The sequence below is a fragment of the Heterocephalus glaber genome, unplaced genomic scaffold (assembly GCF_053883595.1).
Source record: "Heterocephalus glaber isolate CG9 unplaced genomic scaffold, H.glaber_assembly_v1.0 deba00001068, whole genome shotgun sequence".
Classification (NCBI taxonomy): Eukaryota; Metazoa; Chordata; class Mammalia; order Rodentia; family Bathyergidae; genus Heterocephalus; species Heterocephalus glaber.
In genome coordinates this window covers 597,496-669,584 of record NW_028258188.1, presented here as the reverse complement: position 1 = coordinate 669,584, position 72,089 = coordinate 597,496, and the positions used below count along the sequence as shown (strand labels likewise).

General features: G+C 37.0%; 1 pseudogene; it reads left to right on the top strand.

The window, feature by feature from the left end:
* The first annotated feature begins 41,617 nt into the window (after positions 1-41,617).
* Positions 41,618-45,293, top strand: LOC106008486 (uncharacterized; annotated as a pseudogene).
* The last annotated feature ends 26,796 nt before the right edge of the window (positions 45,294-72,089 follow it).

The following is a 72,089-nucleotide window of genomic DNA, read 5'->3' as shown; positions in this document are numbered from 1 at the left end:
TTCTATATCTAAACTATGTCAGTGGCCACACTGGAGAATAAGTTTGTTAAAATCATCTAACTATATACTTAAAATGAGTATGTTTTAGTAGTTATATTTCAGCATTATTTTAGAAGGAATTTAGCCATGATTTATAAGATACCCTTAGTTGTAAAATTTAATGATCGGTGAACTTAGTCCTCCACAAAAATCTTCTTTGACTATAATAAATTCTATCAAATTATACTACCTTAGAAAAATATGCTTGGAAGAGATCTCAAAATTATTTTTGTAAAAAATTTTTCTGATTATTGAATCTCCTCTAAAGCATTCACACCAAGTAGTCAGTCAATCTCTACCTAAATACCTTTAAGGAGAGGTAATTCATTATACCTTAAGAAAATCCATTTCAGTTTTTGGACAAGTCTAATCACTGGAAAGGGTTTTCTTATGATTACCCAAAATCTCATTTGTCATGGATCTCACCCATGAAAATAAGAACAGAATAAATTTAATTCCTTTACTTTCCAACAGTCATTCAGATATTAGAAGAAAATTATCATGTTTTTCTTCATTTCCCCTCCCCTTACTTCCTTTAACTATTCTTCAAATAAGATGGTTTTTCGTGCTCTCATCATACTTGAGTACATTCCTCTTTGCATTCCTCTTTGTTCATAAATATTCCTCTTCAAAATTTGCTTCTCAATCCACCACTATACTTCAGATATACTCTAACCAGTGCACAATACAGAATGACTGTCACTTTATTCTTATACATTATATAGTCACCCTAAAGTATATGTGAGAGATTGGTTTCAGGAGCATCAGCACCACCACCCCACAGATACCAAACTCTGTGGATGCTCAAGTCTCTTATTTGCAATATAACTTATTGTTATGGGTTGTGTCTAGATGTCCCCATAAAGCCTCATGCAGTCATAGGTGTAACTTTTTCAAAGGTGGCTGGATCTAGAGCATGTGATGTGGGATTAAGAGGGTGTGATTACTAAATTAGTCCACTGGTTTGGTATAGTTCTGGGTGTGTACTAGCCCTAAGGGTGGGTAGGTTAGACTATAAACAGAAGGAAGTTGCTATTGTCACTTGTTACTTGCCTTGCTGACTTCCACCTTCTGCCTTCCATGAACTGTTTATCCTCTGCAATAAAACTCTGCCATGCCACCCTGCCTTGGAGCCTGCCAACTATGAATTAAAACCTCTATGAACTGTGAGCTAAATAAATCTTTCCTCCTTTAACTTTGGGTGTTAAGTATTTTGTCTCAGCAATGAGAAAAGAAACTAAGGCACCTACATATATCTTATGTGTTTCATATCATCTCCAGATTACTTAATACTTAATAAAATGTGATATATAAATACTTATTACACTGTATTGTATAGAAAATAATGATAAGAAAAAAGTGTACAAGATCAGTATTGATGTCATTTTTTCCAAGTATTGCATTTTTTATCACAATTGGTTGCATCCACAGATGGGGAAACATGGATATGAAGGGTTGACTGTATTTCTAATCTGAGTGAACTTTCTTGGTATTATTGGCTTTTGTTGATTTCCCAGTCAACAAAAGCCCCAACTGTTTCACATATGCAGGCATTAAAGCCACATTTCATCTACTCTGTTCTTGTACAGTTGGTTTGGGGGATTCATGTACAGAATGTTTTGCTGCTTCTTGTTTGTCTTTATCTTGTTAGAATGGGCTCATTATTTTAGCTAGTAAGATTCCTTCACATCTGACTCTGTCTTCTAATATAATAGTTATTCTTTTAAGCTTCAATTCATATGGACAATCAATCAATCTTTGCAAAAGCCCTCAGCTTTGTATTCCTATTCTAATTCCATATGGCATATCTTACATAATTTGACATTCTATTTATAGAATATTATAAGTCCCCAAAAACATTTACTGTCACCCTTCCCTACCTCCCTAGAACTTATAACTATTTACTAATGGTGTCATCAAACTATGTCCTGCATCACCCTCTATTTGTACAGTACACAAATTAAGAATGGTTTTACATTTTTAGATGGTTGACATAAATCAAAAGAATACGTTAGGACATATACAAATCACATGAAATTTAAATTTTACTATTTCTAAATATAGTTTATTGGAATATGTCACGTCCATTTATTTACATATTATCCATGGCTGCCTTCACAATACAATAACAGGATGAGTAGTTGCCAATAGAAACCATGTACCTTTAAAGCCAAAAATGTTTACTGTGTGGTTGTTTACAGAAAATCTGCCAACCCTATAATATACCATAATACTTATTTTTTATTGTCAATCTTTACTAGTATAATATAAAAGCCATGGGGGCAGGAGTGTTGGTTTATTATAACCCTAATGCCAAAACAGTAGTTAACATGTCAATAAATATTTTTTATTTAGAAGTAGGCAGTCAATAAATTTTTTTGAATGAATGAGTAGTGAAAAAATATCAATTACTTTTGGTTTAGAAAGTTTGGCAATGAAGGGACTGACATAGAGGTGAAATTTGAGGAGGATGCCAAGGTCCTAATAAAAAAACTCTGGGATGAGGATGTAGCTCAGTGGTAGAACATTTGCCTAGCATGTGTGAAGCCCTGTGTTCAAGCCACAGCACTATAAAAAAAAAAGACCTTGAAATTCAAAATAATTGTAGAAGGGGCCCGGGATTTAGCTCAGTGGTTCTGTCGCCTGCCTCACAAGCGCAAGGACCCAAGTTCAATCCCTGGTACCAAAAAAACAAAATTGTAGTGACAGGGAAAGAAACAATAGAGAACAAATAAAGAGCTAGGATTAAGCTATGTAGTGTAAGGTTACCAAAGAAAGGTCATTCTTTCTAAGGTAGAAGAAAGCATGGGTAAAAAGGAGAGAAATTGAGGAAGTTCATGTCAATGACTATAAGCTCAGAAAAACTCACATAAAGATCTTTTGATAAAACAAAGGAGAAGACATGAAGGTTTAAGAAGAGAAAAATGTTTTGGTATAACAACTATGGGGAAAATTACAGTAAGTCAACAAGAGTCTATTTTGAAAAAATGTTAGCATCATGAATAAACAGAAAATTTTAGTAGATCCAGTAAATATGATTTCATAAAATTTCCCAGTAATGATCAAGCAGCTTAAAGGAAGAACTAAAAAAAACATAACAATGAAAATTAACACCTTAGATATTGGTACAGGGAGAATAGCAAAATGTGATGGTGTGTGTGTGTTTAATTTTTTTCCTTAAATTCTTTTATAGGTACATTTTAGGTATACAATACATTTACATTTATCACTGGGTACTTGTGCCTGTACATGATGTATCTTGGTTGTTATTTTTTTCCAATTCTCTGTACTCCCTTCACCCACTCCACCCTTCCTTATTTACAAAGACTTTGTCTCCATTTTTTCCTTTCCTTATAAGTTTTCCTTTCCCTTCTTTCCTTTCCCCTTCCCCTCCCTCTTCCCCTACCCCCTTGAAACTTTTCTTCCTATTTCAAATTATCAGTTATTTATTTTAATCATTTTAATCCTTATTTGCAATTTCAGTTTCTCACACAAGAGAAACTATTTGGTATTTATACATATGTGTCCTATTTATTTCACTTAAGAGTATGGCCTCAATATGCATCTATTTAGCTATAAATGACTATTACTTTCTTGTTCTTTATGGCTGAGTAGCACACCATCTCATAAAAAAAAACCCACGTTTTCTTTATCCAGTTACCAGTTGATGGGCACTTGGGCTATTTCCAAACTTTGGCTATTTCCAAACTTTATCTATTACAAACTGTGCCGCTATAAACATGGGTGCACATATATCACTGTGCTATGATTCTTTTAATTCTTTGGGGAAGATACCCAGCAGGGGAATTGCTGGGTCAAATGGGACCTGTAGTCCTAGTCCTTTGAGGTATCTCCATACTGATTTCCACAGTGGTTGCACCAGTCTGCACTCCCACCAACAATGGAGAAGGGTTCGTTACTCCCTACACCCCCACCAGCATTTGTTATTGATTGATTTCTTGATAGCAGCCATTATTTCTGGGGTGAGGTGGAATCTCAGTGTTGTTTTCATCTGCATCTCTCAAATGACCAGTGATGTTGAACATTTTTTCATGTATTTATTTGCTGCTTTTACTTCTTTGTCTGAGAAATGTCTGTTCATTTCAGATGCCCATTTTTGAATTGGGTCTTTATATTTGAGGGGTCTGATTTTTTAAAGTTCTTTATACATTCTAGATAGTAAACCTTTGTCTGAGGAGCAGCTGGTAAAAATTTTTTCCCACATTGTATGTTGTCTCTTAGCTCTGTTGGTGGTTTCTCTTGGAGTGCAGAAGTTTTTTAATAAAATGAGATTCCAGTTGTTGATTCTTTGTGCTAGTTCCCATGCTACTGAGGTTTTGTTCATAATGTCTTTTCCTATGCCAATGTTTTCAAGAGTTCTACCTAACTAATCTTCTGGCAAGTTTCATGTTTCTGTTTTAACATTTAGATCTTTAATACACTTCGATCTTAGTTTAGTGCATGGTGATAAGCATGGGTCTAGTTTTAATCTCTGACAGGTTGAAATCCAGTTTTTCCAACACCATTTATTAAAGAGGCTATCTTTCATCCAATGATGGTGGTTGGCTCCTTTGTCAAGGATGAAGTGGCTGAGTATGTCTGGAGTTGTTTCAGCAACTTCTAATCTATTGCACTGATGCTTGGGTCTGTTTCTTTGCCAGTACCATGCTGTTTTTATCATAGTAGCTTTGTGGTATAGTTTCAAGATGGTGATTGTGATAAATGCTGCCATGTCTCTGTTGCCTAGAATTGCTTTTGCTATTCTAGGTCTCTTCTGGGTCCAAATGAATTTTTGGATTGTTTTCTCTAGTTCTGTGAAGTATATTGTTGGAATTTCAATTGACATTGCATTAAAACTATATAGAAATTTTGGAAGTATTGCCATTTTCACTATATTGGTTCTTCTAACCTAGGAACAAGGGATGTCTTTCCATTTTCTTACATCCTCTATGACCTCTTTTTTCAGAGTGCTGTAGTTTTCAGTGTAGAGGCCTTCTGCTTCCTTTGTTAGATTGATTCCTAGATATTTTATTTTTTTGGATGCTATTGTAAAAGGAATTATTTCCTGAATTTCTATCTCAATGACTCTGTTATTTATGTAGAAGAAGACTGTTGTTTTTTCAGTGTTGATCTTGTATCCAGCTACTCTACTCCATCTATCAAGTCTAGAAGTCTTTCGGTCAAGTTTTTTGGGTCTTCTGTGAAAAGTATCATATCAGCAAATAATGACAGTTTCACTTCTTTGTTTCCTATCTTTATTCCTTTTATTTCTTTCTCTTGTCTAATTGCTATGGCTAATGTTTCCAGAACTATATTGAACAGGAGTGGTGATAGTGGGCATCCTTGTCTTGTTCCTTATTTTACTATGAAAGTTTCAGTTTTTGACCATTTAGTATGATGTTGGCTGTTGGTTTTTCATAGATAGTCTTAATCAGGTTGAGATAAAGACCTTCTATTCCAGTTTTCTGTAGGGTTTTTATCATGAATGGGTGTTGGATTTTGTCAAATGCTTTTTTGGCATGTATTGAGATGATCATATGGTTTTTGTTCTTGGCTGTGTTAATATAGTGTATTACATTCATTGATTTTCAGATGTTGAACCATCCTTGCATCCCTTGGATAAATCCAACTTGGTCAGTGTGTATGATCTTCTTGATGACCCTCTGTATTCTGTTTGCCAGTATCTTGTTGAGGATTTTTGCATCTATGTTCATAAGGGAGATTGACTTGTAGTTCTCCTTTTTGGTTGGGTCTTTCCCTGGTTGTGGAATCAAAGTAGCACTTCATTGAAACGTTTAAAGAGTACTGGCTATAGTTCTTTTCTAAATGACTTGTAGAATTCAGTAGTGAAGGCATCAGGACCTGGGCTTTTCTTTGTTGGTAAATTTTTTATTATATTTTCAATTTCACCCATTGTAATTGGGGTGTTTAGATTTTCTATATCTTCTTCATTTAACTTTGGCAATTCATATGTATCTAGGAAGCTCCATTTCTTCTGTGTTTTCCTTTTTTTACAGTATAGGTTCTCAAAGTAGGTATTGATGATCCTCTGGATTTCTGCTGGATCTGTTGTGACTTCATCTTTTTTGTTCTTAATTGCATGGATTTGAGCCTTTTCATTCCTTTTTGATAAGGTTGGCTAAAGCTTTATCAATTTTATTTATCCTTTTGAAAAACCAACTCTTTGATTCATTGATTTTTTGTATCATTCTCTTAGTCTCCTTTGCATTGATTTCTGCTGTGATCTTTATAATTTCCTTTCTTGTATGAGCTTTGGGTTTTTCATGCTCTTCATTTTCAGGTTCAGCATTAGGTTATTTATTTGAGCTCTCTCTGTTTTCCTAATATGGGCATTCATTGCTACAAATTTCCCTCATAGAACAGCTTTAATTGTGTCCCATAGATTCCTGTATGTTGTACTGGCATCATCATTTACTTGTAGATACCATCTAATTTCTTCTTTAATTTCCTCTGTGACCCATTGGTTATTCAGGAGAGTGTTATTCAATTTCCATGTGTTTGTGGGTGTTTTGCAGTTTCTTATGCTATTGATCTCCAATTTTATTTCACTGTGGTCTGATAATATACAGGGGGTAACTTTAATTCTTTTACATTTACTTAGACATATCCTGTGAACTAGTATATGGTCTATTTTGGAGAATGACCTGTGTGCAGCCAAAAAGAATGTATATTCTGATTTTGTGGGGTGGAACACTCTGTAAACATCTATTAAGTCCATTTGTTCAATAGCTTCATTGAGTTCTAGAATTTTGTTGTTGACTTTTTGTCTAGATGATGTGTCTATCTGTGATAGTGGGATATTGAGGTCCCCCAGTACAATTGCATTAGTGCTTATTTGGTTTTTCATGTCCATTAATATTTGTTTTGTACAGTTGGGGGCATTCATATTTGGTGCATATATATTTATGATTGTTATCTCTTCCTCTTGGATTGTTCCCTTCACAAGGATGTAGTAACCATCTTTGTCTCTCTTAATTAGTTTTGGTGTGAAATCTACTTGGTCTGTAAAAAAAGATTGCTACCCCTGCTTTTTTCTGGGTTCCTGTGGCATGGAGACCTATTTTCCAACTTTTTACTTTCAGACTATGAATTTGTTTTGAGTTACGTGTGTGTCTTGTATACAGCATACTGTTGGATTTTGCTTCTGAATCCATTCTGCCAGTCTATTTCTTTTGATTGGTGAATTGAGACCATTAACATTGAGGGTTATAATTGATAAGTATTGACTCATCCTTGTCATGATGTTGTATTGTTGTTTGCTCTTTTATTTTTTATTTTTCCCCCTTTCCCTTTAGTTTCTTCCCTTGCCTGGTGGGTTCACTCTGTTGGACCTTCTGGAGTTATGACCTTCATTGTCTTTTTCTAGGATATTGTTTAGAATTGCTTGTAGTGCTGGTTTGGTGTTCATGAAATTTCTCAGGTGTTCTTTGTCATGGAAGTATCTAATTTCCCCATTGATTTTGAAAGATAATTTTGCAGGATACAGCAGTCTAGGTTGGAAGTTATTTTCTTTTAGAGCTTGAAATACTTCACTCCAGGCTCTTCTTGACTTGAGGGTTTGTGTTGAGAAGTCTGCTGTGATTCTGATGGGCTTTCCTTTGTAGGTGGTTTGTTTCTTTTCTCTAACTGCTTGTAGGATTTTGTTCTTCTGTTAGGTTTCTGGGATCTTGACTATTATATGTCTAGGTGTAGATTTTTTTGATCATGGCTAGTTGGAATTCTATATGACTCACTTATCTGTATGTCCAATTCTATGCCTCTGTCTGGGAAGTTTTCTACTATTACTTCTGTGAAGTTTTTTTTATGTCATTTGTACCTTCTCCTGCCTTTTTGTGGACTCGTATTAGTCTTGTGTTATTCTTCTTTGCATCATCTAGGAGCTGCTGGACTGATTTCTGATGGTCCCTTACTATTTTTATGAAATCTGTTTTCATGGTCACTAACCACAATCCTGTCCTCTATATCTGATATTCTATTTTCACATTCACTCAATCTGCTGTGAATACTTTCAGTGGAGTTTTTTTTTATCTCCAGGATATCTGTTTGAATCTGTTTCATGGATTCCATTTCTTTCCTATGTTGAGCAATCATGGTTTTCATATCTTTCTTATGCTGGCCATTCATGGCTTCCAGCGTATTTCTGAGCTCATCTTTTTTTTTTTTTTTTAATCTGTTTCTGTTCTAGAGCCTCTAATCATGTCTTTCATTCTGCTCACCATCTCTTTAGTTATCTGGGGAATTATTTCTGTTTTGAATTTTTCTAGAGCCTCATTCATCTGTTTTGTTACTTCCTGTGCTATCAGTTCAGGGTGTCCAGGTGGTTGATTATCAGACTTTTCCACCTTGTTTCCCCCAGAGTTTACCCTTGGTGGAGTGGAAGTCTGCGTTTCTGCCTTGCTTAAATGTCTTCTCATTTTTGTTTTTGGTACTGTCCTTGGTTTAGTTCCTGGGTTGATACTTTGAAGTTGCTTATTGTAAGTAACTTTGTTAATGTATTTAGAATCCTTATGGAATGATTGCTTCTCAGAGGTGTCTTCCAGATATAGCTGGTCTTTAGGTTTTGAGTCTCTAATGGCTCTGAGGTATTCATTTTCATTACACCAGAAAGGACAACTGATTAGATCAATCATGACACCCTAGCCCAAGTGATACAATCAGTAGCACCATAGCATGAAGCACAGTTTAGAGAATGATAATTTGTGGTAGTTATTAATCTATCACCTTTAACTGTGTGAATTAAATCAAAATCCAGGACCAGCCCAACATATGTTTATAGTGAATATACACTTCAATATAGCAACTGTACCCTTTGGGATGGGGAGTTAGAAGGAGTTTGAGAGGGAGGGATAGATAGGTAGAAGGACAAGGAAAGGTTAGCAGTGAGGCCAGAGGACACAGGAAGATTACACAAACAGTATGAAACTGTTAAAGACAAGAGGAAAAGACAGAATGAAAGAACAAAGATGAGAACAGAACAACCTAACAGCAATAGGGAAGCTAGAAACTGTATTTACTTTACTTTAAAGCTAATGACAATGAAGAGAAGGAAAAAGAAAAGAAAAATAAAGAAGAAAGCCAAATTAGGGCCAGTACAGGAATAAAAAGGGAGATGAAGAACAATGTGGGACAGTGAGAGAGAGAGAGAGAGAGAGAGAGAGAGAGAGAGAGAGAGAGAGAGAGAAGAAGAAGAAGAAGAAGAAGAAGAAGAAGAAGAAGAAGAAGAAGAAGAAGAAGAAGAAAAAGAAGAAAAAAAAAATTTGAAAAGAGGAGAAAAAAATTAAAAATAAAACCAGAAACAATTTTTGAAAATAACAAATAAAAAATAAAAATGAACGGCCTCCTTCAGGGTATGTCTCTGCTGTCACAATAGACAATGTGGGCCACAGTGTGCAGATATAAGTCAATGAGTCTCAGCAAGCCAGTAGCAGACCTGTGAGATTCAGGCATATTTCTGGCTGCAATTCCCAAGTTGAGCTCCCTGTCCTCCTGCAGGGTTGAACTCTGCAAGGTTCTACTGCAGGTTCCAGCTGCCCTTCCCCTGAAGATAGTCCAGGTTCTGATGGAAGGTGGTGATCCCTCCAAGTTACCAAGTATGGTGATCTGCTGTGCCTTTATTGCAGAGATTCTCTCCAGTTTTTCAGTGGGCTTCAATTTTCATCAAGGAGCCTGCTACAGGCCCTCTTTCTCTTGTTCACTTCTGCTCTATCTTCTGGAGCTCAGTACAATGGCCTTTATGACCCCCTGTGCCTCTGTAGTGTGGAACCAGGTACTGGCACAGCTAGGATGCCAGAGGTGGGGGAGTGCTGCAGGCACCCACACACTACTTGGGTCACTGGGGGGTAGGGCTTGGGTGGGAGGGAGACCTGCTCCATGCCAGCTGCCAAGGTCCTCACCTTCCACTCTCAGGTCACTGTGGGGCCTATGTGTTTAATTTTAAAAGCAAAGTACCAGCCTAGGAATCCATACTATAATTAAACATCTAGAAGCTTTAATGAGGTACAGTCTTCCCAGAGTTGAAGCAGTAATTTTGTGTGTACATGTACTTGTTTGTCCTACTGCATAAGAGCATATTGCTCACATGTCTAGAATATTCAACCAATGTCTAGTAAAGTCAATACAGGAAGGATGAAATAGAGAAATATACTAACAGCAGCCAACAATGTTACCTTGTATATATATTTGGAGCAATTTGACATAATTTTGTGGAAAATCATTTCACAATTAAATTATTAGGCCTAGCTTTCCTGCCTACAGGCTGGCTATGTCATGTTGAGACATAACTCCATTTTTGCCTCCAATCACAGCCAAAATCTCAATGGTCCCTTGATGCTGTGACACTCCAGGGCAGTATTACATCAGTTGAAGACATACTGGTTCCTTGAGAATAGAGTAGTAAAAGAAAGGTTTCACCTGGGGAGGGATAAATTCCTTATCAGTTGAACTCATCCCATCTACTATTGCAAGAATGCTCTCCTTACAGTCCTCCTCAACATAAAAACCTCTTTACTTAAGATCTTCATCAGCATAAGATCCTCACCTACATGGGATTACCTCTGCCCCCTTAGTCACCTGATACTTCCTCCAATTATTGTATGTACCCAATAAATGATGGCTACCTTGGAGTGTCTGTCTTTGCCCACTCTGAGGCACTGACCACCTAACTCCCCATATACTTTGAAATTATGCAAGTTCCTGTTGTCTCTTTTCTTTAGCCCTCACAGTCCCCCTTTTTAGGCAATCAGAGGATTAATTGCTCTCTAACATATATATATATTATATATATTCATATATATTATATATATTATATATATTATATATAATATATATTCATATATATTATATATATTATATATATTATATATAATATATATTCATATATATAATATATATAATATATATTATATAATATATAATATATGAATATATTATATATTCATATATAATATATAATATATAATATATGAATATATATTATATATTCATATATAATATATATGAATATATATATATATTTTATATATGAATATATAAAATATATATATGAATATATATATATTCAAACTAACCTTTAGCTTTACCAGCAATCTGCCTTAAATAATACAGTTGCACATACAGTATATACTATCAAGATATATCTAGTTTCCTTATATAATATTCTTCTACTCACTACTAACAACTCCTAATTATAGGCTTCGGGACCAAATTTTACATTCATTTGTTGTGATTTAAGGGTATTGTGATGCATATCTCTAATCCCAGCATTCTAGGAGACTGAGGCAGGAAGATCGCAAGTTTGAGCCCTGCCTGGGCAGCTTAGTAACTTAATGAGACCCTATCTCAAAATAAAAGTACTATTTTGGGCTGGGTATGTGGCTCAGTGGCAGAGCTCTTGTTTAGTTTTTGCATAGCCCTTAGCTCAACCCCTATTACCATACACAAGCACACCTACACACACAAGTACTGCTTCAAGTATGGGAAGACTGTATCTAGTTAAATCTTCTGGAAATTTAATCATAGGATGGCTCCCTATGCAGGTACTCTGATCTTTAAAATGCCTCATATCACTCCACACAGTCATGACAAAAAAAAATCTACACCTAGACAAATAATAAAGATCCCAGAAACCCAACAGAAGAACAAAATTCTACAGGCAGTTAGAGAAAAAAAACAAATCACCTAGAAAGGAAAGCCAATCAGAATCACTGCAGATTACTCAACACAAACCCTCAAATCAAGGAGAGCATGGAGTGAAGTATTTCAAGCCCTAAAAGAAAATAACTTCCAACCTAGACTGTTGTATCCAGCAAAATTATCTTTCAAACTCAATGGGGAAATTAGATACTTCCATGACAAAGAACACCTGAGAAATTTCGTGAACATCAAACCAGCACTCCAAACAATTTGAAGCAATATCCTAGAAAAAGACAATGAAGGTCACAATTCCATGAGGCCCAGCAGAAAGAAGGCACCACGCAAGGTAGGACACTAAAGCAAAAGGAGGGAAAATAAGAAATAAAAGAGCCACCAACAGTAAAACCTGATGACAAGGATGAGTCAATATCTGTCAATTATAAATATCAATGTTAATGGTCTCAATTCACCAATCAAAGAAATAGACTGGCAGAATGAATTAAGAAGCAAAATCCAGCAATATGCTGTATACAAGAAACACACCTAACTCAAAAGGAAATCCATAGACTGAAAGTAAAAGGATGGAAAACAGTTCTCCACACCACAGGAACCCAGAAAAAAGCAGGCATAGCAATATTATTTGCAGACAAAGTAGATTTCAAACCAAAACTAATTAAGAGAGACAAAGATGGTCACTACATCCTTGTGAAAGGAACAGTCCAAGAGGAAGAGATGGCAATCCTAAATATTTATGCACCAAATACAAATGTCCTCAACTATACAAAACAAATATTAATGGACATGAAAAAACCAAATAAGCACTAATACAATTGTAGTGGGGGACCTCACCACCCCACTATCACAAACAGACAGATCAATTAGAAAAAAAATTAACAATTAAATTCTAGAACTCAATGAAGCTATTGAACAAATGGACTTAATAGATGTTTACAGAGTGTTCCACCCCACAATATCAGAATGCACATTCTTTTCAGCTGCACACGGGTCATTCTCCAAAATAGATCACATGCTAACTCATAAGACATATCTAAGTAAATGAAAAAGAATTGAAGTTATCCTTTGTACATTATCAGACCATAGTGCAATACAATTGGAGATCAATAACATAAGAAACCGCAAAACTCCCACAAACACATGGAAATTGAACAACACTCTCCTGAGCAACCAATGGGTCACAGAGGAAATTAAAGAAGAAATTAGATGGTATCTACAAGTAAATGATAATGCCAGTACAACATACAGGAATCTGTGGGACACAATGAAAGCAGTTCTAAGTGGGAAATTCAAAGCAGTGAATGCCCATATTAGGACAACATAGAGAACTCAGTTAAATAACTTAATGCAGAACCTCAAGCTCCTAGAAAAAGAAGAGCATAACAAATGCAAAGCTCGTACAAGAAAGGAAATTACAAAGATGCAAGCAGAAATCAATGCAATGGAGACTAAGAGAATGATAAATAAAAACAATGAATCAAAGAGTTAGTTTTTTGAAAGAATAAATAAAATCAATAAGCCTTTAGCCAACCTTATCAAAAAAAAGGAAAGTAAAGGTTCAAATCCATGCAATTAAGAATGAAAAAAGTGAAGCCACAACAAATCCAGCAGAAATCCAGACAGTCATCAATAGCTACTTTGGGAATCTGTACTCTAATAAAATAGAAAACACAGAAGAAATGGACAGATTCCTAGATACATATGAATTGCCAAAGTTAAATGAAGAAGATATAGAAATTCTAAACACCCCAATTGCAATGAGGGAAATTGAAAATATAATAAAAAACTTACCAACAAAGAAAAGCTTAGTTCCTGATGGCTTCACTGCTGAATTCTACAAGATATTTAAAGAAGAACTAATGCTATTACTCTTTAAACTCATCAAGGAAATTGAAAGGGAAGCAAGGCTTCCAAATTCATTCCTGGAAGCAAGTGTTACTTTGATTCCAAAACCAGGGAAAGACCCAACCCAAAAAGAGAACTACAGACCAATCTCCCTAATGAACATAGATGCAAAAATCCTCAACAAGATACTGGCAAACAGAATACAGAGGGTCATCAAGAGGATCATACACCCTGACCAAGTCAGGTTTATCCCAGGGATGCAAGGATCGTTCAACATCCATAAATAAATAAATGTAATACACTATATTAACAGAGTCAAGGACAAAAACCATATGATCATCTCAATAGATGCAGAAAAGTCATTGGACAAAATCCAACACCCATTCATGATAAAAACCCTACAGAAAATTGGAATAGAAGGTCTGTATCTCAACCTGATTAAGGCTTTCTATGAAAAACCAACAGCCAACATCATACTAAATAGTCAAAAACTGAAAACTTTCATGCTAAAATCAGGAACAAGACAAGGATTCCCACTATCACCACGCCTGTTCAATATTGGTCTGGAAACATTAACCATAGCAATTAGACAAGAGAAAGAACTAAAAAGAATAAAGATAGGAAAGGAAGAAGTGAAATTGTCATTATTTGCTGATGATATGATACTTTACATAGAAGATCCAAAAAACAGTCAAAAGTCTTCTAGACCTAATTGACAGATTCAGTAGAGTAGCTGGATATAAGGTCAACACTCAAAAAATGATAGCCTTCTTATACACAAATAGCAGACCCATTGAGAGAGAAATTCGGGAAATAATTACTTTTACAATAGCATCTAAAAAATGAAATATCTAGAAATCAACCTAAGAAAGAAAGCAAAAGCCCTGTACAGTGAAAACTACAGCACCCTGAAAAAGAAGATCGAGGGGGATATAAGAAAATGGAAAGACATCCTTTGTTCCTGGGTAGGAAGAACCAATATAGTGAAAATGGCCATACTTCCCCAACTACTATATAGATTCAATGCACTGTTGATTGAAATTCCAACAATATACTTCACAGAACTAAAGAAAACAATCCAAAAATTCATTTGGAAACAGAAGAAACCTAGAATAGCAAAAGCAATTCTGGGCAACAGAGACATGGCTGGGGGCATCACAATCCCCAACTTGAAACTATACTACAAAGCTGCTGTGATAAAAACAGCATGGTACTGGTAAAGAAACAGACCCAAAGATCAGTAGAACAGATTAGAAGATGCAGAAACAACTCCAGACATACTCAGTCACCTCATCTTTGACAAAGGAGCCAACCATCCTCATTGGAGGAAAGATAGCCTATTTAATAAATGGTTTTGGAAAAACTGGATTTCAACCTGCCAGAGATTAAAACTAGACTCATACCTATCACTGTGCACTAAACTAAGATCGAAGTGGATTAAAGATCTATATATTAAGACAGAAACACTAAACTTGCTGGAAGATGAGTTAGGTAGAACTCTCGATGACATTGGCATAGAAAAAGACTTTATGAACAAATCTTCAGTAGCACATGAGCTAGCACAAATAATCAACAACTGGGATGTCATTGTATTAAAAAGCATCTGCACTGCAAGAGAAACTACCAACAGAGCTAAGAGACAAACTACAATGTGGGAAGAAATATTTAGCAGCTGTACCTCAGACAAAGGTCTACTATCAAGAATATATAAAGAACTGAAAAAAATCAGACCTCCCAAATTCAAAGACCCAATTCAAAAATGGGCATCCGAAATGAACAGACATTTCTCAGACAACGAAGTAAAAACAGCAAATAAATATATGAAAAAATGTTCAACATCACTGGTCATTCGAGAGATGCAGATGAAAACAACACTGAAATTCCACCTCACCCCACAAAGAATGGCTGCTATCAAGAAATCAATCAATAACAAATGCTGGTGGGGGTGTGGAGAGAAAGGAACCCTTCTCCATTGTTGGTAGGAATGTAGATTGGTGCAACCACTGTGGAAATCAGTATGGGGATACCTCAAAGAACTAGGACTATAGGTCCCATTTGGCCCAGCTATTCCCCTACTGGGAATCTTCCCCAAAGAATTAAAAGAATCATACCAAAGCAATATATGTGCACCTATGTATATAGCGGCACAGTTTGTAATAGCTAAAGCTTGGAAATAGCCCAAGTGCCCACCGAGTGGAAAGTGGATAAAGAAGATGTGTTTTTTTTTTTTTATAAAATGGAGTACTACTCAGCCATAAAGAATGAGAAACTAGAGACATTTATAGCTAAATGAATGCATATTGAGACCATACTCTTAAGTGAAATAAATAGGACACACATGTGTAAATACCAAATAGTTTCTCTAGTGTGAGAAATTGAAAGTGTAAAGAAGGATGAAAATAATTAAAATGAATAATTGATAATTTGAAATAAGAAAAGTTCCAAAGGTTTGGCGGAAAAGGATGGTGGAAGGGAAAGGGGAAATGGAAGAAGGGAAAGAAAAAATTATGAGAAACAAAATGGAATCAAAGTCTGTGTAAATAGGGAAGGGTGGAAGGGGTGAAGGGTGCACAGGTAATGGGAGAAAAAAATCAAAACTAAGATACATCATGTTCTGGTACAAACACCCAATGATAAATGTAAATGTATTTTATACCTAAAATGTACCAACAAATATATATATTAAAAAAATAAAATGCCTCATATCTCAGTCTCTTTAAGAATAGATTACTATCTTGCTCTTTCTAATCTGTCTACACAAAACCATGTGCCTCAAAGACTTGAGTATTACCTATGATTACAAATCTCAATTGAAACCTGTTCCCTACTGACTTGCTCATAGGATTATAACTATCTGAATGCCTGATTTATGAAATATTTACAATACTTAGATTTCTCTCATTGTCATGTGCTGTTTATCTGCCCATTAGGATACCCAGTTTACGTAAGTTGAAAGCAACCCATGCCTTATTTATTTATGTAATGTCAGAGCCTAGCCCATTGTCTGGTACCGAGTTGTTTTTTTTTTCTATCTTGACTAGCTGTTAGATATCCTCTGCAGAGTGGCATGTCTATCTCCAGGTCCAGGTCCTTCCCAAGCTACCTGTCCCACTGTGTCATAAATCATGGAAGTTATAAAAGCTGTATGATCCCTTTCTTTACAGGTCTTTTAAAAGTAGGCAGATAGATCTTTCACAAATGGGAAGAGACCAATAGATAGAGAGAGGAGGGAAGGAGAGAAAGTGAAGGGGAAGTAAAAAGAATTAACAGTATTATATGTATGTACCAACTTTGCGAGAAATGTAATCATTATGTACTACAAATGTGTACTAATAAAAAATTAAAAATATACAGTAGGCAACTATCTTTCTGAAATAATTAATGCCACCATGTGCAAAAATACAATGAATAGTTAACAAAATCTGAATCATCTTTTCTGGTCTTAAACAGTAAGCAACTATATTTCTAACATAGTTAAATACTAGATTGTGAAGAAATATGATGAATTAAGCAACATTTCAACTTCTCTAGAGCCATAAATTTATAACATATAAACTAAATAGAAATTCTTTTGAAAGAAAATCTGAAGTATTTAGGAGAGCAAACAATCCTTCAAAATAAACAAACCTCTAAAGAAAATGTCAAAATCACTACCACTAATCATTTATTTCCCCAATCCTGTAATTAAAACCTGAAAGGTAACAAAAACTCATATTTCATTGAGTCCACACTTGTCCTTTTACTATTTTGCTCTTCTAGGAGCCAATACCCCCATTATATGCGCAACGTACCCAAAGAAATAAATGTCCCAATTACTACTGGAAGCAGAATGGCTGTATCTTTTGAAGAGCTTTTATCTCTTTTACCTTCAAGAGTTTTGTCCTAAGAAGGAATCAATTGCTGAACATTTTCTAGAATGCCTAGAAAGGCAAGCAATAATAATCCAAAAGTGAAAAATGGTTGCTTCATCCAATGGTACATCCAATGGTTGCTCTCAGTGAATGCTTAACAAAAATGTAGACTTTAAAATTTATTCTGTTTCAAAGAACAATATCAAAGATGATTAGTAGCAGACAACTTTGTTTTTGAGCTCCAATAATATACTACCTTGGAGAATAGGAGGCAAAAAATAAACAGTAAGTAGTGGGATTAGGAGTCTTCCAAATTCTCTATCTCTTTGAAGAGTTTCACTTTATGTTTACAGTGTATAAATTAAAAAAATGTCAATTTGACCTTATTTTGTATGAAGGAACTCTCACATATCCTAAACAGCCAAAAATTTACAATGCTGCATGTCTCTTTGCCATTAAATGTAAGAACATTTGCTACCTCTTAAAATAGATAAATGAATGAAAGAACCTCATGTTGTTTCAAATTCAGGTAATAGGAAGCCATGTTCCTCTGCAGCTTTGCCAAGTCCAGATCTGCTTGATGAAATTCATAAAACTTCAGAGAATAAAAGTACCAGTGTAGGGCATCAGTATAATTTTGTCCCTAAAGTTTAAAAAGAAACAACAAAATTACAAAGATATCTCTACAAACTGACCCTAATTTTTCCCAGCCTACCTCTAGAAATAAAAATGGTGTTGGTTTTTTAAGCAACCCAAACACAATACCCCTTCTATTAAGTTTCTAGTATGTTTTATTCTTTTTCTTTTCCTTACACATTAGAAATTTCAGCAGCTGGAGGTGTAGCTCAGAGACAATGTATGCTTGGCATGCATGAAGCTCTGAGTTCAATCTCCGACACTAAAACAGAAAAGATATTTCATACATATAATGAAGATCCTAAGAAGGTGGTGAATCATGTCCAGAAAACTCATAATCCATTTTAAAAGTGATTAAAACAATCATAAAAATTTTAAAGAGAAAATCCATAAATCACCACAGCAATACAGCTATTCTTATTTTTCTATGTTCCACTTTTTTATCCATTTTGTATATTTACTTAGTTATAACCATAGCATATCTACAATTTCACGCTCTATTCTTTCTATTTAATTTTTGTACATATTAATCTATGTCATTATGAAGTTTTTAGTTATTAATTTTAAGGGATACATAATATTTAATTGAAACATATTATGATTTTCTTATTTTCATAAAGTTGGACTCTTTGTAAAAAGTCCAGTTTTTTAACTATTATGAATAATGGTGATGTATTTTTGTACAACAATTTTTTTTAGTTATGTGACAGTTAATTGTGTTGTCAATTTGAATAAGAAATACCCATCAGATTGGTTTAGCACAGTTTTGGGGGTGTCTGGGTGATTGACTTACTGAAGAGGGAAGACCTAGCCTGGGTGTGGGTGGCACCAATCCAGAGGCTTGTATCCTGGATGGAATAAAAAAGAAAAGAAGGAAGTCTTGCTTTTGGCTTATTTGGAGGAGCTCTGGTATTCGCCATCACTTTTGGACATTCATCTCCAGGCTTCTAGCACAGACTCTTCAGCTTTCCAGTGCATATCTGTTAGCCTTCCACTTCATACTCTTTAGGCTTCCAGTGCAGACTATTCATCTATCCAGTGCAGAACTTTTAGCTTCCTGATTAGGACTTGCATGTCACTGTGCAGTGAGCTCCAGGCCTTCAACTTTTGACTGGATCCTCTGTCTCCGCAGCCCACAGTCATTTTGCATTCTTCCACTCCTGACTCTGAAGGAAGCCACAGTAAACCTACTTTGTAAATCCTTTACATATCATATCATATCATATCATTTCATACATATATAATACTAAATCCGTTTCTCTAGTGAGTGCTGATACAAGTTTCTTTAAAATTGCAATGGTAGGAAGCTATTAAAAATCTAATAGAAATAGCTTGGGTGATTTTTTTTAACAATCTAAGCAAACAGATCATGCATGAACACCAAGGCAAGTTAAGTGAGTCTGCTGTACCCTATCAAGAAGCTTCACATTTTGCAATTAAGGAAAGAGTCATTATGACCTTCAAGGAAAAGAATGCCCTTTTCAAATAGACACAGCTGTGCTGAGTAGGTAAAACAATACCTTTGACTATATGGAAGATCAAATTCTTCTGTGGTATTGAAAGTGATAGTTTAAAAAACTCATTTAGTAAGACTTAAAAATGAGACAAAAGAAAAAAGAATAATTCTGAGGTTGTCTCTGTGCTACACATTCCTCTCCAGTAATCTGTCCTAATTCTAGGTACTTTGGTCTCCCCAGACACTCAGTTCCATCTCCTCAAATCAGGGGACCTGCCAGGCTGCACTTCAGTTCCCATCCTTATGTTATGGCCTGGAAACTCAAGGCAGTCAGCCATGCAATCGTAGGGCTCACCTTATTCCCTGTCTCCCAGGAATCATTCTTCATTCCCTGATGTTCACTGTCATAAAACCCAATTTTTAAAATATTTGCTCTTGTATTTTTTGGAGGAAGTGTTGTTCAAGCTGCACAAACCAGTCCCTGTTACTAAATATTGGTTGGAAGTAAAAATATATCACATTTTAAAATACACCCTGTTGCTATCATGGCTTTCCTCATGGGTGTACTTTTTCTCCAGGGTGTACATTTATCTTGCTTTTTCCTCTTTTACTTGGCCCAAGGTCACTCTGCCGAGCTAGTTTCTCCCTCACTCTTCACTTTTACTTTTTCAAATAAACTATGCCACTGCTTTTTCCTTGCTTTATTCAATTCTTTGTTTAAGATTAGAAGAACCTGGAATATAACTCCAGGAGAGGCAAGCAACCCCAAACCTGGTAAAATTTGATTGGTGAGCTGCTTTTGCAAAGAGCTACCCACTAACATTTTTGTACAGCTAGCCAGGAAAATAAAAAGCCAGGAGACTCCCAATAACATTTTGGCATAGATAGGCAGGAGTAAAGCTCAGGCACTGGAGACTAAGGTAAGGGCCATGTTAGGCACAATTTTTATTTCTCTCTGTAAGGCTTTTTTCTTCTCTCTTTCTCTCATTCTATCCTCTAAACAAGGAATCATCAGGCTCTTCTTAAGGCACCAGGGAGGGACTTCCTGGCCTGGCTGTGGGGATGGAGGAAGGGAATGTAGACTTTTTTCTTTCTAGCTGATTACACTCACTCCATGGGTCCTTGTTGTCCATAAGTTTGTTATATATTACTACTTTTTTGGAAATTAACATAGTTTCCACTTTTCCCAGTTTTGTAAATGAGTTTTCTTTCTTGCTTTGTGTTGTGTTTGTTTGCTATCCCCACCCCCAACTTTTTGGGGGGGAAATGAATCTGATCTCCACTTACCCCATTTTTGTAAATGGCTTTTTTTCTTGGTTTGTGTTTTTCCCAACCTAGGTGTTTCCTTTTTGGTTAATGTGATGCTGGGATTAAAGGTGAGATGCTAGGATTAAAGATGCCCCACCCTGGGTGTGGGTGATGCCTATAAATAGGCTTAGAGTCCACATGGAATCAGGCAGCTAGACATGGGCTTACATCAATTGCCTCCATCTTTTTCTTGTTTTACTAACTGGCCTTACAAGCTAAGCCTCATATTGGAGAACAAGAGGGAGGAACCTCTTTTATTTTTAAATTATTTTAACCAGCACGGTGGCCCTTCCATACATGGAAGAGCAAAATTTCTCTGTTTTAAAAGAAAATGCACCTGCTGCAGACAGGCAGGTCTGTGGACGCCATAGCAACATCTCGAGTACAGCGGAACAGGCCGAATCAGCCCGCTGCAGACAGGCAGGTCTGCTGTCACCTTAGAAATGTCGCCAGTCACACTGAATGCGCCAAATCAGCCCACTGCAGACGGGCAGGTCTGCTGATGCCTTAGCAACATCACAAGTCACGCGGAATGTGCCGAATCACCCCACACCCCGGCAGCAATCCACTAGACACCGCCCCCCCAACCCCAATCCACTGTACAGCCACCTGGTTCCACACTACAAAGATGCAGAGGACACCGGGCCAACAGACCACTGTACTGGGCAAGTTGGAGTCATCTTCATCTCCCATCAGGACCAGGACTATCTTCAGGGGAAGGGCAGTTGGAACCTGCAACACAACTCTGCAGAGTTCAACCCTACAGAAGGACAGGGAGCTCAACTTGGGACTTGCAGGCAGAAATCTGCCTGAATCTCATGTGTCTGCCACTAGCTTGCTGAGACTCATTGACTTATATCTGCACACTGCTACCCATGTTGTCTGTTGTGACAGCAGAGACATACCCTGAAAGAGCCCCTTCATCTTCATGGTTATTTTTTATTCCCAAAATTAGTTTAATTATTTTGGTTTTTTTCTCTTTTCTTATCTTTTGCTCCTCTTATCTTGAATTTTTTCCTCTTCTCTTTGCAAATATTTGTTTTTCTCTCGTTTTTTTCTTTTCTTTTCTTCCTTCTTTTATCTTTCCTTTCTCTCCTGCTTACACTCACTCTCTTGCTCTCCCACATTCTTCATCTTCCCTTTTTGTCCCTGTGTTGGTCCTCATTTGGAGTTCTTCTTTATTTTCCTATTATTCTCTTTTTCCTTCTCACCTGTGTCCTCTGACCACACTGCTAACCTTCCCCTATCCTTCTTCCCACCTATCCCTCCCTCCCCAACCCCTTCTAAGTCCCCAGCCCAAAGGGTAAAATTGTTACATTGCAGAGTTTATTCACAATACGTTGGGTTGGTCCTCGATCTTAATTTAATTCACTCAGCTAAAGGTGATAGATTAATAACTACCACAAAATGTCATTTTCTTTTTTTTTTTCCCACTACCCCTACCCCTTTGGACCTTTTATTCCTATTTTACATTATCTATTATTCACTCTAATAATTGGTACATTTTAGGAATACAATACAATGACATTCATCATTGGAAATTTGCACCTTTACATAGTCTCTCTTGGTTCTTATTTTTCACCCTTGCCCAGCCCTCCCTTCAACCCCTCCATTCCTCCCTATTTACAAAGATTTTGTTCCTAGTTTTCCATTTTCTCTTATTAATCCCATTCCCTTCTATCCTTTCCCCTAGCCCTCCCACTTCCTTCCCCTTTGCCCCTTTTCTTCCTATTTCACATGACCTATTATACATTTAGTCCTTATTTACACTTTCAGTTTCTCACACCAGAGAAACTATTTGGTATTTACACATGTGTGTCCTATTTATTTCACTTAAGAGTATTGCCTCAATGTGCATCCACTTAGCTATAAATGTCTCTAATTTCTCATTTTTTATGGCTGAGTAGGACTCCATTTTATTAAAAAACCACATTTTCTTTATCCAGTCTCCAGTTGATGGGCATTTGGGCTGTTTCCAAGTTTTAGCTATCACAAACTGTGCTGCTATGAACATGGGCACACACATATCACTGTGGTATGATTCTTTTAATTCTTTGGGGAAGATCCCCAGCAGTGGAAGAGCAGGGTCAAATGGGACTTCCAGTCCTAGTTCTTTGAGGTATATCCATACTGATTTCCACAGTGCTTGCACCAGTCTACACTCCCACCAGCAGTGGAGCAGGGTTCCTCTTTCCCTACAGCCCCGCCAGCATTTGTTATTGGTTGATTTCATGATAGCAGCCATTCTTTCTGGAGTGAAGTGGAATCTCAGCATTGTTTTCATTTGCATCTCTCAAATGACCAGTGATGTTGAACATTTTTTCATGTATTTATTTGCTATTTCTACTTCTTTGTCTGAGAAATGTCTGTTCATTTCAGATGCCCATTTTTCGATTGGGTCTTTAAATTTGGGAGATCTGATCTTTTTAAGTTCTTTATAGATTTGAGATAGTAGACCTTTGTCTGAGGAAGAGCAGGTGAAGATTTTTTCCCACATTGTGGATTGTCTTTTCACACTGCTGGTGGTTTCTCTTGCTGTGCAGAAGTTTTTTAATAAGAAGAGATCCCATTTGTTGATTGTTTGTGCTAGTTCACAGGCAACTGAGGTTTTGTTCATAAAATCTTTTCCTACACCGATGTCTTCAAGGGTTCTACCTAACCTCTGTTCCAACTGGTTCAGAGTTTCTATTTTAATATTTAAATCTTTAATCCATTTTGATTTTAGTTTAGTGCATGGTGAGAGATACAGGGCTAGTTTTAATCTTTGGCAAGTTGAAGCCCAATTTTTCCAGCACCATTTATTAAAGAGGCTATCTTTCCTCCAGTGAGAGTGTTGGGCTCCTTTGTCGAAGATGAGATGGCTGAATGTGTCTGGCATTGTTTCTGCATCTTCTAATCTGTTCCACTGGTCCTCAAGTCTGTTTCTTTGCCAGTACCATGCTGTTTTTATCACAGTAGCTCTGTAGTATAGTTGCAGGTTGGGGATTGTGATACCCCCTGCCATGTCTCTGTTACCTAGAATTGCTTTTGCTATTCTGGATCTCTTCTTATTCCAAATGAATTTTTGGATTTTTTTCTCAAGGTCTATGAAGTATGCTGCTGGGATCTCAATTGGAATTGCATTAAATCTATATAGCAGTTTTGAAAGTATGGCCATTTTCACTATATTAATCCTTCCTACCCAGGAGCAGGGGATGTCTGTCCATTTTCTGATATCATCTTCAATCTCTCTTTTCAGAGTGCCATAGTTTTCAGAGAAGAGGTCTTTGATTTCTTTTGTTAGGATGATTCCTAGGTATTTCAGTTTTTTGGATGCTATTGTGAAAGGAATTATTTGCCCTATTTCTCTCTCAGTGAGTCTGTCATTGGTGTAGAGGAAAGCTATTGATTTTTGTGTGTTGACCTTGTAACCAGCTACTTGACTGAAATTGGTTATTAAGTCTAGAAGACTTTTGGTGGAGTTCTTGGGGTCTTCTATATAGAGTTTCATGTCACCTGCAAATAATGACAATTTGACTTCTTCATTTCCTATCTTTATTCCTTTAATTTCTTTCTCTTGTATAATTGCCATGGCTAATGTTTCCAGAACTATATTGAACAAGAGTGGTGATAGTGGACATCCTTGTCTTGTTCCTGATTTGAGTGTGAAGGATTTCAGTTTTTGACCATTTAGTATGATATTGGCTGTTGGTTTTTCATAGATGGCTTCTATCAGTTTGAGGTAGAGACCATCTATTCCAAATTTTTGTAGGGTTTTTATCATAAATGCATGTTGGATTTTGTCAAATGCTTTTTCTGCATCTATGGAGATAATCATATGGTTTTTGTCCTTGGTTCTATTGATATAGTGTATTACATTAATTGATTTGCATATATTGAACCATCCCTGCATCCCTGGGATGAATCCCACTTGATCAGGGTGTATGATCTTCTTGATGATCTTCTGCATTCTGTTTTCCAGTATCTTATTAAGGAGTTTTGCATCTATGTTCATTAGTGAGATTGGCCTATAGTTCTGTTTTTCAGTTGGGTCTTTCTCTGCTTTGGGGATCAAGGTGATGCTTGCTTCCAAGAATGAATTTGGGAGTATTGCTTCCCTTTCAACTTCATTGAAGAGTTTAAACAGTAGCAGCAGCAGTTCCTCTCTAAATGTCTTGTAGAATTCAGCAGTGAAGCCATCAGGGCCCGGGCTTTTCTTAGGTGATAAGTTTTCAATTACATTTTCAATTTCATTGGTTGATATTGGGTTGTTCAGAATTTTTAGGTCTTCTTCATTCAACTTTGGTAATTCACATGTATCTAGGAATCTGTCCATTTCTTCTGTGTTGTCCATCTTATTGGCATATAGGTTCTGGAAGTAGGTATTGATGATCATCTGTATTTCTGCTGGGTCTGTTGTAATTTCACCCTTTTCATTCCTAATTGCATGGATTTGAGCCTTTTCTTTCCTTTTTCTGACAAGGTTGACTAAAGGTTTATCAATTTTGTTGATTCTTTCAAAGAACCAACTCTTGGCTTCATTGATTTTTTGTATCATTCTCTTAGTCTCCATTGCATTGATTTCTCCTCTGATCTTTATAATTTCTTCCCTTGTATGAGCTTTGGGGTTGTCTTGCTCTTCTTTTTCTAGAAGCTTGAGGTTCAGCATCAGGTTGTTTAATTGGGCTCGTTCTGTTTTCCTAATATGCGTATTCACTGCTATGAATTTCCCTCGTAAGACTGCTTTCATTGTGTCCCATAGATTCCGATATGTTGTATTGTCATTGTCATTTAATTGAAGGAACTGTCTGATTTCTTCTTTAATTTCCTCTGTGACCCATTGGTTATTCAGAAGTGTGTTGGTCAATTTCCACATGTTTATGAAATTTTTTGAGTTTCTTTTGCTATGGATCTCCAATTTCATGGCACTATGGTCTGATAATATACAGGGGATAACTTCAATTCCTTTGCACTTACTTAAACATGTTCTATGTGTGAGTACGTGGTCTATTTTGGAGAATGACCCATGTGCAGCTGAGAAGAATGTGTATTCTGATTTTGTGGGGTGGAAGACTCTGTAAACATCTGTTAAGTTCATTTGTTCAAGAGTTCGATTGAGTTCTAGTATTTCATTACTTATTTTTAGTCTAGTTGATCTATCTATTTGTGACAGTGGGGTGTTGAGGTCCCCCACTACAATTGTATTAGTGCATATATGGCTTTTCATGTCCGTTAGTATTTGTTTTATATAGTTTGGTGCACTAGTGTTTGGTGCATAGATATTTATGATTGTCATCTCTTCCTCTTGGATTCTTCCCTTTACAAGGATGTAGTGTCCTTCTTCATCTCTCTTAATCAGTGTTGGTTTGAAATCTACTTGATCTGCCAAGAGGATAGCTACTCCTGCTTTTTTTCGGGTTCCTGTTGCATGCAGTATTGTTTTCTACCCTTTAACTTTCAGTCTATGAGTTTCCTTTTGAATGAAGTGTGTTTCTTGTATGCAGCATATTGTTGGATTTTGCTTCTTGACCCATTCTGCCAGTCTATTTCTTTTGATTGGTGAATTGAGACCATTAACGTTGATGGTTATAACTGAAACATATTGACTTGTCATTGCCATGACTTTTTCTTTTTGTTGGGTTCTCCCCCTTTACATTTAATTTCTTGTCCTGCCAGATGGGTTCATTCTGCTTTGCTTCCTGGGGTTGTGATCCTCAATGTCTGTTCCTAGGATATTGTGTAAAATTCTTTGGAGTGCTGGTTTGGTATTCACAAAGTTCCTAAGGTGCTCTTTGTCATGAAAGTATCTTATTTCTCCATCCATTTTGAAAGATAGTTTTGCAGGGTACATCAATCTGGGTTGGAGGCTGTTTTCTTTTAGGGCTTGGAATATGTCACTCCAAGCTCTTCTTGCCTTGATGGTTTGTGTTGAGAAGTCTGCTGTGATTCTGATGGGCTTTCCTTTGTATGTGATTTGTTTCTTTTCTCTGAGTGCTTGGAGAACTTTGTTCTTCTGTTGTGTTTCTGGAATCTTAACAATTATATTCCTATGTGTAGACTTTTTTTGATCAAGGCTATTTGGAGTCCTATATGCCTCACTTATCTGTATGTCAAGCTCTTTTCCCCTGCTTGGGAAGTTTTCTGCCATTATTTCTGTGAAGAGATTTTTTATGTCATCTCCACTCTCTCCTGTTTCTTCATTGAGCCCAATCAGTCTTATGTTATTCTTTTTTGCATCATCTAGCAGCTTCTGGATTGATTTCTCATGTTCCCTTATAATTTTGAAGCAATTTTTCTTTTCCTGGTCACTAATTGCAATCTTTTCTTCTATATCTGAAATTCTGTCCTCACACTGGCTCAGTCTGCTGTGTATACTTTCAATGGAGTTTTTTATGTCCTGGAAATCTATTTGCATCTGTTTTATGGATTCCATTTGTTTCTTATGTTGGGATTCCATCATGTTCCTGAGCTCCTCTCTAGATTTATTAATCATGTCTTGCACTAGGGGCACAATTTCTCCTGTTATCTGAGAAATTATTTCTGATTTCATTTTTTCCAGATCCCCTTTTGTTGCCAGTTCAGTGGGTCCAGGTGGTTGAGTATCAGAGGGTTCCATCTCGTTTCCCTTTGGGGTTGCTGTAGGTGATCTGGAAGTCTGGTTTTGAGACTTATTTATGTGTTTTCTCATTTCAACTGGGGCGGGGTGCTGTTAGCACCTGCACGGATTACCTCCTCTGAGCTGGGTGAGGTGGGACAGGGGCCGGGAGCAGCAGTAGAAATGGTGACCCAAAAGCCCTTTCCTGTCAGCTGGGAGCAGCCAGAGGGATGGTGGCCTGGAAACCCCTTCCTCTGGGCCAGGAGCAGCAGGACAGAAGGTGGCCCAAAAGCCCTTTCCTCTGGGCTGGGAGCAGCGGGAGAGATGGTGACCGGGAAGCCCCTTCCTCTGGACCAGGAGCAGTGGGATGACAGCTCAGAAGCCCCTACCTCTGGGCCGGGAACAGTGGGACTCAGTACCTTGGTCTGGTGGTCTGGTGTCCTCTGCACCTTGGTAATGTGTAATCAGGTGGCTGCCTGTCTGCAGTGGGGTGATTCGGCATCTTCCGTGTGACTCAGGACCTCGGTAGGGCGTGCACAGACCTGCCTGTCTGCATCGGGCTGATTCGGCGTGTTCCACATGACTGGGGACCACGGCAGGATGTCTCATTCTTGCTGATATTATTAATCTTAGCTCATGGCATATGTTTATATTAATTGAGGTTATTGGCTTTTTGTACATGGCAAATCTTCATTCTACTTATTTCTCCTTCCCCTCTTCCTTGCCTCTCATGTACCCCCCCCCCCCACCGGACAACTTCTCCATCTCCTTGTCCCTTCCTATCCATCCTTAAGTTTTCTCTTTGTACTTTGCCTCACTCTAATGATAATATGTGGTACTGAAGCTTGTGTGTCTGGTTTATTTCACACAAAATTACATTTTCCAGGTGCATCCATTTTCCTACAAATGTCTCAAATCTGTCATTTTTTATAGCAGAATAGTATTCCATTATATATAAATACCATATTTTCTTTATCCAATCATCTGTTGATGGGTATACAAGCTGTTTCTAGGATTTAGTTATTATGAGTTGTGCTGCTATAAACACTGGTATGCATGTATCACTGTAGTATGTAATATGACTTATGCTCTTTAGGAGCTACATAGGAGGGTGGCTGGGTCATATGGAATTTCCAATTTCAGTTCATTGAGAAATTTTCATACTGATTTCCATAATGGTTGTACTAGTTTGCATTCCCACGAACAATGCAGGAGGGTTCCTTTTTCATCATAGACATGCAAGCATTTATTATTCTTTGACTCTTTGATTTTGTAAATACTGTCATTCTTTCTGGAGTAAGATGAAATTTTACCATTGTTTTAATTTGCATTTCTCTAATAGCCAGGGATATTGAACATTTTTTCATATATTTGACCATTTCTACTTCTTCCTCTGTGAATTTCTCTTGCCCATTTTTTTTACTAGATCTTTAATTTTAGGTAGGTTTATTTTTAGTTCTTTGTATATTCTAGATATTAGTTCTCTATCTGAGGAGTAACTGGGATATTCTTTCCCATTCTATAGGCTGTTTCTTCACTGTACTGATTGATTCTTTTGCTATACAGAAGCCTTTTAGTCTGTTATAATCCCATTTGTTGATTCTTGCTGTTATTTCTTCTGCAACTGAAGTTTTGCTTGGAAAATCTTTTCCTACACCTATGTCTTCAAGTGTTTTGCCTATTTTATCTTGCAGTAGGTTTAATGAATCTGGTTTTATTTTTAGAACTTTGACCCTTTTTTGTTTTAATTTAGTATATGGTGACAGATAAGGGTTCAGTTTCAATCTTCTCTACACAGATAACCAGTTTCTCCAGCACCACTTCTTGAACAGGCTATATTTCTTCCAACCTATCCTTTTGGCCCTTTTGTCAAAAATCAAATACCTGAATGTCTCTGGGGAAGTTTCTGTATCCTCAACTCTGTTCCATTGATCCATGTCTCTGTTTTTGTTCCAGTACTATACAGGTTTTTTTTTTTTTTTATCACTTTTGCCTTGTAGTATAGCTTGAAGTCAGGTATTGCTATGCCTCCTGCTTTGCTCTTGATGCCCAAAATTGCTTGTGTATTCTGGGTCTCTTCTTGTTGCATATGAATTTGAGGATTGTTTTCTCTAGATCTGTAAAGTATGCTGTTGGTGTTTTGATAGGGACTGCATTGAATCTGTATAACAGTTTTGGAAGTATGGCCATTTTGACATTATTGGTTCTGCTTATCCAGGAGTAAAAGACATCTTTCTAGTTTCTGGTTTCCTCTTCAATCTCCTTATTCAGAGTACTGTAGTTTTCTTTGTAGAAGTCTTTCACTTCCTTAGTTAGGTTAATTCTTAGGTATTTCATTTTACTTGAAGCTACTGTGAATGATATTATTTTCATTATATCCTTCTCATCCAATTCACTGTTGATGTACACAAATGCTAATGATCTTTGTGTGTTGATTTTGTATCCTGCTACTTTACTGAAGTTCATTATTAATTCCAAGAGGTTTTTGGTGACATTCTTTGGGTCTTCTGTGTGGAGTATCATGTCACCTGCAAATAATGAAAATTTGAGTTCTTTCTTTCCTATATGTATCCTGTTATTTCTTTCTCTTCCTAATTTCTCTGGCTAATGTTTCAAGTACTATGTTGAATAAAAGGGGTGATAGTGGACATTCTTGTCGTGTTCCTGATTTTAGGGGGAATGCTTTTATTTTTTACCCAATTAATATGGTGCTGGCTGATGGTTTGTCATAAATAGCCTTTATCATGTTCAGGTATGGTCCTTCTATACCCGTTTTCTTGAGGGTTTTTTAAATCATGAACAGGTATTGGATATTGTATAAAGCCTTTTCTGCATCTTTTGATATGATCATATGACTTTTGACTTTGCTTTTGTTTATGTGTTTTATTACATTTACTGACTTACATATGTTGAACTTCCTCGCATCTCTGTGATGAAACCTACTTGATCATGATGTATGATCTTTTTAATGATGTGCTCCATTCTATCTGCTAATATCTTGTTGAGAATTTTTGCAACTATGTTCATTAAGGAGATTGGCCTATAGTTCTCTTTTTTAGTTGGGTCTTTATCCAGGTTGAGGGTCAGGATGATACTGGCTTCCATAAATGAATTTGGGATCACTTCATCCTTTTCAAGTTTTTTGAAGAACTTGAGAAGTATTGGCAATATAACATTCTTAAACGTTTGTAGAATTCAGCAGTGAATCCACCAGGTCCTGGGTTTGTTTTAGTTGGCAGATTCTTTAAAACTGTAATGTGTTAATTTCATTGCCTGTTATTGGGTTATTTAGCATATTTATATCTTTCTGGGTTAGTTTGCATGTGTCTAGGAATCTGTCTATTTCTTCAAAAGTTGCTAATTTGTTGGAATATAATTTTTTGAAGTAGTTACTATCTTCTGGATTTTGACAGTGTCTGTTGTGATTTGACCTTTTTCATTTCTAATTGCACTGATGTGAGTCTTTTCTCATTTTCTCTTTGTAAGTCTGACTAGGGACTTATTTATTTTATTTATTCTTTCAAGAAGCAGGTCTTCTACACATTAATTTTTTCTGATTTTTTAATCTCCATTTCATTGATTTCTGCTTTCATCTTTATACTTTCCCTTCTTAATTTTGGTTTTTTCTCATGTACCTAAAGATTTCTTACAAGGTTGTTTATTGGAGCTTGCTCTGTTTCCCTGCAGTGACCATTAATTGTGATGAATTTTCCTCTTAGAACTGCTTTCATAGTGTGCCAGAGGTCTCAAAGAGTGGTACCATTGTTGTCATTAACTTCTAGAAATTTTTAAATTTCTTCTTGGATTTTTTCTGAGACCCAGTAGTTGTTTAGGAGCATATTTTGAATTTTCCAGGAGCTTTTGCCTTTTCTGATTATGTCATCGAATTCTATTTTCATTGTAGAGTGGTCAGATACTATGCATGGGATGTTTTCAATTTGTTTTTATATTTACTTAAAGCCAGCTTTGTGGACTAGTATGTAATTTATTTTGGAAATACTACCATGTGCTGCTGAAAAGAATGTATACTCTGTTGTAGAGGGTTGAAATACTCTGTAAATATCTATTAAATCCACATGTTCTAGGGTGTGGTTCAGCTCTGAAATTTCTTTATTGGTTTTTTGTTTAGTTGATCTATTTCTTGCAGAAAGTGGGGTTTTAAAATCCCCTACTATGATTGTGCTAGTGTTTCTTTGATCTTTTAAGTCCACCAGTTTTTGTTTCATTAAGATTGGTGCTCCAATATTCAGTGCATATATGTTTTTCGATGTTATCTCTTATTGCATAATGACCTTCTTTGCCACTTCTAATCAGTTTTACCTTGAAGTTTACAAGGACTGATATTAAAATCATAACCCCTACTTGTTTTTTGGATCCTGGTGCATGAAATGTTGTTTTCCGTACTTTAATTTTTAAAACATGAATATCTTTTTGGATTAGATGAGTTTCTTGAATGCAACAGATAACTGGATTGTGCTTTTTATTTCTTAAGTTCTTTTATTGGTACATTTTAGGTATACAATACTTTTACATTTGTCATTGGCTGCTTGGACCTGTACGTGATGTATCTTGGTTCTTATTTTTTCCCCATTACCTGTGCATCCTTCACACCCTCCACCCTTCCCTATTTACATAGACTTCATTTCCATTTTTTTCTTTTCTCATACTTTTTCCTTTCCCTTCTTTCCTTTTCCCTTCCCCTCCCATCACCCCTACTCCTTTGGACTTTTCTTCCTATTCCAAATTATAAATGATTCATTTAAATCATTTTAACCCTTGCTTACACTCTCAGTTTCTCATACTAGAGAAACTCTTCAGTATTTACACGTGTGTCCTATTTATTTCACTTAAGAGTATGGCCTCGACATGCATCCATTTAGCTATAAATGACTCTAGTTTCTCATTCTTTACTGCTGAGTAGTACTCGATTTTATAAAAAAAAATCACATCTTTATCCAGTTTCCAGTTGATGGGCACTTGGGCTGTTTCCAAGCATTAGCTATTATGAAATGGGAAACTGTAAACATGGATGCACATATATCTCTGTGGTATGATTCTTTTAATTCTTTTGGGAAGATACCCAGCAGGGGAATAGCTGGGTCAAATAGGACCTCTAGTCCTAGTTCTTTTAAGTATCTCCATACTGATTTCCACAGTGATTGCATGAGCCTGCACTTCCACCAGCAACGGAGAAGGGTTCCTTTCTCCCCACACCCCTGTCACCATTTGTTATTGGTTGATTTCTTGATAGCAGCCATTCTTTTTGGGGTGAGGTGGAATCTCAGTGTTGTTTTCATCTGCATCTCTCGAATGACCAGTGATGTTGAACATTTTGTCATATATTTATTTGCTGGTTTTACTTCTTAATCTGAGAAATGTCTGTTCATTTCAGATGCCTATTTTTGAATTGGGTCTTCAAATTTGGGGGATCTGATTTTTTTCAGTTCTTTATACATTCTAGATAGTATTCCTTTGTCTGAGGTACAGCTTCTAAAAATTGTTTCCCACATTGTAGGTTGTCTCTTAGAACTGTTGGTGTTTTCTTTTGCAGTGCAGGAGATTTTTAATAAAATGAGGTCCTAGTTGTTGATTCTTTCTGCTAGTTCCCATGCTACTGAGGTTTAGTTCATAAAGTCTTTTCCTATGCCAATGCCTTCAAGAATTCTAACTAACTGGGCTGGGGATTTAGCTCAGTGGTTTTGCTTCCTGCTGCATAAGGGCAACGACCCGAGTTTGATCCCCAGTACCAAAAAAAAAAAAAAAAAGAGTTCTAACTAACATCATCTAGCAAGTTTAGTGTTTCTGTTTTAATATTTAGATCTGTAATCCTCCTTGATCTTAGTTTAGTGCATGGTGGTAGGTATGGGTCTAGTTTTAATCTGTGGCAGGTTGAAATCCAGTTTTACCAACACCATTTATTAAATAGGCTATCTTTCCTCCAATGATGGTGGTTGGCTCCTTTGTCAAAGATGAGGTGGCTGAGTATGTCTGGAGTTGTTTCTGCATCTTCTAATCTATTCCACTGATCCTCGGGTCTGTTCTTTTGCCAGTATCATGCTGATTTTATCACAGTAGTTTTGTAGTATAGTTTCAAGTTAGGGATTGTGATATACCCCCAGCCATGTCTCTGTTGCCTAGAATTCTTTTTACTATTCTAGGTCGCTTCTGGTTCCAAATGAATTTTTGGATTATTTTCTCTAGTTCTGTGAAGGATATTGTTTGAATTTCAATCAGGATTGCATTAAATCTATATAGTAGTTTTGGAAGTATGGCAATTTTCACTATATTGGTTCTTATTACCTGAGAGCAAGGGATGTCTTTCCATTTTCTTGTATCCTTTTCAATCTCTTCTTTCAGAGTGCTGTAGTTTTCAGTGTAGATGTCTTATGCTTCCTTTGTTAGATTGATTCCTAGATATTTCATTCTTTGGATGCTATTGTAAAAGGAATAGTTTCCCTAATTTCTCTCTCAGTGAGTCTGTTATTTGTGTACAGGAAGGCTATTATTTTTTGAGTGTTGACCTTGTATCCAGCTACTCTACTAAATCTGTCAATTAAGTCTAGAAGTCTTTTGGCGGAGTTTTTGGGTCTTCTATGTAAAGTATCATATCATCAGCAAATAATGACAGTATCACTTCTTCCTTTCCTATCTTTATTCCTTTTATTTCTTTCTCTTTTATAATTGCTGTGGCTAATGTTTCCAGAACTATATTGAACAGGAATGGTGATAAGGGCATCCTTGCCTTATTCCTGATTTTAGTGTGAAAGTTTTCAGTTTTTGACCATTTAGTATGATGTTGGCTGTTGGTTTTTCATAGATAGCCTTAATCAGGTTGAGATAAAGACCTCCTATTCCAATTTTCTGTAGGGTTTTTATCATGAATGGGTGTTGGATTTTGTCAAATACCTTTTCTGCATCTATTGAGATGATCATGTGGTTTTTGTCCTTGACTCCATTAATATAGTGTATTACATTTATTTATTTTTAATTTATATATTAATTGGTACATTTTAGGTATACAATACATTTATATTTATCACTAGGTGTTTGCACCTGAACATGATGCATCTTAGTTCTTATTTTTTTCCCCATTACCTATGCGCCCTTCACCCCCGCCACCCTTCCCTATTTCCATAGATTTCATTTCCATTTTTTTTTCTTTTTCATAAGTTTTCCTTTCCTTTCTTCCCTTTCTCCTTCCCCTCCCACCACCCCTCCACCTTTGGACCTTTTCCTATTTGAAATTATCAATTACTCATTTTAATCATTCTCATCCTTATTTACATGATCAGATTCTCACTAGAGATACTGTTTGGTATTTACATATGTGTGTCCTATTTATTTCACTTAAGAGTATGGCCTCAATATGCATCCATTTAGCTACAAATGACTCTAGTTTCTCATTCTTTATGGCTGAATAGTACTGCGTTTTATAAAAAAACCACATCTTCTTTATCCAGTTTCCAGTTGATGGGCACTTGGGCTGTTTCCAATCCTTAGCTATTACAAATTGTGCCGCTATATACATAGGTGCACAAATATCTCTGTGGTATGATTCTTTTAATTCTTTGGGGAAGATACCCAGTAGGAGAATAGCTGGGTCAAATGGGACCTCCAGTACTAGTTTTTGAGGTATCTCCATACAGATTTCCACAGTGGTTGCACCAGTCCACACTCCCATCAACAATGGAGAAGGGTTCCTTTCTCTCCACACCCCTGCCAGTACTTGTTATTGATTGATTTCTTGATAGCAGCCATTCTTTCTGGGGTGAGGTGGAATCTCAGTGTTGTTTTCATCTGCATCTCTCGAATGATCAGAGATGTTGAACATTTTTTCATATATTTATTTGCTGTTTTTATTTCTTTGCCTGAGAAATGTCTATTCATTTCAGATGCCCATTTTTGAATTGGGTCTTTGAATTTGGGGGGTCTGATTTTTTTCAATTCTTTATATATTCTTGATAGTAGACCTTTGTCTGAGGTACAGCTGCTAAAAATTTCTTCCCATATTGTAGGTTGTCTCTTAGCTCTGTTGGTAGTTTCTCTTGCAATGCAGAAGCTTTTTAATAAGATGAAGTCTCAGTTGTTGATTCTTAGTGCTAGTTCCCCTGCTACAGAAGTTTTGTTCATAAAGTCTTTTCCTATGCCAATGTCATTGAGAGTTCTACCTAACTTATCTTCCAGCAAATTTAGTGTTTCTGTCTTGATATTTAGCTATTTAATCTACTTCAATCTCAGTTTAGTGCATGGTGATAGGTATGGGTGTAGTTATAATCTTTGGTAGGTTGAAATCCAGTTTTTCCATCACCCTTTATTGAACAGGCTATCTTTACTCCAACGAGGGTGGTTTGCTCCTAAGTCAAAGATGAGGTGGCTGAGTATGTCTGGAGTTGTTTCTGCATCTTCTAATCTATTCCACTGATCCTCAGGTCTGTTTCTTTGCCAGTACCATGCTGTTTTTATCACAGTAGCTTTGAGGTATAGTTTCAAGTTGGGGATTGTGATAGCCCTAGCCATGTCTCTGTTGCCCAGAATTGCTTTTGCTATTCTAGGTTTCTTCTGCTTCCAAATGAATTTTTGGATTGTTTTCTCTACTCCTGTGAAATGTATTGTTGGAATTTCAATCGGTATTGCATTAAATCTATACAGTAGTTTTGGCAGTAAGGCCATTTTCACTATATTGGTTCTTCCTACCCAGGAACAAGAGATATCTTTCCATTTTCTTATGTCTTCTTTGATCTCTTTCTTCAGAGTGCTGTAGTTTTCAGTGTAGAGGGCTTTTGCTTCCTTTGTTTGGTTGATTCCTAGATATTTCATTTTTTTAGATGCTATTGTAAAAGTAATTATTTCCTGAATTTGTCTCTCAATGGATCTGCTATTTGCGTATAAGAAGGCTATTGTCTTTTGAGTGTTGACCTTATATCCAGCTACTCTACTGAATCTGTCAATTAGGTCTAGAAGACTTTTGACTGAGTTTTTTGGGTCTTCTATGCAAAGTATCATATCATCAGCAAATAATGACAATTTCACTTCTTCCTTTCCTATCTTTATTCTTTTTAGTTCTTTCTCTTGTCTAATTGCTATGGCTAATGTTTCCAGACCAATATTGAACAGGCGTGGTGATAGTGGGAATCCTTGTCTTGTTCCTGATTTTAGCATGAAAGTTTTCAGTTTTTGACCATTTAGTATGATGTTGGCTGTTGGTTTTTCATAGAAAGCCTTAATCAGGTTGAGATACAGACCTTCTATTCCAATTTTCTGTAGGGTTTTTATCATGAATGGGTGTTGGATTTTGTCCAATGACTTTTCTGCATCTATTGAGATGATCATATGGTTTTTGTCCTTGACTCTGTTAATATAGTGTATTACATTTATTCATTTATGGATGTTGAACGATCCTTGCATCCCTGGGATAAACCTGACTTGGTCAGGGTGTATGATCCTCTTGATGACCCTCTGTATTCTGTTTGCCAGTATCTTGTTGAGGATTTTTGCATCTATGTTCATTAGGGAGATTGGTCTGTAGTTCTCTTTTTGGGTTGGGTCTTTCCCTGGTTTTGGGATCAAAGTAACACTTGCTTCCAGGAATGAATTTGGAAGCCTTGCTTTCCTTTCAATTTCCTTGATGAGTTTAAAGAGTAATGGTGATACTTCTTTAAAAGTCTTGTAGAATTCAGCAGTGAACCCATCAGGACCTGGGCATTTCTTTGTTTTTAAATGTTTTATTACATTTTCAATTTCACTCATTGTAATTGGGGTGTTTAGAATTTCTGTATGTTCATCATTTAACTTTAGTAATTAGTATGTATCCAGGAATCTGTCCATTTCTTCTGTTTTCCATTTTATTAGAGTACAGGTTCTCAGAGTAGGTATTGATGATCCTCTGAATTTGTGCTGGATCTGTTGTGACTTCACCTTTTTCATTCTTAATTGCATGGATTTGAGCATTTTCTTTCCTTTTATTGATAAGGTTGGCTAAAGGTTTATCGATTTTATTTATTCTTTCAAAAAAGCAGCTCTTCGATTCATTGATTTTTTGTATCATTCTCTTAGTCTCCATTGCATTGATTTCTGCTCAGATCTTTATAATTTCCTTTCTTGTATGAGCTTTGGGTTTGTTATGCTCTTGTTTTTCTACAAGCTTGGTGTTCTGCATTAGGTTATTTAACTGAGTTCTCTCTGTTGTCCTAATATGGTCATTCATGCTATGAATTTCCCACTTAGAACTGGTTTCATTGTGTCCCACAAATTCCTGTATGTTGTACTGGCATTATCATTTACTTGTAGAAACTGTCTAATTTCTTCTTTAATTTCCTCTGTCACCCATTGGTTGTTCAGGAGAGTTATTCAATTTCCATATATTTGTGGAAGTTTTGCAGTTTCTTATGTTATTGATCTCCAATTTTATTGCACTATGGTCTGATAATATACAGGGGATAACTTCAATTCTTTTACATTTACTTAGATTTGCCCTATGAGCTAGCATGTGATCTGTTTTGGAGAATGACTCATGTGCAGCTGAAAAGAATGTGTATTCTGATTTTGTTTGGTGGGACACTCTATAAACATCACTTAAGCTCATTTGTTCAATATCTTGGTTCAGTTCTAGAATTTCACTGTTAAGTTTTTTCCTAGATGATCTGTGTCTTTGTGATAGAGGGGTGTTGAGGTCCCCCAGTACAATTTTGTTAGTGCTCATTTGGTTTTTCATGTCCATTAATATTTGTTTTGTATAGTTGGGGGCATTCATATTTGGTGCATAAATATTTAGGATTGTCATCTCTTCCTCTTGGATTGTTCCCTTCACAAGGATGTAATGACCATCTTTGTCTCTCTTAATTAGTTTTGGTTTGAAATCTACTTTGTCTGCTAATAAGATTGCTATGCCTGCTTCTTTCTGGGATCCTGTGGCATGGAGAACTGTTTTCCATCCTTTTACTTTCAGTCTATGAATTTCCTTTTGAGTTAGGTGTGTTTCTTGTATACAGCATATTCCTGGGTTTTGCCTCTTTTTTTTCTTTTTTCTTCCCCCCGCCCCCATTAAGTTTATTGGTAGATTTTCAGTATACAATACAGTTACATTCATCATTGGGATCTTGTACCATTACATGAGTCTTTTGGTTCTTATCTTTTTTCCCCTTCCCTTGCCCTCCCTTCACCCCCTCCACCCTTCCCTATTTGCAAAGACCTTGTTTCCATTTTTTTCCTCTTCTCATATTTTTTCCTTTCCCTTTTTTCCCTTCCCCTACCCCTCCCAATTCCCCTGCTCTTTTAGACCTTTTCTTCCTGTTACATAATATCAGTTATACATTTTTAAATTACAATATCAAGATCTAGGAGACATTACCACAGATTTTACAGAATTTAAAAGGATATAGAAAGCATACTACAAAAATCTTTCAAAATTGCTTAATATAGCTATCTTTGTTGCTTGTGCTTAGAACCCTTGCGGAATGATTGCTTTCAGAGGTGTCTTCCACATATAGCTTGTGTTTGGCTATTTTAATTTCCTTATACATGGAAGGAAAATGACTCTGAGGCTATTTTATTTTCCTTATACCAGGAAGGAAAATTAATTAGATCAATCACAACATGTTAGCCCAAAAGACATAGTCAGCAATACCATAGCATCAAGCACAGCTTAGAAAATGACAATTTGTGTTAGCTATTAATCTATCACTTTTAACTATGTGAGTTAAATTAAAATTGAGGACCAACCCAACATAAGTTTATAATGAATAAACTCTTCAATATAGCATCTTTCCCCTTCTGGGTGGGGAGTTAAAAGGAGTTGGAGAGTGAGGGACAGGTAGAAAGATCAGGTAAGATTAGCAGTGAGGCCAGAAGACACAGAAAGTTCACACAAACTCTAAGAAGTTGTTAAAGGCAGGAGAAAAAGGCAGAATGAAATAACAAAGATGTGAATAGAATCGCCTAACAGCAACAGGGAGGCTAGACATCGAATTTACTTTCCTTTAAACCTAATGATAATCAAGAGAAGGAAAAAGAGAAGAAAAAAGCAATAAGTGAGAAATCTGAATTCAGTCCAGAAAAGAACAAATGGGGAGATGAGGAGCAATGTGGACAGTGAGAGAATGAGTGAGAGAGAGGGAAGAAAAAGATAAAAGAAAGAAAAGTAAGAAAAGTAAAACTTTGAAGTGTAGAGAGAAAGTAAAAATTAAGAATTGAAAATAAGAGAAAAAATTTTTTATTTCTTTTTTTTGCAAATAGCACTAGAAATTATGGGCCTCCTTCAGGGTATGTCTCCCTCCTTTTTTCTGCAAGTTTTTATATTCCAGTATCTGAATTCTGAATCCCAGAGAGGCTGATTTCCTGCTGTTTGCTGCTCTGCCATCTTTCTGGAAGTTTTCATCATAACTGTTTGGTATTCTAGAAGCACTTCTTGTTTGTATTTTAAAGTTTTCTCTCATATTTGGTAATTTTTCTTCCATGATTTCTGTAAATATGTTCGTAAATCCATCTGCCCTACCTTCTGGTTTTGCTCTAACTCCAGTTAGCCTTATGTGATGGTTGATTGATTGTGTCAACTTGAGTAATAAAAGATCAACTAAATTGGCTCAGCAATTCCACACCCTAGGGTGTGGAAGACCCACTCTTGGGAGTCCTGTCACCTGGATGGTATAAAGGGGAAATGAAGAAAGACAGACCTGCTTCTGTGTCTTCAGAGGAGCTTCACTTTGAACATCATCTCATGGATTCCTGCACAGATTCTTCAGCTTCCAGCACAGATCCTTCAGCCTTCCAGTGCAGATCCATTGGCCTCCTGATATGGATTCGCACAGGACACTGCAATGAGATCCAGACCTTCAACTGGATTCTTCAGTCTCCAGTGTGCCAACAGACCCTTTGCACTCTTCCACATCCTACTCTGTGGGTGGCCATTGTAAGCAAACCTTGTAAATTCTTATATACTTGTATTTCTTGTGTTATATATGTTTCTCTAGTATACATGACTGATACAGATTTTGGTACTGAGAGTGGCTCTAGAGAAACAGAATTGTAAAGATGAAATTCTTTAATGCCTTTAGGGGTTCCTGAGTTGGTTCTCTAATTTGATGAGACCTAAAGCTGCCATAGTCTCTCTTTCTAATTCTATGGGGAATACTGTTATTCCTTGGTGTGACATGTTTAAAGTAATAAGCAATATAAATCCATTTGATTATCCTAATTTATCACTTGTGAGATATAAGGAATTTAGTGACTCCATACATGAAAGATTTGAATATTTCTGGCACATTGGGAAATACAATGATGCTGGCTGGTTGTTCTTAGCATCTCTGGACAAACTAGTGAAGGAAAACAATGTGGTCAAAACATCAATAGGAAATCTAAAGTCTTCTTACTGTGAGGACAAATCAATATAGGAAAATAAGGAGCTCAAAGATTCAAATTCCCAGCTCTAGACAAACATAAGAAATTTAAGTTTCTAAGTGTGTCCTAAAAGAAAATCTTTCCTTTAGCTGCAGGACTGAAATTGTAGAAAACCAAACACATGCCCTCGTAATTTGATTGGCTGAACTACAATGTAAATTTAATGCTCAGCTTCACAGGATATCTGAAGCAAAGTTGAGGGCACTGATCAGAAAAGAATGGAATCTCATAAACTGGGATGAAGACATTTGTGAGGAGCCTGACAAAGCTGAGGATGTTGAGTTTCTAGATGATAGATTATTTTGCCAGAGGAAGAGATTTCCCCACCTGAAGTGGCAGAGACAATTCCACCTCCACCTTGTGGTGTGTCCTCTAGCATGCCTGAGGAAAGTAATCTTGTGTTGACAAAGCATGATAATGCTGACACTCCTCATGAACCACCGTCATGACCCAATTTTGCCTCTAGGCCAGGCACAAATTATAGAAGGCTCCTAAGGGTGAGGTACATAGTGTGACCCATGAGGAGGTCCACCATTCTCCTAAAGAATTTCTTGAGTTTTCTAACTCTAATAAGAAGAGGCCTGATGAGCATGTATGGGAATGGATTTATGGATGTGGTATAAGTGTGGCAAAAATATACACCTGGATCAGGCTGCATTTCTTGATATAGGCTCATTAAGCAGGGATACTGACTTTAATGCTGCAGCTCATGGAGTAAAGAAAGGTGTTAATAGTTTATTTGGCTGGTTGACAAAAGTATGGATCAAAAGGTGGCCCACTGTAGATGAGTTAGAGATGCCTGATATTCCATAGTTTACTGTTGATGAGTGGATTCAGAGGCTTAGGGAAATGGGAATGCTGGAGTGGATCTGTCATGTTAAACCTAATCCTCCATACTGGGATGATCCAGAAAATGTACCCTTCACTAACACCTTGGGAAACAAATTCCTGATGGGAGCAGAAGCATCCCTGAAGAGCCCTGTCATTGCTCTTCTCTGTATGCTAGAACTTATAGTGGGGACTGTGGATACTCAATTGGGAAATTTATGGGCAATGGGGTTGATTTTATCCCAGAGTGGCATAGGTAAAGTGTCAGCACTTAATCACCAAAGGCAGGGTGAATGTACTGTAATGGGGAGCAAAAGCAGAACAATGACCAGAATGGCTTGACACATGTAGACCTATGGCTTTGGCTGATCAGCCATGGTGTTTCCAAAAGTGAAATAGATGGGAATCCTACCAAATTTTTACTAGATTTATATAATTGAAAAAAATTTAATGGTAAATAAACAGAAACCTTCTTAAAATTGTAGTTACAGCAAATTATGACTCTTCAACCAGTTCCCAGATTTGACCCAGTTTACAGACTCAGAAACCCTTGAATGAAGGGGAGGCCAGGTCCCACTGAGGAAGGATCCTGATGCACCAAAAATTTATACAGTCAATCTTTCTCTCATCCTTCCCCAGAGGGACCTAAGGCCTTCTATCAGGGTAGCTGTACACTAGGAGAAGGGAAATTACCAGACATTTCAGGGACTACTGGACACTGGTTCTGAACCAACACTGATTCCAGGAGATCCAAAACATTGCTGTGGCCTTCCAGTAAGAGAAGGGGCCTATGGAGGTTCAGGTGATCAATGCAGTTTTAGCAAAGATCCAAATCACAGTGGGTCCAGTAGGTCCTCAAATCCATTCTGTAGTCATTTTCCCTGTTGCAGAATGCATAAATGGGATAGATATACTTAGTGCTTAGAAGAATCCTCACATTTATTCCCTGTCCTGTAGTGCAAGGGCTATTATACTTGGAAAGGCCAAATAGAAGTTATTAGAGTTGTCTTTGCCTGATAAAATAGTAAACCAAAAGCAGTATCACATTCCTGGAGGGATTGCAGAGATTAGTGCCATCATCAAGGACTTGAAGGATCCAGGGGTGGGGTGGTTCCCACCACATCTCCATTTAATTCTCATATTTAGCCTGTGCAGAAGATGGATGAGTCTTGGAGAATGACGGTAGATTACTGAAAACTGAATCAAGTGATGACACCTATTGCAGCTGCTGTACCAGATGTGGTTTCCTTGCTTGAACAAATTAACACATCTCCTGGTACTTTGTATGCAGCTATTGATTTGGCAAATGTCTTCTTCTCCATATCTATCCATAAAGACCATCAGAAACAATTTGCTTTCACTAGCAAGGCCATCGGTACACCTTCACTGTCCTACCTCAGGATTATAACACTCTAGTCCTGTGTTACAAGTCATTTCATAGAAATCTTGATTGTCTTTCTCTCCCACAAGGTATCACACCGGTCCATTACATTGATGATGTTACGCTGATTGGGCCAAGTGAGTAAGGAAGTAGCAACTACTCTGGATTTCTTAGTAAAGCATTTAAGTGTCAGAGGATGGGAAATAAATCCACTAAAATTTAAGGTCTTTCTACCTCAGTGAAATTTCTAGGAGTCCAGTGGTGTGGGGCATGTAGAAATATCCCTTCTCAGGTAAAAGATAATTTGTTGCATTTGGCTTGTCCTACAATCAAAAAAGAGGCACAATATCTAGTGGGCTTATTTGATTTTGGAGGCAACACATTCCTCACTTAGGTATCTTACTCCAGCCCTTTTACTGAATGACTTGGAAAGCTTCTAGTTTTGAGCGGGGCCTACAAGAAGAAAAGACTCTGCAACAGGTCCAGGCTGCTGTGCAGGCTGCTCTGCCACTGGGGCCACATGATCCAGCAGATCCAATGGTACTTGAAGTGTCAGTGGCAGGTAGAGATACAGTTTGGAGTCTCTGTCAGGCCACCATAGGTGAACTGCAATGGAGGCCTGTAGGATTTGGGGGCAGGGCTCTGTCTTCATCTGCAGACAACTACTTTCTCTTTGAAAAATAGCTCTTGGCCTGCTACTGGGACTTAGTGGAAACTTAATGCTTGAGTATGGGACAAGTATGGGACACCAGGTCACAATGTGACCTGAATTGCCTATCATGATCTGCATATTATCTGATCCACCAAGTCATAAGGTTGGATGTGCACAGCAACAGTCTATCATTAAATGGAAGTGGTATATATGTGATCAAGCCAGAGCAGGTTCAGAGTGTACAAGTAAATTACATGAAGAAGTTGCCCAGATGCCTATGGCTCCTACACCTGGTATATTGCTTTCTGTTTCCTAGCATGCACCTATGGCCTTGTACCATACGATCAGCTGTCAGAAGAAGAGAAGGCTAGGGCCTAGTTTATGGATGTTTCTCCTTGTTATGCAGGCACCACCCACAAGTGCACAGATGCAACATTACAGCCCCTTTCCAGGACATCTCTGAAGGACAGTGGTGAAGGGAAATTGTCACAGTGGGCAAAACTTCAGGCAGTGCTCCTGGTAGTACATTTTTCCTGGAAGGAGAAATGGCCAGATGTGCAACTATGTACTAATTTATGTGCGGTAGCCAATGGTCTTGCCAGATGATGGTCAGGAACTTGGAAGGAATATAATTGGAAAATTGGTAAAAATGATATTTGGGAAGAGGTATGCAGCTAGACCTGCCCATATTGGCAAAGGATATAAAAGTATTTTCCCATGTAAATTCTCACCAGAAGATAACCTAATCAGAAGAGGAGTTTAACAGTCAAGCGGATAAGATGTCCCATTCTGTAGATAGTGGTCAGTCTCTTTCTTCACCCACCCCTATCATTATCCAATGGGTTCCTGAACAGAGTGGCCATGGTGGCAGAGATGTAGGTTATGTATGGGCTCAGCAACATGGACTCCCACTCACCAAGGCTGATCTGGCTACAGCCACAGCTGAATCCCCATTATGCCAGCAGCAGAGACCAACAGTGGGTCCATTATATGACATCATTCCTGGGAGTGATTATAGTGGACCACTTCTATCATGGAAGAGACTGCTTTGTCCTCACTGGCATAGATACTTATTCTGGATATGGAGTTACCTTCCCTGCACATAATGTTTCTACCAAAACTACCATCTGTGGACTCACAGAATGCCTTATCCACCGTGATGGAATTCCACATATCATTGCCTCTGACCAAGGAATACATTTTACAGCCAAAGAATGGGCTCATACTCATGGAATTCACTGTCTTACCATGTTCCTCACCATCCAGAAGGTGCTGGATTGACAGAAAGGTGGAATGACCTTAAAGACACAATTACAGTGCCAGATAGATGGTAATATCTTTCAGGGCTGGGGGAAGGTTCTTCAAAAGGCTGTACATGTTTTGAATCAGCATACTTTGTCTACTATAGCTATGGTACTCTTTCTACCATAGCCAGGATTCATGGGTCCAGGAATCAAGTGATGGAAGTGGGAATGGTACCACTCACCATTACCCCCATTGAACCACTGGAAAAATTTTTGCTTCCTGTTCTCATGACCTTAGAAATCTTAGTTCTAGAGGGGGGAAGTCTTGTACCAGGAAGTTCAATGATACCATTGAACTTGAAGCTAAAACTTCTCCCCTGGTCATTCTGGTCTCCTCGTGACTCCGAGGAAACAAGCTAAAAAGGGAGTCACAGGGTTGTTGGGGGTGTTTTATCCAAACTATCAAGGGGAAATTGGACTATTGCTCTACAATAGAAGCAAGAAAGAATACAATTGGAATGCAGGACATTCTTTAGGGGACCTCCTAGTATTACCATGCCCTGTTATTAAAGTCAATGAACTACTACAACACCATAACACAGGCAGAATCACAAATGGTCCAGAACCTTCAGGAATGAAAGTATGGGTCACTCCACCAAGAAAAGAATAAAGACCTGTTGAGGTCCTTGGTGAAGGCCAAGGGAATACAGAATGGGTAGTAGAAGGTAGTTCTAAATGCCAGCTATGAGCCCATGATCAGATACAGAAATGAGGATTGTAATTGTACTAGTTCTCCCCTAATATGATTCTAAGTAATATAATGTTGGCAGGTTTAATACTGGTTCTTAAGGATTGTAAAACCTATGTTATAATGTTCAAGTTATAAATGTTAAGAGTAGGCATCAACCAAAGAAAACTTGCATTCTATTCTGGGGAAGGAATTAGTGCATTTCTGTTTTTACACAGGATGGTAATAACATATTAGTTGCAATTATGAGCTTGTCTTTGTATCTGGAGACTGGTTTAAAGAAATGTGTCTGGTTCTTGGGTTGACAAGGGGTGGATTGTGATGGTTGATTGACTGCGTCAACTTGAGTAAGAGAAGCTCAACTAAATTAGCACAGCAATTCCATATCCTAGGCTGTGAAGGACCCACCTTAGGGTAACCTGTCACCTGGATGGTATAAAGGGGAAATGAAGGACACATCTGCTTCTGTTTCTTCAGAGGAGCTCCAGTCTTCACCTTCACCTTGGACATCATCTCCTGGCTTCCAGCATAGACTCTTCAGCTTCCAGTATAGACTTTTCAGCCTTCAATCTCAGACCCTTTGGCCTCCTGATATGGACTTACATAGGACACTACAGTGAGCTCCAGACCTTCAACTGGATCCTCAGTCTCCAGTGTGCAGGCAGTCCTGTGCACTCTCCCACATCCTACTCTGTGGGTGGCCATTGTAAGCTGATCTTGTAAATTCTTATATACTTGTATGTCTTATATTATATCTATTTCTCTAGTAAACACTGACTGATGCACCTTAAATTGGTCTTCTTGTCATCTAGCAGCTGATGGATGGTCTTCTCTTGTTCTCTTATTTTCTTTTTGGTGCTTTTAAACTTTTTATCATAATTGACTATTTTGTCCTCAATATCAGACACTCTGTCTTCACATTGGTTATTTCTGCAATGTATGAATTCTATACAGTTTCTTATTTCAGGTATTTTTGTCTGATATCTTTTTGAGGATTCTATATCCTTGTTGAATCTGTCAGTCAAATTTTGAACTGTTTTGTATAGCTTCTCCTGTTTTTTTACCTATTTCCCTGAAATTCACTGTGGGCATATTGAGTGAAATTGCTGTGAACCTTTGGTTCCTTTTTGAGCTCATCTATTTTATTCATCCCTTCTATGAACTTTTCCTAGATTTCTGCTACCTTGTATTTGTTTTCTTTTCCCTTTATGACCCCTTGCTCTGCCCTGGAAGAGTTGGTGAGAGGGTTGGAGATCTATTTTCTTGCTTCCCCATTCTCCTATGTGTATCTATGTTTATGTATGTGTGTGTGTATCTATATCTACATAGATATAGATATAGATATCTTTTTAAAATTGTATATGCCCCCTCTTTTACCCTTCCTTTTTTTGCAGGGTTACGGCAGGTTGGGGGCTAGAGAAGTGAGGAGAGTTTATGGCTTATATGAAGAGTTTTATTAGGATGTTGCCTCCCCGTGTATAATTTTTAGCTTTGTACAACTAGTGCTATTATTTACTCCTCCTGTTATTTACTTTAAGTGATTTCATCCCTGTCCCTATGTTTTGCCAAAAGAATTTCTTCTGGACATAACAGCATCAACAGATGCAATCATACAACACTTTTATATGATAGTCTTTGCAGTTACATTTCCTTCCTTTGTCTATTCTCTATGCACACTATGACAGTTTATTATTTATAGTTGTTCTGCAATGAGGTAGGAGAGGTGGGGTGGGGAGAATGGGAAGTGGTTGGATGAGGAGTGTTAGACACTAAGGGGGAGATTTCAAGGGGAGAATAGTGGTAGATGAGAAGAATAGGTTGACGTGGGTCTGATTTTATTGGAGTACTTTTAGTTGAGTTGAAGGATTAGTATTGAGAGTTTTCAGAGGATAACTTGTGGAGGCAAGGGCGAGATATGGGAGAAAGGGGGTTCACCTTGTGATTGAGAAAAGCTATGTGGTTGTCAGAACTTGCTGATAAGGAGAACAATAAGCTAGGTAAGATATGGAAAGGCCAAAGGCTTAGGATGGAGGAGGATTGAGAAATACACCAGGAAAATAGGAGTGATTGTGAGGGAGCTAAGTACAGGGAAATTAAAACTTAGGAGGTGGAATGTACATGTTTGGAAAAAGAATAATGAAACATGTTAATAATATTGTCTTGGGAGTTTTAGGTGAAGAAACTAGATAGGGAGCTGGACAAGAAAGAGAACCTAGATACCTATTAAATCAGAGCCAATGAAAGAACAAATACACAAAAGTATCAATCTAATAAACACAGGATACCATAAAAGAACATAACGTAACATCATATTACTAAATAAAAAATATACAAAAATGTAAACCCATAAGATGTCTGATGGGAGCAGAGATTAGATATTCCTATGAGAGTGTGTAGCTTCTTTGCCAGAGAGTCTGAGTGCTCACACTCCGATAATTCCTCTGGTCCTTCCACTGCAATACTGCAGCTAAATCACTCAGGACCTCTTTCTGCAAGGTTGCAGACATTCTTGCAGAGTTTGATTTAGTCCAAGTTCTTGGGTTAGGAACTCCTGCTGCTCCTCTCCCTAGGTGTGATGATGTATTTGGCATACAGGTTCCCTGGCATAAAATTGTCCACTGTGTCAGGATTATTCCTATGCAATCAAATCAGCTACAGCAGTAATAGACTAATCTTTTACAGTGGTATCTATCTGGGCTAGTTGAAAAATAAAATACCACAAGACCATTTTGGGTCTCCCTTTACCCTAGAGAAGAAATAAATCCATAGTTATAGCATAAGCATCTTAACCCATGTCTTGACCCACAGTTAATGTGCAATAAATGTGATGGTTGTGTCTCCTTTAATGGTAAAAAACAGCATTCAACACTTAACAGCATTCAATACTTTATAGAATCAGTTATCTAAAGCCCAGGGATTTTGGGACCAGGTAATTCCAGAGAAGGGAAGAGAAGAGAAAAAAAATAAATGTTCTTTAAAGTCTTCTGCTCTGTGGTATGGGAAGGAGGAAATAGAAGGGGGGGGCAATGGATCCTAATGATGGTAAGTGTATGTTATATCTTTAGAAGGGGATAACAGGGAAAACTTGGTACAAAATTGGTAGTGAGAAGTGGGAATGGGAAAAGATTCTATGACTGATACAAATATTAGAGAAAAAGTTAAAGGGAGACAAATGAAAAGGGGGAGGAGAAAGAAAAGAAAAACTGAGAATGAATAAAACCCAGGAGAAAGAAGTCAGGCAAAGAGATATAGGTAAAAGTAGGAAGGATATAAAGGGACAAAGGAGAATTCCTTTACCCTCTGTAAACTACGTGGGGAGAAAAATAGCAAGAGGAGGAGATGCACACATACATAGACATGCTCATAAAGGAAAAAAGGGTAAAATAATAAAAGTGTGGGGAGAAATGTACAGAAAGACAAAACAACAAAGAATAAAACAATTTTAAGTATAATAAAAAATGAAAAGATAATACATGAAATAAAAAATAACAAAAGAAAGTTTTCTTTTGGACACATGGCTCTTTTCCTCAGCCTCAGGTTAAGGAGCAGAGCTCCAGCCAGGATGTGTCTCTGTTCATGCTAGCAATATAAAGTGGTAGTCCGTCCACCCAGAGTGCTGTTGGGTGTAGAGATCTGCTTACAGTGAGAACACGGCACCAATGTGAGGTTCCAATCCTGTGTAGATCAGGCTAAGCCTGGTTTCTGATCACAGGAGCCTGGTCTGTGTTCGCCAGCTCCTGCCTATCAGTGGGACTCCTCCCAGTCTACTCTCCATATGTAGGCAGTCATTCACGACTGTCTTTCCCTCATCTCCTCTGGGAACTCGGCAGTGTGAAGCAGCCAAGGGACTGTTCTCTGTGACCCAGGGTCACTCAGCCATTCCCTACAATGGTATCCCTGCCAGCTCTTGCTCTGCAGTTGTAGTTGCAGGTGCTTGTATCGAGGTCCCTCACCAACTGTTGACTGTGGAAGGCCACTCTGGAATCAGTGCCCTGTGTTTTCCTTGTTGGTTCCAATTGCAGGTGATTCTTTTGGTCCCAACGCAATTCTCTGGATCTCCATGACCAAAAATGTTGTTAGTTTTACTTTGTCTCACAGCTGGTGGCTAGCCAGCTGCTGTCAGCAGTGCTTCATGGTCTCTCCTCCACAGTGTGATTTATTTCTTCTGTATGACTTAATCCCATTTTCTTCTCCTCTGTCAGTTCCCTCATGGTTCCCAGGTAACCTCCACTCACTTTGGTTCCTCTCCAAGCTATTGTTTCCAAACTCTAGACACTTTGGCCTGGGGAAGCTGGGTTGCTGGCACTCACTGCTCTGCCATTTTAGGACTCAAATGCCACCATGATTTTTAAAAAGGAATAAAAACCTTCTAAATTTTTGGCTCCGCATGTTAAAATAAATTATATTCCAGAGCTGGGTGAGTGGTTTGGTGGCAGAGAGCTTGCCTCACATATATAAGGCCCTGGGTTTGATCCTCAACACTTCAATAAGTGAATAAATAATTGCATTCCTATATCTTAACATCAGTAATGTCATTTCCCTATATTGTAAGTTCTCAAAGGAGATGAATCATGTCTTACTGTTTAATAAACTTTTGTACAATGTCTCTGATACTCTAGAATGAACATTTTGTAAATAAATCGTATATTTAAAAAGAGACTATTAAGATATTTGATACTCTGTAATTTTTACAATGAATACACTGTTTTACTTGTTGCAATGGGGAAAAGAATATAAACAATAAAAGTAGATTTTTCCCAAACCTTAAAATTTCCTGCAGCTTTTGAACACAGAATGTTTTGTAACCAACCTACTTATTCTATTGTCAGCTGACTTCCTGTTTGGTGAACTGAAAAAGCAAAACATAGCCCCTAAGCTCTGAATGAAAAAAAATCTAAATCAATTATATTAAATAAGGAAGGCTAACTTTACCCAGAACCTGTAATTTTTAAGTAATGCCTATGAAAACAATCTAATTCAGAAAAGTTTTCATCAATTTTAGGTTCACCACCAAAACTGATTATATAATACAATCAGTTTGCTTGAATCACAATAATTCTCCCATCAGTCTGTGATAGATTTCCAGCTGAGTCTCTCTTTAACTTATTTTCCATGTTCCAAATTAGATCATCATCTGGTGCCTTAATAAATTTATTGTGAATGAGCAGACAGCAATGCCAGAAATCATTAATAAGAAGTGTTTACACTATTATGTACTAAATTGATAAGGTCAAATTCACACAAAATTATACCTTAATGTCTTTGTAAAATACTTTAAGACTGTACTTACAGATAAACTTTATTAGTTTACATCGTAACTTGTGTCTGATTATTTCTAGTCTAGACATTTACTAAGTTTAAATACATTAGCACACTAGGGTACAGTTTAAGCCATAATAGAATTCTATAACTTCTTCTCTTCTGCCCTTTTGGCACAAACCATTAATTTCCACAAAAGTCTCGATTAGAACACTAAGAATCTCTCATTCTTTAGCAGAGTCAGTAAATGTAGTTTGTTCTAAGTTAAAAAAAAATCATGTGGGAGCAAACAGCTATTTAATGTATCTACTTCAAATTTTATAATACTTTGGTGGTGATAAGCATATAATTAGATATCACAATAAAACTTTTTCAAGTGAAATTTTATAGTTAAAAAAAAGAGGTTTCAAATAAACTGACTTAGCCACATCCAAACAGCTGATTTGAGATCAAACTGAAAACATGAAATTAGGCTTCTAGCCTCACAATTTTCTACTACACATGAGCTTTAAGCTCAGGAGTTTGTCTCTATTTTTAGGGTGTTTTGTTTTTTGCTTAGTTTCTCATTTTAGCTTGCCAAATTTGTGAAATCTGGACAGATAAGGCACTATTTCTAAAGACCATTAGGAAGAAAAGAAAATGGAAGTGGGAGAAATCTGTTGACCTGATTATTTTGCTATTGTTCTGATATTTATTTTAGAATGAAAGGCAGATTAACACCTTTCTAAAACACCTGCAGAAATCCTACTGACCAATAATGATTTCTTCAATCTTCTCCTTGGCAAGCAGGTCTTCCTTTCTTTGTAAAAGCATGTCAACATAGAGCAATCCAGCTTTCCCAATATTTTCTGATGACTTAAAATGTTCACAGATAATCCTCAGGAAGTAGAACCCAACAGATTCTCTGTTCAAAGAAACACAACTTTAAGCAATATAAATAGAATAAATATTTTTATCAATAGAACTAAAATATTGTGTGAGCAAAAAAAGTCAAATAAAAGTATATCTGAGGGTAGGTAATGTCATTACATGTCTAAATAAATTTATGTCAATGAGAAATCATTTAATTTACTTTCAGTTTAATTAAGACATAAACATTTTCATGAACACCTACAGCCAGATAACCATTTCTCTCTCTGTCTCCCCTCTCTCTATCTCTTTCTCTCTTTTTGAGACAGGGTCTTGCTATGTACTTCAGCCTGGGCTTGAACTCAGTATGTAGCTCAGGCTTGCCTCAAACTCACGGTGGTCCTCCTGCCTCAGCCTGCCAAATACTGGAATTACAGGCATGTGACACCAATCCCAGCAATCATTTCTCTCTTAATCTCTCTTTCTTTCCATTAAGTTTATTGGTACATTTTAGATATAAAATACAGTTACATTCATCATTGGGATCTTGTACCTTTACATGATGTATCTTGGTTCTTATGTTTTTCCCCTTCCCCTGCCCCCCCTTTATGCCCTTCATCCTTCTCTATTTGTGAAGAATTTGTTTCCATTTTTTTTCTTTTCTCATATTTTTCCTTTTGCCTTCTTTCCTTTCCCCTACCCCTCCCACTTCCCCTGCTCCTTTAGACCTTTTCTTCCTGTTACACAATATCAATTATACATTTTTAAATTACAATATCAAAATTTAGAGGACATTACCACATATTTTACAGAATTTAAAAGGATATAGAAAGCATATTACAAAAATCCGTTTTGAAATAAATTTGACATCGTCTAAGAAGTACCTTGGAAAACAAATTAATGAAACTGACTCTGGAGGAAATATAAAATTTGAATAGCACCTATTAAATAAAGTATATTCCTAGCTTGAAAACCTACCTATATGACAACAACAGGCTCATATACATTTTAACTGATAAATTATATCAAACATTTAAAGCAGAAAAAAAAGGAACACTTCTCCCTTTATTTTAGGAAATCAGTATTGTGCTAATACTAAAACTGGATAAAGATAATAGAAGAAAAAAGTATGAGCATAGATAAAAATTTGTTTAATAAAACAAACAATTAGAAGTCAGATTGGGCAGTATGTAGAAAGTGGTTTTATTACAGGGATGGCAGTGTTGGTTCAGCATTGGAAGATCCACCCCCATAAGTCATCATTTTAACAGAAGAAAGGAAAAAGCCATATGCTCCTGTCAGTAGTTGCAGAAAAAGTATTGGACTAAAATTCTAGAGGTATTCATGGTAAAAGCTATCAGAAGACTAGAAGTAGAACAGAACTTTCACAAAGGGTAAGACATGTACTTCATACTTCATCAAAAATGACTTGTATGAATGGAAAAGATACAATGGTTTCTCCCTAACGTGGGGAACAAGGGCAGATATGTATCCATTAAACTTTGAAACCTAGGTCTAAACCAAAATAGTCTGGCAATAAAAATAAACAAATAGCATATTTTTGGCAAGGTAGAAGTAAAATCTTTATATGTAGATGAAATGATCATCTACAGAGAAAATACTAAGAAATCTCTAGGAGCCCCTAGAACTTGTATTTGAATTTAGCAGGATTAGAAAACACAAGGTATATATAAAACTTCAGTTCTATGTATGCTTGCTACAAATGAAGAATTGGATATTGAAATTTAAAATTTATGTAGGAGTACAAAGGATTTAGAAAAGTAGAAAGAAAAAAAACAGCGTTGGAAGACATTTATCACTTAATTTTTTCTTGGTACCAGGGATCAAACTCAGGACCTTGTGCTTGTGAGGCAGGTGGCGGAACCACTGAGCTAAATCCCTGGCCCTTATTACCTAATTTTAAGACTTCCCCTAGAACTACAGTAATCCAAGCAGTGTTGGCATAAGGAAAGACATATAGATCATTGGAATAAAACAGAAAATCTGGAAAAAGAACCACACATATATGGTCCACTGAATTTTGAAACATCTTTTAACATTAACATTTTATAGAACATAAACTCAACTCAAGAACAGAGAAAAAGATAATGTTTTCAGCAAATGGTACCAGAACACCTGTTATCTGTATGTAAAAAATTAACCTCAACCCTTTATTTCCATACATAAAGATAACTTGAAAGGATCTATGAACCTAAATATTAAAGAATAAAACTATAAAACTTTAAGAAGAAATTATAAGGGAAAATGTTCATGAATTTAGGGTAGGCAAGAATTTCCTAGTATATAGAAAACATGATATATAAAAGAAAAAAATTGATAAGTGAGATTCCATGATTCCATCAAAATTTAGAAATTAAAATGACATCATTAAGAAAATGAAAAGGAGTCCTTAAACATATCATATTTATAACACATATAACCTATGGCCAGAATATATAAAGAACTCTTACAGCTCATTAATAGACAACCCAATTAAAAAGTAGACACAAGAAGATGATAAATAGCCAGTACAGCACAAAGGTGTGCAACACTAGAATCAAAAAAATACTAATCAGTACAATAACAAGATCGTATTATACACTCATTAGGGAGATGAAGTTAGAAGTTTTAAAAGAACAGATGTCACCTTAGGAGTGAACCAGTTAGAACTTTCGAATACTGATAATGTGAATGTAAAATGACAAAACCATTTTGGAAAACAACATAGAAATCACTTGTATTACTGTTAAGAATCAACAGTTCTGTTCTTAAGTTTTTACTTAAGAGGAATGAAAACACATATTCACAATAGATTTGTACATACAAGTTTACAATCCCTTATCTGAAATTCTTGGGACCAGAAGTGTTTCAGATTTTGCTTTGAAATCCACTTGATCTGCCAAGAGGATAGCTACTCCTGCTTTATTTTCCGGTTCCTGTTGCATGGAGTATTGTTTTCCACCCTTTAACTTTCAGTCTATGAGTTTCTTTTTGAATTAAGTATTCAGTACATTGTTTGATGTTGCTTCTTGACCCATTCTGTCAGTCCAGTTCTTTTGAACAGCAAATTGAGACCATTAACATTGATGGTTATAGCTGATACGTATTGAGTTATCATTGTCATTACGTTTTCTTTTTGTTGGATTCTCCCCCTTTGCATTTAATTTCTTGTCATGCCCAATGGATTCATTCTGCTGGCCTTCCTGGGGTTTTGATCCTCATTTTCTTTTCCTAGGATATTGTCTAAAATTTTTTGAAGTGCTGGTTTGGTATTCATGAAGTTCCAAAGGTGCTCTTTGTCACAAAAGTATCTTATTTCTCCATCAATTTTGAAAGAGTTTTGCAGGGTACATCACTCTTGGTTGGAGGCTGTTTTCCTTTAGGGCTTGAAATACATCTTCTTGCCTTGAGGGTTTGCATTGAGAGGTCTGCTGTGATTCTGATGGGCTTTCCTTTGTATGTAATTTGTTTCTTTTCTCTAACTGCTTGTAGAATTTTGTTCTTCTGTTGGGTTTCTGGACTCTTAACTATTGTATGCCTATGTGTAGATTTTTTTTTTTATCAAGGCTAGTTGGAGTCCTATATGTCTCGCTTATCTGTATGTCAAGTTCTTTTCCCCTCCTTGGGAAGTTTTCTGCCATCACTTCTGTGAACAGTTTTTTTTTTTTATGTCATCTGCACTTTCTCCTGTTTCTTCCTTGACTCCAATCAGTCTTATGTTATTCTTCTTGACATCATCTAACAGCTGCTGGATTGATTTCTCATGGTTCCTTACAATTTTAAAGAAATTTTTCTGTTCCTTGTCACTAATTGCAATCTTATCTTCTGTATCTGAAATTCTGTCTTCACATTAGCTCATTCTGCTATGTAAGCTTTCTATGGATTTTTTAATCTTCTGCAAACCTCTTTGAATCTGTTTTATGGATTCCATTTGTTTCCCATGTTGGGATTCCATCATGTTCCTCAGCGCCTGTATTTTTTTTATCTGTGTCCCCTCTAGATTTATTAATCATGTCTTGTACTATAGGTACAATCTCTGCTGTTATCTGAGAAATTATTTCTGACTTCATTTTTTCCAGATCCTCTTTTGTTGCCAGTTCAGGCAGTCCAGGTGGTTGGGTATCAGACTGTTCCATATCATTTCCCTTTGGGGTTGCTATAGATGATCTGGAAGTCTTGTTTTGAGACTTGTTTATGTGTCTTCTCATTTCAACAAGGGGGGGGGTGCTGCTGGCACCTGCACAGCTCACCTCCTCTGCACTGGGAGCAGTGAGTGCTATGGTGGCCCGGGAGCCTCCTCCTGGGTGCTGGGTTTGGCTCACCTCCTCTGTGCTGGAAGCAGTGCTATGGCAGCCCAAGAGCCTTCTCCTGGGCACTGGAAGCAGTTCACCTCCTCTGCACTGGGAGCAGTGTTATGGCAGCCTGGGAGCCTCCTCTCTTTCTTAATCTCTTAATCTCCCGCAGAACTCCTTAGAATTGATGTCAATTTTTAAAAATTGGTAACTGTGATCCAGTCAAGTTTCATGAACTTCCATGAGAAATGTACTAGCTCCCTCTATTTACAACTCTTTTAATGTTTGATTACACAGATAATTTGTTAGTACCCTTTAAATATTTAAAAATTCAAATGGTTCACAGATTGAAAGACTTAATTTTGTTAAAATGCCAACACTCCCAAGGTAACTACAGATTTAATGCAATCCCTATTAAAATATTAATGACTTTTGAAGAAATAAATATACCATAAAATTCATATGGGATCTCAAGGGCTCCCACGTAGCAAAAAAATCTTGAAAATGAAGTACAAATTTGGGGACATCATACTTCCTTATTTCAAACTATACTGCAGAGACAATGGTACCTCCATTCACTAATGCTTTTGTTTACAAACAATTGGGTTTGCAAACAGAAGCATTTGACAAAATTTTGGTTTTGTTTACAAACTCTGGATCAGGTGACAATCATGGCCATCTTTTCCACACAAACACAAACATGGCCTTCTTTTCCAAACTTGTAGAACAAATTAAGTTCATGAACTGAAGTACCACTGTAGTGCAGTACTGACATAAAAACAAACACATAGACCAGTGGAACAGAACTCAGAGCCAAGAAAAAAAATCATTCATATATGGTCAACTAATTTTCAACAAGAGCACCCAGACCACACAATGGAGAAAGAACAGTCTATTCAATAAATGATTTTTGAAAACATGATAGATAAAAATCAACCCAACATGCACTAAAGACTTAAACACAACACCTAAAACCCTAAAACGCCTACAAGAATAAATTAGGAAGCAAGCTCCTTGACATTGGTCTTAGCAATGACTTCTTTGGATAGCATACCAAAAGTTCAGGGGACAAAAGCAAAAATGAATTAGTGGGACTGCGTGAAATTAAAATATTTTTGCAGAACAAAGTAAATAATTAACAAAATGTAAAGGCAACACACAAAATGGGAGAAAATATTTGCAACTCATATATTTTGTAAAAAGTTATCTAAAATACATACAAATCTATGACTATATCTATATCCATAAAACTATATCTATATCCATATAATTTTTAAAAAGGCAAAAGAATAGGCATGCCCTACCAAGGTCCTGAGTCGCGCGGAAGACGCCTAATCACCCTGCTAAAGACAGGCAGGTCTGCCCATGCCCTACCGAGGTCCTGAGTCACACAGAGCACGCCGAATCACCCCGCTGCAGACAGGCAGATCTGTGCACACCCTAATGAGGTCCTGAGTCACGCGGAAGACACGGAATCAGCCCACTGCAGACAGGCAGCCACCTGATTCCACACTACAAAGACACAGAGGACACCAGACCACAAGACCAAGGTACTGAGTCCCACTGTTCCTGGCCCAGAGGTAGGGGCTTCTGAGCTGTCGTCCCATTGCACCTGGTCCAGAGGAAGGGGCTTCCTGGTCACCATCACTCCCACTGCTCCCAGCCCAGAGGAAAGGGCTTTTGGCCCACCTTCTGTCTTGTTGTTCCTGACCCAGAGGGAGGGGCTTCTGGGCCACCATCCCACTGCTCCTGGTCCAGAGGAAGGGGTTTCCCTGCCACCATCCCTCCGGCTGCTCCCAGCCCACAGGAAAGGGCTTTTGGGTCACCATCCCTACCTCTGCTCCCGGCCCCTGTCCCACCTCACCCAACTCAGAGGAGGTAATCTGTGTAGGCGCTAACAGCCCCCCACCCCAGTCGAAATGAGAAAACACATAAACAAGTCTCAAAACCAGACCTCCAGATCACCTACAGCAACTCCAAAGGGAAATGAGATGGAACACTCTGATACTCAACCACCTGGACCCACTGAACTGGCAACAAAAGGAGATCTGGAAAAAATGAAATCAGAAATAATTTCTCAGATAACAGGAGAAATTGTGCCCCTAGTGCAAGACATGATTAATAAATCTAGAGAGGAGCTCAGGAACATGATGGAATCCCAACATAAGAAACAAATGGAATCCATAAAACAGATGCAAATAGATTTCCAGGACATGAAAAACTCCACTGAAAGTCTACACAGCAGAATGAGCCAATATGAGGACAGAATTTCAGATATAGAAGATAAGATTGCAATTAGTGACCAGGAAAAGAAAAATTGCTTCAAAATTATAAGGGAACATGAGAAATCAATCCAGAAGCTGCTAGATGATGCAAAGAAGAATAACATAAGACTGACTGGACTCAATGAAGAAACACGAGAGAGTGGAGATGACATAAAAATCTCTTCACAGAAATAATGGCAGAAAACTTCCCAAGCAGGGGAAAAGAGCTTGACATACAGATAAGTGAGGCATATAGGACTCCAAATAGCCTTGATCAAAAAAAATCTACACATAGGCATATAATTGTTAAGATTGCAGAAACTCAACAGAAGAACAAAGTTCTCCAAGCACTCAGAGAAAAGAAACAAATCACATACAAAGGAAAGCCCATCAGAATCACAGCAGACTTCTCAACACAAACCATCAAGGCAAGAAGAGCTTGGAGTGACATATTCCAAGCCCTAAAAGAAAACAACCTCCAACCCAGATTGATGTACCCTGCAAAACTATCTTTCAAAATGGATGGAGAAATAAGATACTTTCATGACAAAGAGCACCTTAGGAACTTTGTGAATACCAAACCAGCACTCCAAAGAATTTTACACAATATCCTAGGAACAGACATTGAGGATCACAACCCCAGGAAGCAAAGCAGAATGAACCCATCTGCCATGACAAGAAATTAAAGGTATAGGGGGAGAACCCAACAAAAAGAAAAAGTCATGGCAATGACAAGTCAATATGTTTCAGTTATAACCATCAACGTTTATGGTCTCAATTCACCAATCAAAAGAAATAGACTGGCAGAATGGGTCAAGAAGCAAAATCCAACAATATGCTGCATACAAGAAACACACTTAATTCAAAAGGAAACTCATAGACTGAAAGTTAAAGGGTAGAAAACAACACTGCATGCAACAGGAACCAGAAAAAGAGGAGTAGCTATCCTCTTGGCAGATCAAGTAGATTTCACACCAACACTGATTAAGAGAGATGAAGAAGGACACTACATCCTTGTAAAGGGAAGAATCCAAGAGGAAGAGATGACAATCATAAATATCTATGCACCAAACACTAGTGCACCAAACTATATAAAACAAATACTAACGGACATGAAAAGTCATCTATGCACTAATACAATTGTAGTGGGGGACCTCAACACCCCACTGTCACAAATAGATAGATCAACTAGACTAAAAATAAGTAATGAAACACTAGAACTCAATTGAACTCTTGAATAAATGAACTTAACAGATGTTTACAGAGTCTTCCACCCCACAAAATCAGAATACACATTCTTCTCAGCTGCACATGGGTCATTCTCCAAAATAGACCACATACTCACACATAGAACATGTCTAAGTAAGTGCAAAGGAATTGAAGTTATCCCCTGTATATTATCAGACCATCATGCGATGAAATTGGAGATCCATAGCAAAAGAAACTCAAAAAATTTCATAAACATGTGGAAATTGACCAACACACTTCTGAATAACCAATGGGTCACAGAGGAAATTAAAGAAGAAATCAGACAGTTCCTTCAATTAAATGACAATGACAATACAACATATCGGAATCTATGGGACACAATGAAAGCAGTCTTACAAGGGAAATTCATAGCAGTGAATACTCATATTAGGAAAACAGAATGAGCCCAATTAAACAACCTGATGCTGAATCTCAGGTTTCTAGAAAAAGAAGAGCAAGACAACCCCAAAGCTCATACAAGGGAAGAAATTATAAAGATCAGAGGAGAAATCAATGCAATGGAGACTAAGAGAATGATACAAGAAATCAATGAAGCCAAGAGTTGGTTCTTCGAAAGAATCAACAAAATTGACAAACCTTTAGCCAACCTTGTCAGAAAAAGGCAAGAAAAGGCCCAAACCCATGCAATTAGGAATGAAAAGGGTGAAATTACAACAGACCCAGCAGAAATCCAGAGGATCATCAATACCTACTTCCAGAACCTCTACTCCAATAAGATGGACAACACAGAAGAAATGGACAGATTCCTAGATACATGTGAATTACCAAAGTTGAACAAAGAAGACCTAAAAATTCTGAACAACCCAATATCAACCAATGAAATTGAAAATGTAATTAAATCTTATCAACTAGGAAAAGCCCGGGCCCTGATGGCTTCGCTTCTGAATTCTACAAGACATTTAGGGAGGAGCTGCTGCCACTACTGTTTAAACTCTTCAATGAAGTTGAAAGGGAAGCAATACTCCCAAATTCATTCCTGGAAGCAAGCATCACCTTGATCCCCAAATCAGAGAAAGACCCAACTGAAAAAGAGAACCATAGGCCAATCTCACTAATGAACATAGATGCAAAAATCCTTAATAAGATACTGGAAAACAGAATGCAGAAGATCATCAAGAAGATCATACACCCTGATCAAGTGGGATTCATCCCAGGGATGCAGGGATGGTTCACTATACAAAAATCAATTAATGTAATACACTATATCAATAGAACCAAGGACAAAAACCATATGATTATCTCCATAGATGCAGAAAAAGCATTTGACAAAATCCAGCATGCATTTATGATAAAAACCCTACAAAACATTGGAATAGATGGTCTCTACCTCAAACTGATAGAAGCCATCTATGAAAAACCAACAGCCAATATCATACTAAATGGTCAAAAACTGAAATCCTTCACACTCAAATCAGGAACAAGACAAGGATGTCCACTATCACCATTCTTGTTCAATATAGTTCTGGAAACATTAGCCATGGCAATTAGACAAGAGACAGAAATAAAAGGAATAAAGATAGGTAATGAAGAAGTCAAATTGTCATTATTTGCAGATGACATGATACTCTATACAGAAGACCCCAAGAACTCCACCAAAAGTCTTCTAGGCTTAATAACCAAATTCAGTCAAGTAGCTGGTTACAAGGTCAACACACAAAAATCAATAGCTTTCCTCTACACCAATGACAGACTCACTGAGAGAGAAATAGGGCAAATAATTCCTTTCACAATAGCATCCAAAAAACTGAAAGACCTAGGAATCATCCTAACGAAAGAAATTAAAGACCTCTTCTCTGAAAACTATGGCACTCTGAAAAGAGAGATTGAAGATATCAGAAAATGGACAGACATCCCCTGCTCCTGCGTAGGAAGGATTAATAGAGTGAAAATGGCCATACTTCCAAAACTGCTATATAGATTTAATGCAATTCCAATTGAGATCCCAGCAGCATACTTCATGGACCTTGAGAAAACAATCCAAAAATTCATTTGGAACAAGAAGAGACCCAGAATAGCAAAAGCAATTCTAGGTAACAGAGACATGGCAGGGGGTATCACAATCCCCAACCTGCAACTATACTACAAAGCTACTGTGATAAAAACAGCACGGTACTGGCAAAGAAACAGACCTGAGGACCAGTGGAACAGATTAGCAGATGCAGAAACAATGCCAGACACACTCAGCCATCTCATCTTCAACAAAGGAGCCAAACACCCTCAGTGGAGGAAAGATAGCCTCTTTAATAAATGGTGCTGGAAAAATTGGGCTTCAACTTGCCAAAGATTAAAACTAGACCTATATCTCTCACCATGAACTAAACTAAAATCAAAATGGATTAAAGATCTAAATATTATAATAGAAACTCTGAACCAGTTGGAACAGAGGTTAGGTAGAACTCTTGAAGGCATTGGTGTAGGAAAAGATTTTATGAACAAAACCTCAGTTGCCCATGAACTAGCACAAACAATCAACAAGTGGGATCTCTTCTTATTAAAAGGCTTCTGCACAGCAAGAGAAACCACCAGGAGTGTGAAGAGACAACCCACAGTGTGGGAAAAATTCTTCACCTGCTCTTTCTCAGACAAAGGTCTACTACCTCGAATCTATAAAGAACTTAAAAAGATCAGACCTCCCCAATTTAAAGACCCAATCCAAAAATGGGCATCTGAAATGAACAGACATTTCTCAGACAAAGAAGTAGAAATAGCAAATAAATACATGAAAAAATGTTCAACATCACTGGTCATTGGAGAGATGCAAATTAAAACAATACTGAGGTTCCACTTCACTCCAGAAAGAATGGCTGCTATCATGAAATCAACCAATAACAAATGCTGGCAGGGCTGTGGGGAAAGAGGAACCCTGCTCCACTGCTGGTGGGAGTGTAGACTGGTGCAAGCACTGTGGAAATCAGTATGGAGATACCTCAAAGAACTAGGACTGGAAGTCCCATTTGACCCTGCTATTCCACTGCTGGGGATCTTCCCCAAAGAATTAAAAGAATCATACCACAGTGATATGTGTGTGCCCATGTTCATAGCAGCACAGTTTGTGATAGCTAAAACTTGGAAACAGCCCAAATGCCCATCAACTGGAGACTGGATAAAGAAAACGTGCTTTTTTATATATAAAATTGAGTACTACTCTGCCATAAAAAATGAGAAATTAGAGACATTTATAGCTAAGTGGATGCACATTGAGGTGATACTCTTAAGTGAAATAAATAGGACACACATGTATAAATACTGAATAGTTTCTCTGGTGTGAGAAACTGAAAGTGTAAATAAGGACTAAAATGTATAATAGGTAATGTGAAATAGGAAGAAAAGGGGCAAAGGGAAAGGAAGTGGGAGGGCTAGGGGAAAGAATAGAAGGGAATGAGATTAATATGAGAAAATGGAAAAATAGGAACAAAATCTTTGTAAATAGGGAGGAATGGAGGGATTGAAGGGAGGGCTGGGCAAGGGTGAAAAATAAGAACCAAGAGAGATTATGTAAAGGTGCAAATTTCCAACAATAAATGTCATTATATTGTATACCTAAAATGTACCAGTGATTAGAATGAATAATCGATAATGCAAAATAGGAAGAAAAGGTCCAAAGGGGTAGGGGTAGTGGGAGGGGCAGGAGAAAGGAAAGAAAGGAAAGGAAAAATGATGAGAAATGGAAAAAATGGAAATAAAGTCTTTGTAAATAGGGAAGGGTGGAGGGTGTGAAGGGAGGGCTAGGAATGGGGAAAAAATAAGAACCAAGATGCATTATGTAAAGTTACAATTCCCACTGAGAAATGTAATTGTGTTGTATACCTAAAATGTACCAATAAATGAATTTAACAAAAAAAAAGAAAAAAAAAGAATAGAGTAGATACTTATTCAATGAAAGTGTACAAATGACAGATATACGAATATGTATCCAACATCACTAAATATCAAAAAATGCAAATCAAACCACAATAAAATACTACCTCATAACTATTAATATCTATTATTAAAAAGTTAAAAAAATAAGTGTTGCAAGGATGTGAGGTAAAGAGAACTCTTATGTACTGTTAGACTGTAAATTGATACAGCCACTATGGAAGACAGTACAAAATTTCCTCAAAAAATTAAAAATAGTACTACTATGTGTTCCAGCAATCTTATTTAGGAGTATATCTCCAAAGAAAATAAAGCTATCATCTCAAAGAGATATCTACACTCTCCTGTTTACTGCAATATTATTACAATATCCAAGGTATGAAAGTAACCTAAGTATCCATCAATGGATGAATAGTGTGTGTGTGTGTGTGTGTGTGTGTGTGTAAATAGGTATACACAATAAAAAGCCTTAAATGGAAGGGGAAACTGGAGGACATTTTCATAATTGAAGTAAGCCAGATACAGAAAGATGAATACTTTCACTCATATGTGAAATTTTAAAAAGTCAAACCAATAGAAACAGTGAAGACTGGTGGTTATCATGGTGGTGACAAGAGTATGTTGAATGTTTTTTAAAGGGTATACACTTTTTAATATAAGACAAATAAGTTCTGAAGACATATAGTTACATATAGTTACAGCATTAGTTACATGTAGTTACAGCATTGTAACTATAGTTAACGGTAATGTACACTTGAAATTTGCTGAGAGTAAATCTTAAATCTTCTCACCACAAAAAATGTAAGTATGAGATAATAGATATGTCAATTATTGTGCTAATATTTCACAATGTATACATATATCAAAACCACATTTTTGCCTTAGATATATAAAATTTTGTCAATTATACAACTCAATAAAGCTAAAAAAGTTCTTATTTACAAAATATTGAAAGAAGTTCTATTTCAATATTAAAATCCTCAATTTTAAAAAATGAGCAAGATTTGAACAAACATTTTTAAAAGGGGGGACATGAGAATGACAAGCATATAAAAATGTTTAACATTATTAATAGCTGAAAAATGCAAATTAAGACTACAATGAGATATCTCTTCATCTATTAAATCTTAAAAGGTGCTATACTCAGTGAGCGCTAGGACACAGAAGAGCTGGACTCTCATCTATTGCTGGTGGGAGTGTGAAACAAAGTGCTATTACTACACTTGACCCTTGACTTATGAACTCAATTGGTTCCCAAGGGCTGGTTGTAACTCAAGTTGATTGTAAGTTAATACAGCTGAGATCTGGATGTCTCCATGGGTACATTCTATAGATAGCAAGAGGCAGATGAATCTTCTATTAACCTAATTAACCCAAGTTGTTCTTATGTCAAGCCAGTCATAACTGGAGGGTCCACCGTACTTTGGAAGTTTGGTAATTTCTTGAAAATTTAAATGTATACCTACCATCCAAACTAGCCAGTTCATTTCTAGATGTTTACCAAGGGAAATGAAAGCATATGTCCATAAAAACGTAGGTACATGAATGTTCATAGCAGCTTCATTTGTAATACCAAAACTGGAAACAACCACAATGTTCATCAAAATATAAATGAGTAAACAAACTGTGGCTTAATCAACAAAATATTACTCAGCAATAAAAAATGAACTATAGACACATGCAACAACATGGATGGACCTGAGGGAATTATTTTGAGTTGAATAAACCAGACTAAAAAGAATGATGCTCTGTGTTTCCATTCTATGAAATTCTATAAAAAGTAAATGATAATCAGATATCAAAGGTTGTCTGATGAAAGGGAGATGGAGGATTATAAAAGATGGCATGGAGGGGGGTTGGAGATTTAGCTTAGTGGCACTGCATCTGCCTTGCAAGTGCAAGGTCCTGAGTTCAATCCCCAGTACCAGAAAAAAAAAAAAAAAAGATGGTATGGAACTTTCATCAGTACTGGGGGTAATAAATATATTCATTATTCTGGCTGTGAAAATGGATACATAAGTGTGTACATGTGTGTGTTAAAACATTGAATTTTATTCTAAATATATGCATCAAATTGTATGTCAATTATATCTCAGTAAAGCTGTTATTAAAAATACCAAAATAAAGGAAATTTTGGCATTTCTTTACCTAATTTCTAGAAGTAGATGGGAAGGCCGACTAGAAAGCTCATTATGAACTTAGTGTCATGTTGCATAGAGAAACTTGTATGTGGATATTTCTCTAAAGCAATGTTGCATCCCTGAGGAATATACTAAGTTCTCATTTCCAGGTTATATCAGAATTTCTGATCCTTGAAGTTAGTTTAATAGAAAATGAAGGGTATGTCTACCAAATACAGCAAGTGGTGGGAATTAAGTATCTATTAGAAATATAGTATAAATGATTTCTTAAAGCAATAAGAACTATACATTGTTACAATGGTAGTAAGCATATAGACATTATTGAGATTCTGGTTTTGTAATAATGGTAAGTTTTCACTTCAGAGTATAAATTCTCCACACATAAAGTCACCTTTTCAATGAATGTTAAATACAGGCTATGGATGAAGAATCTGGATCTGGTAAAACCATTTGCTTTTGCAGTTGCAAAACTTACTCTAATATAAACCCATTCTGATTGATCTGCCATATCAATGTCCTCTAAACCTTTAATTTTACCATAGTAATGGGTATAAATGACCATGTGTGTATTATATGTCCATCTTATTTATGGTTTCTAGACTTTAGCTCACAAACTAGCAGTTAAACAAGAACCCTGCAGTTACAGAATTTAGAGCTAGAAGGATCCTTAAAGTTTACATATTCAAACCTACTATCCCTTATATGCAGAAGCAATGGAGGACTTGTATTATTTTTATATTGCTGCTGTAAAACTTTGCTGCAAACTTGATGGCTTAAAGCAACACTCGTTTAATTATTTCACAATTCTGTAAGTCAGAAATCCATACAAGTTCAACTGGGAATTGTGTTTAGGGTCTCATAAATCCACAGTGTAGGTACCAGCCATCCTAGGCTCTTATCTATAGAGGCCCTGGTAGAGAATACACTTCTAGGTTCATTCAGGCTACTAGAAGAATTTCATTCTATCAGGTTGGAATGGAAGTCCCATTTGTTTGCTGGTTGTCAACTGGAATTTGTCCTCAACTCCTAGAGGCCACTGGCTCATTTTGTCTTCAGAGCCAACAGTGGTGTATTGGATACTTCTTATGCTTTGAATCATTCTGACTTGCCCTTCTGAATTCTTCTGCTATTTAGGGCTCATGTGATTAAATTAGATAAACTGATTAGTCACTTTAATTACATCTGCAAAGTCCCTTTTTCTGGTTAAGGCAATGTATTTACAGTCCAAGAGATTAAGGTGTCGAAGCTCTTTAGGGGCTGTTTTTCTCTTTATCACAGGCCTCAAAGCCAAATGATTTGACTGACATCCCATGGTCATTTTGTTAGTAGCAAAAACATATTCCAATATACCATACATTGCCTTTTGCTGACATATACTAACTGTTCATGTTAGTGTTTTGTCCATCAACCCTTCAATGCCTATAAATGGGCTCCATGTTAATAAAATTTTCTTGCAATTTACCTTTGGCTATAGCTCAAAAGTGATGCTGATGAACCTGCTAAAGAAGCTAAACGCAGCATCTCAATCGTGTCCGGGACTACTAATCTCAGAAAAAATAGTGGACATGAATTCTACTCTGTAGACATACAGCTTGACTTGGAATAAAATACTGTATTTTCCAATATTTTTCAGAAGTAATAATATCTCAAGTCTACTGAAAGCTTATTCTGTGCCAGGAATTTTACATGAATTAATTTATCTAATCCTCAGATTACCTGAAGAGGTACATACTATTAATGGATAGTAAACAGAAGCATATACAGTTTAAACTTTTTGCCTGAGGCTAAGCACTTTAAATTAGAGGAACAAGGACATGAACCAAAGTAATCTGACTCTGGAATCCACATTAACCATTATTCTAAATTAGATAAACTTGTGTTAAACAAACAGTTAGCTGGTCATGGTAAAACTTGTTTAAACCAACAGAGTTAGCTGGGCATGGTAGCACACACCTGTAATCCCAGCCACTTGGGAATCAGGCAGGAGGACAGCAAGTTTGAAGCCAGCTTGGGCCACTTGTCAGAACTGTGTCTCAAAATGAAAAAAATAAAAATAAAAGGGCCGAGAATGTAGCTCAGTATGAAGGCCCTGAGTTCAATCTCCAGTGTCTTAAAACAACAACTATTCCCCAGAATTAGCATGTTGAGCTCATTTATTTACTAAAAACAAAAATCAAATAAATGTAAGAACAGCCAAGGATGGTCTGCCTGTAATTCCAGACACTCCAGAGGCTGAGTGAAGCAGGAAGATCAGAAATTTGAGACCAGTCTGGGCAATTTAGCAAGACTCTGACACAAAATAAAAAAGGCTAGGGTGCAGCTCAGTGATAGAATGCCGTGAATACGATCCTTAGTACCATAAAAAGAGGGTGGAGGACAAGAAAGAATAAATCCATAGTAGAGCTAGAGAATAGGAAAATATACAATGTGGTAGAAATACATGGTGAATGCTTAATTTTTAAAATAATTTATTAGATCAAAAGACACATTATCATTAATCTTCAAAATACTCCCCTTTGCTTTGAACACACTTATCCCGTTATTGTTGCCACTTTCTGAAGCAGTTCTGAAAGTCCTCTTTCATGTGTATCTCTAGTTGTGCTGCTGTGGCTGCCTCCATGTCTGGGATCAATTTAAAATGTCAACCTTTTATGCCCTTTTTGACTTTGGGGAAGAGCCAGAAGTTGCATATCACCAAGTCTAGTGAATAAGGTGGATGAAGACACACCATAATGTTTTTACAAGACTGCCTTTCTGTTCAATGACACTGTGCGACAGCATTCACCATACTCACACTCAAAAAAATATTTCCAGAACTGCTTCAGAAAGTGGCAAGAACAATAGAATAAATGTGTTCAAATGAGGGCTGGGGATTTAACTCAGTGGTTCTGCCACCTGCCCCGCAAGTGCAAGGACCTGAGTTTGATCCCCAGTACAAAAAAAAAAAAAAGAAGGGTAAATATTTTGAGGGGGATTAATGACAATGTGTCTTTTACTATAATAAATTTTTAAAATTTAAATGTTCACTGTATATTTTGATCATACCTCAAATATTGCCAGTGGTCAGAAACTTTGAAGGATTTCTGGAAGTAAAAGCAAATGGAACCAGACTGATGGAAAATTAAAAATGCCAATGCTGAAACCCAACAGAAACAAAATAAAAGACTGTTGAATAAATAGCTAGCTTCTCCCCAAATAGCCTAAGAAAACCCACAAAATCAGAAATTAATAGAGAATAAGAACAATTGATGGTCATAGAGGAACTGCAGAAAGTGATCTAATTCCCTGTCTTGTATGCAAAGAATAGAGGCTACTGATATTTGACCCCAGGCTGTGCTATAAAACAACTTTCTAAGTGATATAAGGGATCAGTTATAATGACCTTCTAGCTTGAGCATAAGAGAGGCAGAGAGATTTCAGACAAGATGAAAAGGGTAAGGAAGAGGAAAATTAATCAGCATAGTAATGAAAATCCTCCTCTGAGAAGAGAACATATTTTCTATTTCCCATACCAAAGTGGAGGTGGAGGCTAGTGTCCCTAGCCCATAGTAAGAGCTAATCTCTAGATATGTCCTCTTAATGAACTATATTTCTTAGTATTCAATTTCTTGTGTAGTCCTTTCCACTTGAATATGAACTGGCTCGGTGACTTGCTTTTAACAGTGCATGACTTCTAATGCTAAGATATAAGAAAATTTGCAGTTTCTGCCTGGTCTCATGGAACTCTGGGTGAAGCTAACCATCGTGTAAGCAAAGAAATCTGACTACCCTTGAGGACATCATTCTGTGAGGAATTCTAAGCTAGCCATATAAAGAAGTAAATGCATAGGTAACCTCACCCATTTCAGCCATTCCCAGCCTAGGCAAGAGGCATATGAATGAAGAAAACATATTAAATGTTCAGCATTTGACAAAATCCAACATGCATTTATGATAAAACCCTACAAAACATTGGAATAGATGGTCTCTACCTCAAACTGATAGAAGCCATCTATGAAAAACCAACAGCCAATATTATACTAAATGGTCAAAAACTGAAATCCTTCACACTCAAATCAGGAACAAGACAAGGATGTCCACTATCACCACTCTTGTTCAATATAGTTCTGGAAACATTAGCCATGGCAATTAGACAAGAGAAAGAAAGAAAAAGAATAAAGATAGGTAACGAAGAAGTCAAATTGTCATTATTTGCAGAGGACATGATACTCTATACAGAAGACCCCAAGAACTCCACCAAAAGTCTTCTAGACTTAATAACCAAATTCAGTCAAGTAGCTGGTTACAAGGTCAACACACAAAAATCAATAGCTTTCCTCTACACCAATGACAGACTCACTGAGAGAGAAATGGGGCAAATAATTCCTTTCACAATAGCATCCAAAAAACTGAAAGACCTAGGAATCATCCTAACGAAAGAAATCAAAGACCTCTTCTCTGAAAACTATGGCACTCCGAAAAGAGAGATTGAAGATGATATCAGAAAATGGACAGACATCCCCTGCTCCTGCGTAGGAAGGATTAATAGAGTGAAAATGGCCATACTTCCAAAACTGCTATATAGATTTAATGCAATTCCAATTGAGATCCCACCAGCATACTTCATGGACCATGAGAATACAATCCAAAAATTCATTTGGAACAAGAAGAGACCCAGAATAGCAAAAGCAATTCTAGGTAACAGAGATATGGCAGGGGTATCACAATCCCCAACCTGCAACTATACTACAAAGCTACTGTGATAAAAACAGCATGGTACTGGCAAAGGAGTAGACCTGAGGACAAGTGGAACAGATTAGCAGATGCAGAAACAATGCCAGACACACTCAGCCATCTCATCTTCAACAAAGGAGCCAAACACCCTCAGTGGAGGAAAGATAGCCTCTTTAATAAATGGTGCTGGAAAAATTGGACTTCGACTTGCCAAAGATTAAAACTAGACCTATATCTCTCACCATGCACTAAACTAAAATCAAAATGGATTAAAGATCTAAATATTAAAATAGAAACTCTGAACCAGTTGGAACAGAGGTTAGGTAGAACCCTTGAAGACATCAGTGTAGGAAAAGATTTTATGAAAAAACCTCAGTTGCCTGTGAACTAGCACAAACAATCAACAAGTGGGATCTCTTCTTATTAAAAGGTTTCTGCACAGCAAGAGAAACCACCAGCAGTGTGAAGAGACAACCCACAATGTGGGAAAATATCTTCACCTGCTCTTCCTGACAAAGGTCTACTATCTCGAATCTATAAAGAACTTAAAAACATCAGACCTCCCAAATTTGAAGACCCAATCCAAAAATGGGCATCTGAAATGAACAGACATTTCTCAGACAAAGAAATAGAAGTAGCAAATAAATACATGAAAAAATATTCAACGTCACTGGTCATTCGAGAGATGCAAATGAAAACAACACTGAGATTCCACTTCACTCCAGAAGAATGGCTGCTATCATGAAATCAACCAATAACAAATGCTGGCGGGGCTGTGGGGAAAGAGGAACCCTGCTCCACTGCTGGTGGGAGTGTAGACTGGTGCAAGCACTGTGGAAATCAGTATGGAGATACCTCAAAGAACTAGGACTGGAAGTCCCATTTGACCCAGCTATTCCACTACTGGGGATCTTCCCCAAAGAATTAAAAGAATCATACCACAGTGATATATGTGCACCCATGTTCATAACAGCGCAGTTGGTAATAGCTAAAACTTGGAAACAGCCCAAATGCCCATCAACTGGAGACTGGATAAGGAAAATGTGGTTTTTTAATAAAATGGAGTACTACTCAGCCATAAAAAATGAGAAATTAGAGACATTTATAGCTAAGTGGATGCACATTGAGGCAATACTCTTAAGTGAAATAAATAGGTCACACATGTATAAATACTGAATAGTTTCTCTGGTGTGAGAAACTGAAAGTGTAAATAAGGACTAATTGTATAATAGGTAATGTGAAATAGGAAGAAAAGGGGCAAAGGGGAAGGACGTGGGAGGGCTAGGGGAAAGGATAGAAGGGAATGGGATTAATAAGAGAAAATGGAAAACTAGGAACAAAATCTTTGTAAATAGGGAGGAATGGAGGGATTGAAGGGAGGGCTGGGCAAGGGTGAAAAATAAGAACCAAGAGAGCCTATGTAAAGGTGCAAATTTCCAATGATGAATGTCATTATATTGTATACCTAAAATGTACCAATGTTTAAAATGAATAGTCAATAATGCAAAATAGGAAGAAAAGGTCCAAAGGGGTAGGGGTAGTGGGAGGGGCAGGGGAAAGGAAAGAAGGGAAAGGAAAAATGATGAGAAATGGAAAAAATGGAAATAAAGTGTTTGTAAATAGGGAAGGGTGGAGGGGGTGAAGGGAGGGCTAGGAATGGGGAAAAAATAAGAACCAAGATGCATTATGTAAAGTTACAATTCCCAATAAGAAATGTAATTATGTTGTATACCTACAATGTACCAATAAAAGAATTTAATTTAAAAAAAGCGTTTGAGTTCTAGTATTTCGTTGCTTCTTTTTTGTCTAGTTAATCTATTTGT